The sequence below is a fragment of the Aquarana catesbeiana genome, linkage group LG02 (assembly GCF_042186555.1).
Source record: "Aquarana catesbeiana isolate 2022-GZ linkage group LG02, ASM4218655v1, whole genome shotgun sequence".
NCBI lineage: Eukaryota > Metazoa > Chordata > Amphibia > Anura > Ranidae > Aquarana > Aquarana catesbeiana.
The window spans coordinates 322,633,472-322,697,216 of record NC_133325.1 but is presented as its reverse complement, the minus strand read 5'-3'; the positions used below and the strand labels follow the sequence as shown (position 1 = coordinate 322,697,216).

General features: G+C 42.5%; 1 protein-coding gene across 1 annotated transcript; it reads right to left on the bottom strand.

The window, feature by feature from the left end:
- Positions 1-11,071: 11,071 nt before the first annotated feature.
- Positions 11,072-47,579, bottom strand: NCK2 (NCK adaptor protein 2). Its single transcript, XM_073614787.1, has 5 exons — positions 47,364-47,579; positions 44,522-44,617; positions 38,748-38,989; positions 25,510-26,231; positions 11,072-12,147 (listed from the first exon to the last, which is right to left on the bottom strand). Exons 3-5 carry the CDS (start codon positions 38,971-38,973, stop codon positions 11,953-11,955), a joined length of 1,143 nt encoding a protein of 380 aa, XP_073470888.1. The 5' UTR covers positions 38,974-38,989; positions 44,522-44,617; positions 47,364-47,579; the 3' UTR covers positions 11,072-11,952.
- Between the last annotated feature and the right edge of the window lie 16,166 nt (positions 47,580-63,745).

The window sequence follows — 63,745 nt, the reverse complement described above, 5'->3', positions numbered from 1 at the left end:
AGTTTTCATTTTCCCCTGACTGTCCTATGAGACTGCATGACCCCTGACCCTCTGAACAGTGCAAAGTGTCCCTGTGCTGATCACACGTTCCCTCCCCAAAAAACGCCTCCTCTCCAGCAATACACACTGAGCATGTGCAGAGTGCCCCCAAGGCTCTGTACCATCAGCAGATGAATTTGGGACTGTGGAAGAAGGGGAGGATCAGAGAAGACAGGCTTGAACAGCTTTTACACAATATGCAGGATTACCTGCTTAGGTTTCACAGCGAGTATAAAAAGCATGTTTTAATGCATATACAGACTGAATTTACAGTTGTGGGTTTAGTAACAATTTACTGTAAATAAAATAAGTGCAGCGCAAAAGAATATAAATGATAATGGAGTTTTGAATATTCTAGTAAATAGTAAGAGTCTTTAAATATGAACAAGTGAAAGTAGCAGGTAGTAGAAGGTGGCAAATAACTTTCTTCTGGGGACACTGGTAACAAACTCAAATCCGTACGGTGCGTGTGTAAAAAAATTGCGCTTACCAGATCCAATTGACCCCTTGATTATAGGGGGTCCGAAACAGCATAAGTGGGTCCGTGGCAAACTGCTGGGCTGGTTGAAATCTGTAGAAATCCCCTCAGATCAGGAGTAGACAATCATAATACCGCTGGATACTTTCTTTTCTTTCTCACTTAGGCTATATCCCTCGAGGGGGGAGGGGGTCCGTGTTGAGATGCCAGGCGGAGAGGTGAAAATCCCCAGGAGCAGTAAATGACATAAAGAAAACTTCTAAGAGCGATCCATGTGGAAATCAATGTTCAACATTTATTAAAAAGTTTAAAACAAGAAGACGCTAGCAGAGCGCCAATATGTACACGTGCTGAGGCAGTGAACAACGATGAGACAGACTGCTCTTTGACAGAACAGCTGTCAGCAGGAGAATGCTGCGGGTGCCGGTGGTCAATCCATACCGCCCTCGTACGCGGCGTTACGTCTGAAAGACTTCGTCAGCGAGGGTGGAGAGCACCTGTCACCCGCAGATCATTAAAATACCCGCCTGATTAATGGGAGTGTCAGAGAGCCGTAGAACCGGAAGTCCCCAGAAGGGAGAAAATCCTCTGCAGTTTACTGGGGACAGCATCCCGATATAATCAGATTTGGAAGGAAAAAAAGAAAATTAAATATAAAAATATGATAAAAGTAAAAGAGGCTCGGTAAGCCACAGCTAATAAACAGCAGTGGTACCAAAGCTGTTTGCTAGAACAGAAACTTCAAAATGTTACAAATGTAACTAATAATGTGTACTAAAAATGTATAAAAGATTGCTATAAACATTATAAACAATCATATGACTCCTAGTGCACCCGCAACATTCTCCAGCTGGTAATAAAAAAACATTGTTTTAACACTCAAACATCAGTAAAGAACCCCTGCCTATAAATAACAGCACAAAAATGTAAAAATTATAAATACAAAGTTTTACATACATAGTGGCAATATAATATAAATACTAGAGATGATACAAAAAAAATAAATATAATAATTGGATACATAATGTCATTTATTAGAAATGAAACAGTTTAAATCAAACTCCACATTTAGTCCTCTAGGGACTGACACCCTGGTTTCATGTATCCAGAACGATTCTCTCTGGCTGAGATGTCTAATAAAATTACCCCCCCTCCAGTGCCTAGTGACTTTTTCTATCCCCCAGAAGAAAAGTTGTTTAGGGTCCCTATTGTGATGGATTCTGAAATGTTTGGACACCGAATGGGTTTTAAGTCCCCGCTTGATGTTACCAACATGTTCAGAAATCCGGACCCCCAATGATCTGGATGTCCGTCCGACATATTGAAGACCACAGCTGCACTGAAGCATGTAAACCACGCCCACAGTGTCACATGTGATCAGGTTTTTAATTTGGTAATTGATGCCAGTAGAATGTGCAGTGAAAACTTTCTTTTTCTTGTTGTTAAATTTACATTGCCTACACGCAGGGCATTTTCCACAGGCAAAGAAACCGGACAAGAAGTTGAAAATACGGTTTTCTTTGATGACCGGGGGGTCAACAACACTTGGGGCTAATAAATTACGCAGCGTGGGTGGGCGTCTGTAGATGAATCTCGGACGAGATGGAAGTGAGGGTCCCAAGACATTGTCCCTTTTAAGAATGGCCCAGTGTTTCAAAATAATTCTTTCTATTTTTTTATGTTGAATATTATAATCAAGGACTATCCTGTACTGGGAGTTGTCCTGGATCATGTTTTCTGATCTATTAGAATCAGCTACCAGGGTAGCTCTGTCCAGCGAACCAACCTTAGTTAACTCTTCCATGATCTGATTTTTCATGTAGCCCTTTTGTACAAATTTCTCTGCCATAATCTTAGCTTGTGTGTGATAATCACTATCTAAAAAGCAGTTCCGACGTAGGCGTATGAACTGTCCTCTAGGGATGTTCATCAACCAGTTGTTATGGTGGCAACTATCCAGAGGAATATAGCCATTTCTGTCGGTAGGTTTGCAGTAGTTGCGTGTTCGATAAGCTCCTTCGTGTTTAAAGATTTCTAAATCAAGAAACGCTATACTCATGGTGTCAGAGTTCCAGGTAAGACGGATGTTTTTGGTGTTGCCGTTAAGTCTGGACATAAAGAGCTGGAGACTAATCAAGTCTCCTTCCCAAATCATGAACAGATCATCAATGTATCTTTGGTAGCAGACCAACTGTGGTGGTCTGCTACCAAAGACCGACATCTCTTCCCAGTGGGCCATGAAGAGGTTAGCAACGCTCGGTGCAAACCGAGCGCCCATGGCCACACCAAGGGTCTGTAAGAAGAATTTGCCCCCATACCAAAAATAATTTTTTGCTAAGCAAAAATCTAAAGCTTTTAAAATAAATGCACCGAGTGGAGCAGGTAGGTGTGATTTATCAAGCGCCCATTGGACGGAGCGGATGGCATCAGAATGTCCAATGATGGTATAAAGTGAACCAACATCGGCTGTTACCAGTATGCTGTTTTCACTACAAGGTAAATTTTCAACAATGTTAATGATGTGTTTGGTGTCTTTCAAGAACGCGGTGGTAGAGGAAACCAGAGGTTTCAGAAAAAAATCAATGTATTGGCCCAAGCGAGCAGAGACCGAATCTATCCCATTAACAATAGGTCTACCAGGTGGAGCCTGGAGATCCTTATGAATTTTGGGTAGAAAGTATATAATGGGTCTTCTGCATGCGCTTGGGTTCAGATACAGTGCCTCTTTCTTATTCAGGACACCGCTAATTTTACCAAAGGAGACAAGTGTCTCCAATTCCTTTTTATATTGGAGAACTGGATCTTTGCTGAGGACCTGGTAGGTATTCCGGTCCGACAGCAAACGGTCCATTTCGCCTTGGTAATACAATTTACTCATAACCACTAACCCACCCCCCTTATCAGCGGGTCGAATAACCACATTTTTATTTTTTTCCAATAGGCTAATACCTTTTTTGAGGAAAGATGGGTCACCAACTTTTCTTACTTTTAACTCTTCTAGATCACTGGAAACCATATTTTTAAAGACCTCTATATGTCTATGGTCATTTTTTGGGGGATTAAAAACAGATCGATTAGCTAAATTGGAATGTAGTTCCTCATTGGATATGGATGGGCCACAAACAGACCTCTCTCCAGGCTTAGAAAGAAAATACCTTTTGATATTTAGGGTTCTAACGAATTTTTGGAGACTGATATATGTCTTAAATTTACTCATGTTGCAGGCTGGAGCAAATTTTAGACCCTTATCAAGCACCCGTAATTCATCATCAGACAGGTCAACCCCGCTGATGTTAAAGATACCTGTGCCTAATGGGACTTTAATCTTTTTTGTTTTTCGTCCAGCTCTTCTCCCTCTCTTTGTCTTCGTTTCCCGCCCTGTCTGTTTCCGGTCGGAGTGAAATCTCCTCGATCCGGCCATTGGGATTGGGCCTGTCCTAAAAAATTATTTGGGTAATATGTGTTATCTTGGGATAAGGGAGTGAATCTGTTATGCAGGGGAATAGGGGTCCGCTCGTATTGTTGATCATATTGATCATAATACGAGTTATAATCAGAGTATGGATGGTATTCTCTGTGCGAAGAAGAGCCTGAACCCCTGCCCCTCGGGGGGCGTGCTGGCCTCCAAACATTTTCCCTACGTTCCTGGGAATAATGGTTGGGTTGCTGCTGGTATTGGGTTCTGTCTCTGCCCCTCCCAGAGGGGTTCCCCCTTCCTCTTGTATTTCTGTTAGGTTTTTTAGGGATGGCTCCCTGTGGGAAAGTAGCCCCACCCTGTGAGGATGGATACATGGGTCTGGGGGTATTAGGGGGTAGAGGGTCCACTGTATGGGAGGAGGAGACTTCAGGAGTTTGGGCAGGGGTGTGTATTTTAGATTGCCATTTAAAAACTTCTCCTCTAGAAAAATCCCCTGAATCCCTGATGAACTTAGTACGTTTTTTCTCCTGTGATTCTTTATCCCACTTAAGCATCTTCGCTTTTAATTCTCCTGATAGTCTAGTAAAATCAGGGGAATTTTGAGCTGACTCTAGTCTAATTTTTAACTCAGAAATTTGTTGATTAATAAGTACCATTTTTTTCTTTTTCCTGATTAGAAGAAACTCAATAAGTTCTTGGCTCTTATTAATAAAAAACTGGTGCCAATCAGACAGGGATTCCTCATCGGTGAGGCCATCACTGGGGGGTAAATCCCACCTAAGTCTTCTGGGCACCAGTTTGCTTTTTATATACTGTTCGAATGATACAATATCCCACCATGCTTTGATTTGTTTTTCAAAGAGATAGCCCAATTTTCTAAAATTGGTGGGAAGATCATCCGATGAATTAGCAGATGGAGTGTTAGAAAAAATCTCATTAAGTTTGACCTCCCTTTGGTCAAGGAATGAGAAAACTTCCATAGTTGCAGCTGATAGATAGGTGTAACAGTATACAAGATAAATTGAGAGAACAATCAGCGCAAACCAAATATAAAAGAACAGTATGCAGGCTGAACACTAGGAGGAAAACACCGACCTCAATGATATACAGTAAATAAAATAAGTGCAGCGCAAAAGAATATAAATGATAATGGAGTTTTGAATATTCTAGTAAATAGTAAGAGTCTTTAAATATGAACAAGTGAAAGTAGCAGGTAGTAGAAGGTGGCAAATAACTTTCTTCTGGGGACACTGGTAACAAACTCAAATCCGTACGGTGCGTGTGTAAAAAAATTGCGCTTACCAGATCCAATTGACCCCTTGATTATAGGGGGTCCGAAACAGCATAAGTGGGTCCGTGGCAAACTGCTGGGCTGGTTGAAATCTGTAGAAATCCCCTCAGATCAGGAGTAGACAATCATAATACCGCTGGATACTTTCTTTTCTTTCTCACTTAGGCTATATCCCTCGAGGGGGGAGGGGGTCCGTGTTGAGATGCCAGGCGGAGAGGTGAAAATCCCCAGGAGCAGTAAATGACATAAAGAAAACTTCTAAGAGCGATCCATGTGGAAATCAATGTTCAACATTTATTAAAAAGTTTAAAACAAGAAGACGCTAGCAGAGCGCCAATATGTACACGTGCTGAGGCAGTGAACAACGATGAGACAGACTGCTCTTTGACAGAACAGCTGTCAGCAGGAGAATGCTGCGGGTGCCGGTGGTCAATCCATACCGCCCTCGTACGCGGCGTTACGTCTGAAAGACTTCGTCAGCGAGGGTGGAGAGCACCTGTCACCCGCAGATCATTAAAATACCCGCCTGATTAATGGGAGTGTCAGAGAGCCGTAGAACCGGAAGTCCCCAGAAGGGAGAAAATCCTCTGCAGTTTACTGGGGACAGCATCCCGATATAATCAGATTTGGAAGGAAAAAAAGAAAATTAAATATAAATATATAATACCCATGACACCAAATTACTCTATGGTGAAGAGTGAAACTTGCTAAAAAGTTTCAGTATACGGCACACTAACGTGTTAGATGCCTGGCACCCTGCTTTTTTTCTGCAGCATATGAAACTCCTAAAAGTGTTGAATGCAAAAGATTCTTCAGCAACTTTTCTCTTCACTACACAGAGTTCAGCAGCACAAGTAGGGACAGGTAGGTATCAATGATTTGCTTTATTCAAATTTGTAATAAAGATGAGTCACTTTTAGACATATTGAGCAATGGGAAAGAGGGTAAAGAGGGTAATTTTCAACAGACAGGAACTTAGATTTAAGATTTATTCACCCCTCACACTTTCCCTACCAAGTGCAGCTCTGGCTAGTTTTTGCTCAATCTGTTCTTTCAGCCAGAGAATGCACAATCACATTTTTATGACTTACAACATAGGCAAGATTGTCTTTAAATTTAAAGGTGCAAAGCTCTCAAAGCTTCCAGTCTCAGTTGCCTCTCTACTAGCACATGCTCTTTGTAAAATAAAGTCTTCATTTATAATGAAATACTGGCAAATAACTCACTTATTCTACCTGCTTCAGTGTAATCTGACATATACAGTATGTCATTAGGGTATTCCTGCTTTCTCAGAAATTATTGCACAATGCCACAATTTTGCATGATCACAGGACCATGCAATCATCTTATGTTCAATCAAAGCAATGGGTGGAACCCTTGTACTTTATCACAAGAATCTGTAATCAGTCACACTAGCTTATGGTTACAGAGCTGCAAAATCTCAACGTTGGTGCACAAAAAGTTTTCCTTCTGTTGAGATAGTTGATTTAGTGTTTACTGAACTCTGGATACACACAGGTTCATCTAAAATGAGTCTTGCTATTCTAAAGTTGGATTCTTTATAGATTGAGTTTTTTTTTTCTTTTTAGGTAGGGAGTGACATTTTTATTCAAACACAAGGCCTAAACATATTCCAGATTTCACAAGTTGAGACACTGCAGATGAAAACCGATTTCAGCACCTAGTAAAACCAAGGAGCTGTAGGAAGCAGTAATATGGGTTACTACATGAAGCTGCCAGACAATAGTAGAATATCCTTAAAGCGGGGGTCTACCTATCTATCGTTTTTTTTTTTTTTTTTTTTTTGAGTTCATTCACAAACTTTTCTTCTCAGCATTACATACTGACATATTGTGTGTAATATGTCCGCCTGTGTCAGATTTTGTCGGAAAGAATAACTTATATTATTCACTGCAGGCGGTTTCCATCTTCATTGTGGGCATTTGAAGCCCACAAGCATTTATTTCCTGGATGTGGTGAATGCTGTGCTCCCAGCATTCACCACTCGTTCCCGCACATGCTCAGTGGCATCCTGGGAAGCCTGAGACTAGCTCCCAGGAGACTGTGTGGAGTCTGGGAGAGGCTAGAAACACGCCTACTCCCACGGGAGGAGAACCAAGAAGTGCAAAGAATAATAGAAAAATAAAAGGTAACTACGGCGATTTAAATTTTTTTAAACGGCATGTCAGCATCTAGGCAAGGAAGAGAATACATACAGATATTGTTCAAAATTTGGGTGGAACCCCGCTTTAAAATGGAGATCCCCTTTAAAGTAAACATGTCAGTACAAAATATGTTTGACTGTCCGCAGCACTACAGTGCAATCACCTGGCAAGCACTTAGATGACATCCCAAGCAATTTGTATGCCCCAAATCCTAGAATGCTGCAAAATTTTCTTGAAGTGTCATGTGTTCCCACCTTCTACCACACCATTAACCAGTAGAACCTAGGCAGTGGGTGATTGTGCAAAGCTATCAGATTTTCGGACGTTAAATGCATCTAGAACGCTGGGGAGGACGTCAGTATGTTTAGCCACTGATAGATGCTTGCACTGTACTGTCACATCCTGTATAATACTATATTGTACTGACAAATTAACTATGAAGCTATGCCACACTGCAAAGACAATCTATGGACCAGCAAACTCTAAAGCAGGAATGTAATTTCTTGCGCATTTATCAATTGGGCAAGACTTAACCTTGCAGGCAGAAATTTAATTCCATAATTTTTGGGCGATAGACAAATAGTAAAATATGTGCATGGCAACGAGTGTCTTAATTTAAAAAAAGAAAAAAAAAAAAAAAAAAAAAAAAAAAAAAAAGGCTGAGCATTAAAAAAATTTAAATTCTTGTGCCAATAAAATATGCTTCAAAAATGTTTTAGGGAAATGCACACTATTGTAAAATCCAATCAAAATCTACATAGTAGATCTTAAAGCTATATTACTAATGGAAATTTACTGGAAAACACTTCTAAAATAAGGTGCCATACACCCAATGTCATTACAAAGTGATCAAAGGCTGCGTTACCTCAGCAAAACATCGAACTGTGCCCATAGAAGCACCTCACTTGCACCAAAGGTATTTATGAACTTAAGCAGGCATTCTCAGCTCAGCATTCAAGACCGGCCATAGGCTGTTCGAATCTCGGCCGGTTCAGCAGGAACTGGTCGAGATTGGAATCGTGTGTGGGCAGGTTGAATGTACTCAGTTGATTGACCGATCAACTTGGGTACCAGCAGTCTGCCAGATTCACTTGCGATTATCGCTAGTGCCTGCTAAAGCCGCTAGCAATAATATATCTTCTCCCACCGCCTCCTCAGACAACTGCCAGCACTGTCTGTGTTGATGGGGGAATTGTGGTGTTGCAGGAAAGAAATTTGCATCATCTATGGCCAGCCTAAGACAATACAAGCCCAACAAATATTGTCTTTAAAGTGTTACGGAAACCCCTTTTTTTACAACTGAAAACAAACATGTTATATTTGCCTGCTCTGTGTAGCAGTTTTCCACAGAGCCGCCCAGATCCTCCTCTTCTCGGGTGCCTCGTCAGTGCTCCTGGCCCCTGCCTGCAGTTGAGTGCCCCCACCAGCAAGTACCTTGCTATAGGGGGCACCCGAGCCAAGCTGCAGCTCCCTGGGTCCATTTAGACACAGAGCCGTGGCCCGGCCTCCTCTCTCTCATCATTGGCTCACTGACTGTGACTGATAACAGCGGGAGCCAATGGTGCTGCTGTCTCTCATGCAACATTGCTGGATCGAGATGGGGCTCAGGTAAGTATTACGGGGGCTGCTGCACACAGAAGTTGTTTTATCTTAATGCATTGAGATAAAAAAAACTGCCTTTACAACCACTTTATACTAGAACTGTAGAATTTTACCTTAGCCTTCCATATTTGCTTGTTTTCAGCCTTTTCTATAGAAAACAAGCTGTCTCTTAGTTTCCATGGTGCAGCAGAACCACTTTTCCACTCCTTTGCTTTCTGTTTGGCTTTTGCAGCTATCAGGAAACAGCCTATTACAGAATTTAGTAGACGTTTTATATGCAGTGTGAAAGAAGAGTTTACTCATGTTGTAAGGGGCTTTTTAGCTGGAAAATATCATTTGCAGCTGAAATCTGACTTTTCCATGTCATCTAACAATTCTGGCAAGCCAATTATAACCGCAATAATTTGTATAAAATAACATTCCGAACTGTGACACTTATGTCTGATGAGAATGAAGAGAAGAAAAGGGTGAATAAATTAGGTTTTTAATTCTATACATTCCTAACTAGCCTTCACTCAAACCAAAAAAAAATTAAAATGAGTGCCCAAATTAAACTTATGGGGGTCATACACGAGTGAAAGGTACAAGTGGATGTATAAAACACACTATGGAGAAAATACACAGGAGGTGAGAGGTATAAATACATGCAAAAATAGTATTTGCAGGACAGTATACAAGTGATTGGTATTAGTTGGCATAAGTGCATAAAGCAAAACCTCTGGGAACACATGTGGTGAAGAGTTTTTAAGTGAGCGTGTAGGGAAAAAATACTAGAGGTGCCTGCCTATACTGCACTCTCAGTAGCCTGCAAATTCTCCTTACTACACCCAAATCCTAGGCTAGGTTGTTCTGCAGATTACCATACTTCATGGTTTTATCAAAGCTTACTCACTCAGATTTGCCTCCTCTACATTCCTTTTGATCAGTGAATATACCCTTCATAGTGATGGGCCAACAGAAATGCAGAAGGTAAGAGCATCAGAGGCTGCATATGAAAGTAGCCCAAGGTTTGGGAAAAGTAATGATAACTTGCATGCTGTTGAAGGCATAACCATTTGTGTGGTTAGCACTTCCTTCTAGCAGAACTAGGGAAATTAGTTCGAATTACAACCATGGCACTACTTGCCTGGAGTTTGCATGTTCTCCCTGTGCCTGCATGGTTTTCCTCTGGGTACTCCAGTTTCTTCCCACACTCCAAAGACATGCTGGTAGGTTAAAGAATAAGTTCACCTTTCATAACATGTTACACCCATATTCAGGGTGTGACATGTAACATGTTATAAATGCACTGGCTCCCCCCCGCTGTGACAGCTAGCGGGGAATCTTCTCTTCCCTGCTAGCTGTCAAAATTTAAAAAAAAACACGCTCGTGCGGGGCTCAGCCCACACGGCCCGTCACTCATTCACAGCTCTCTGTGAATGGAAAACTGCAAGGTCCAGCAGCCTTTGCGGCCGTTGGCTTGTAGTTTTCCATAAGCTACCACAGCCCTGTGGTAGTTCATTCATTCTTCCTGTCAGCATGCATCAGCTTCCTCGTACAAGTTATGAGCAAACCGATACAGTGATAGATCTGCAGATGGCACCAGCGATCTTCTGATCGCTGGTGCAATGCTTTACAGGCTTTTGCAACAAAAAAAATAAATAAATGCACATTTTTTTACCTGCAAAAAAAGTGAGCATTTATTATTTTTTGTGAAAAGGTGAATTTATCTTTTAATTGGCTCCTGTCTAAATTGGCACTAGTGTATGTACTGTGTGTATGAATCGGAGTTCATACCTTAGATTGTAAGCTCCTTGAGGGCAGGGACTGATGAAAGTATAATAAATTGGAAGCGCTATATAAGTACCTGTAAAAAATAGATAATTTCTTTTTTCCTCTGGCAGATTCCCTTTAACACTAAGTGGACCCTTTAATAGCACAGAGTAACCCAGCTTCCTCACCAGCCAAAGAGTATGCCAACAGTGTACTTCTAAAGAGTTGATGTCTCTTAATATCAAACTTCTAAATAAATCTCATTTGAGTACCAAGAAATACACCTGAAAAAATGCATTTAAACACCAACAAAATATAAAAAAGCATTTCAAAAACAAAAGTTTATTTGTCTGTATTAGCATAGACAGTCAGCTACACATACATTTGACTTTTGGAATTAAATACATGAATGTATAATTATAACAGGCAGGAGAGCAATAGAAAAAAAATGTGGATGGCACATTTGGTTACTTTTCATGTAAAACTTTGAATTAAATAACTTGCTTAACCACTTTATTATTTCTGTAGTAATTACATACCAAATAAACTATTTACTACAATCATTTTTACCAAAGTAATTTTGGATGTACTGCTACAATACTTTACTTGGTGTACTCTGCAGCGATGTGAGGAGGTATTGCAGTGGCAGAGTACATTACAGTGTAAAGAGTGTTTCTAGAGCCTATGCATTGTCTCAGTATACTACCTGGTAAGCAACAAGGCTACAAAATTCACAGCCACAACCGATACAGCATATCTACATTATTATTTGCTGCGGCTTCAGTGCATGTCAACTGTGCCTAATGTATTTTAATAAAGATTTTTTTTTTTACATGATAAAAAATTTAGAGCATATTAACACTGTTTCAAGTTGCCTCCTACTCTTCTTGCTAGCAATAGCTAGCTATGTACTGTAAACATGTGCAGAATAGGAAACTTTAAACCAAGGCATGACAGTGAGTGCTTACAATGGTCACTTGAGTGAGGTTTTCTTTAACCTGAGGGCAAGATGACTTACAAACAGAAAAAGACAGAACAAACGCACAAATAATAAAAAGATAAAAATACTATGCAAGAGTGTTTGTGATTTAAGAAGAACCTGTATTTTTAAGACTGTTTCCTGTGTAATGATGGCTCTGTTCCATGGAAGTAATTTATTTTTTGGAACTAAGGCTTGGAGCTTGAGAGGCCAGAGCCAAGTCCAGTGTCACTGTAGTGCTTTAACCAGATACAACTTTTCTCCATGTTCACTAGTGAAAATAGGTGCTTTCTTGTAATGTTCCACCAGTTCATCCATGCTCTTAAATCTCCTTTGCCCAATACAATAGACACTGTCCACAAGCTGTACTTTGAAGTGTTTGTTCTTCCCTGATGCCTTTAGAGAAACTGAAAAATCGCTGGGCTGTAAAATAGAAAAGCACATAAATTTGTATAAATAAACATTAATCAAAAACCACATTAAAAAAGAGTAAAATCCTTCATCATAAATTGGAATTGTGGCATATTTACAAAGCTAATACAACTCTAAAAGCTACCCTTGAATAACCAAGATTATTCAGCTGAGCTCAGGTGGAGCATGCCACAGATCAGAAAATCCAGAAGGCAGTCAAACCACACATGCACTCACAACCTCCCTGTAAAATGAAAATTCACCTTAACCACTTGTCGACTGGCCATCAGTAATATTACTGCTGGCTGGCGGCTTGAGTACATCGCCCTGCTCATGTGCACTGGGGCGATCTACTACTGCTATGCCCATCTGACACAGTGGATTACGGTGCTCCATATTGAGCTGCTGCGATCAGCCCAGATACCATGTGATCACTGTGCAATCACATGACACCTAGTAAACAGTCATGATTGGAATCCATTCATGACATCATTGTTTACTACTGTGCATGATCTGTGATTGGTCACCAGTGATCACATGGTACCTGGGCCAATCACAGCACCCCCTGCTTCAGAGTAGTACAGCCACATTCAACTACTCTGATAAAAGCATTTGATGGAAAAAAAAATCAATAAATTCTTTTATTTCATATACAGTCACCATCCTTGATCGTCGCCACACAAATCATATGAGGACTTTGTACTGCACCGGTGGACAGTGTGTAAATAAAACACATTTTACTCGATTTCTTCATTTTTTAAAATTTGTGACAAAAAAAAAAAAATACAACTTCAAAAAACCTACCATGCCTCTTACTAAATGCCTTGGACTGTCTACTTTCCAAAAAGGGGACATTTGGGGGGTATTTGTACTGTACTAGCATTTGAGTATCAAATTAGGACAAGCAGCTGTGTATCTACCAAGCCCTAATAGACTTCCATGGGCTGCCTGCATGCAGCACCTGAATTTACAGTTGCTCCAAACAACCTGCTCACACTACACGAGCATCATTGGCTGTGTGAATGAGGCCTAAATGATGCAACCATATAATTTTATACGATTGTTTACAGAACAGTAAAATACCAGCTCCTTTATAATATCAAACATTATGTACATATCGTAGTCTGTGTGCAAGCCAAGCATTATTTTGTATCCATCTAGACTAGACAAACATATAGTAGGTAAAAAGTGGACTTAAAGGATAGGTTCACCTTTGGAACAGGTCACATTCTTATTTAGGATGTAACATGTTCCAGCTGGTGCCTCGCTCACCCCCTCACCCTTTCCACTGTGACAGCAAGCAGGGGATTCTCTTCCTGCACCTGCTGCCACATTTTAAAAATGGTGCAGCTGTGTGGGGCTCTGCCCACAGAGACGCATTATTTATTCACAGGGAACTGTGAATGAATAAACTACAAGTCCCATCGTGGCAGTTGGCTTGTAGTTCTCAATGGACAGTGAGGACGCTGAAGTTCATTCGCTCTTCCTCCAGCTTTGTAACCGAACACTTGTACAGAGGTACAGGAAGAAAGCTGGAGGCAGTGTGTGCAGGAGCCTGGCACTCCGCTCACAATCTGTTGATCGCAAGTGCAATGCTTTTCAGGCTCCTGCAGGAAAAATACATGCACTTTTTTTCTGCAAAAATACGTGCATTTATTATTTTTTCTTAAAAAGGTGAACTTGGTCTTTAACCACTTACTTACAGGGCACTTAAACCCCCCTCCTATCCAGACCAATTTTCAGCTTTCAGCGCTGACGCACTTTGAATGATAATTGCGCGGTCATACAACACTGTACCCAAATGAAATTTTTATCATTTTTTCACCACAAATAGAGCTTTCTTTTGGTGGTATTTGATCACCTCTGCAGTTTTTACTTTTTGTTAAAAAAATGTAAAAAACTGAATTAAAAAAAAAAAAGTGTTTATTTTTTTATATTTTGTTATAAAAAATTTAAAACGGGTCATTTTTCTCCTTCATTGATGTACGCTGATGAGGCGGCAGTGATGGGCACTGATGGGCAGCACTGCCAGGTGGCCATTGATAGGTGGCACTTGTTGGCACTGTTAGGTGGCACTGTGGGCACTGTTAGGTGGCACTATTATGGTGGCACTGATGAGGCAGATGTGCCTCTTCCACTTGGGGACCGATGTCCCTGACATCCGAGCCGGTGATCGGCTTTTTTTTCTACTTTCTACTCGCGCTGTCAGCGTGAGTAAAAAAAAAAAACGATTACCGATCTTTTGTTTACATCATGTGATCAGCTGTCATTGGCTGACAGCTGATCACATGGTAAGGGGCCGGGACTGGCCCCTTACTCGGATCGGTGATCAGCCGAGCCTCAGTGACTCGGTGATCACAGCGCGCCCTGTAGGGCGCGCGCAGGGAGCGTGCACAGGGGAGGCCGTCATATGACGGCCTCCCGGGAATTAAGGTCCGTGCTGTGGCAGTCATTCGGCCATAGCGCGGATGGCAGGTGGTTAAAGTGGCACTAAACTTTGGTTAAGAGAAAAAAAAAAAAAACTTTTATATTACCTCTCAAAATTTTTTTTTTGCTGCTACTGTGATCCGAATCCCTGTAAAAGGGGCAGTTCCCTTCTTTCTCCATGGTCCCACTGTATGTAGGAATGGAGCCACCCTCTCTTGCTTACTGCCTAGATGACTGAAATATGGGATTTGCAGTATACATAGAACAGTGAACTGCTCATTTCATAAAAATGGAAGGGAGGGGAAAAAGGAGAGGGTTGAGAGCTGAGGGAGGACGTTATAAGGAGGCAAAAAATAAACTAACAAATTCGTGAAAAATGGCTCACAGGGTTATTAAAATAATATTTTTAGAGCATACAGATATTGATTGGTGTCTCTTGTAGAATGGGAACACTGCAAGATTGAAGACTCACTGATCAAACCAAAAGCTTTGACATCAAGATGTAGTGTAGTGTCGCAGTATCAGATCAGTATCAGAAGACCCCCACATCAGCATAAGCACTGGCAATACACCTGCTAAAAATGTGTACATTAGCAAGTTATGTACAACATTTTTTTTTGTTTTTTTCCCCCTGTTGAAAAATGCCCAGACTATGGACATTAAAGTATTTACACATTTTTAACAAGCAGTAAAAGAGCTTTGATACAGGTACTGTAGAGTAATTCATCCTCAAAAGGTCACAACAGAGACTCTGCAGTGTTGTTTCAGTCGGTTTTTTAACAGCTTACAGCAGCTGCTCCTTGTTTACATCATAAGGCTAGCAGGCTGCTGTCAGAAAATAAGGAAATAAGTTGTGATTTTGCTGCCTTTGTTGTGAAATTGGAAGAATAATTTCTCAGTAATGCTTGCAACCACAGAGCTTAGTGAGAAATAGGATTTTATTACAGCTTACCTGTAAAATCCTTTTCTTGGAGTACATCATGGGACACAGAGCCTTAAGTAATTACTTAATGGGTAATAGGCCACCTTCAGGTGTTGACACTGGTAAACCCAATCAAAGGAAGTTTACTCCCTATATAACCCCTCCTCCTTCCAGGAGCACATCAGTTTTTGTAGCAAAGCAATATACTTGTATCCCAAAAAAGAGGGGAGGGACCTCTGTGTCCCATGATGTACTCCAAGAAAAGGATTTTACAGGTAAGCTGCAATAAAAATCCTATTTTCTTTATCTTACATCATGGGACACAGAGCCTTAAGTAATTACTTAATGGGATGTCCCATAGCAATGCCACATGAGGGGTGGGAGAAAACAACCCGCAGGGTACACCCAGACTTGAGGATCTATACTGCTGCTTGCAGCACACTGCGCCTGAAGGCGATATCCTCATACCTCCTTACATCCACCTGATAAAATTTTGTGAATGTATTCACTGAAGACCAAGTTGCGGCCTTACAGATCTGAGCCATGGAGGCCTGGCGACGCACTGCCCAAGAAGCACTAACCGACCAGGTAGAATGCAGCTTAACTTGAAAACGGGGAAATCTTACCCCTTAAATCATAAGTTTGAATTATCACGTGGCGAATCCACTTAGCGACAGTGGATTTCGATGCTGCCTGTCCTTTCTTAGGACCCTTCGGCAGAATAAATAAGACATCAGTCTTATGAATCTGAGCAGTTTTCTTTAAACAGATTTTCACTGCTCTCACCACATCAAGACAATGTAGTGATCTTTCTTCCCTGGAACATGGTTTTGGAAAAAACGATGGCAGGACAATATCTTGGTTCAGGTGAAAACCTAAAATTACTTTTGGCAAAAAACCTGGACGAGGGCGTAACACCACTCTGTCCTCAAGAAAAATCAAATATGGCTCTTTACAAGAAAGGGCAGCCAATTCTGAAACCCTCCTTGCTGAGGATTAGGGATGAGCTTCGAGTTTGAGTCGAACTCATGTTCGACTCGAACATCGGCTGTTCGCAAGTTCGCCGAACAGCGAACAATTTGGGGTGTTTGCGGCAAATTCGAATGTCGCGAAACACCCTTTAAAAGTCTATGGGAGAAATCAAAAGTGCTAATTTTAAAGGCTTATATTCATGGTATTGTCATAAAAAGTGTTTGGGGACCTGGGTCCTGCCCCAGGGGACATGGATCAATGCAAAAAAAAGTTTTTTTTTTCAATCCAAAATAAGTTTTTTTCGGGAGCAGTGATTTTAATAATGCTTAAAGTGAAACAATAAAAGTGTAATATCCCTTTAAATTTCGTACCTGGGGGGTGTCTATAGTATGCCCGTAAAGGGGCGCATGTTTCCCGTGTTCCCGTCTGACAGCAAAATGACATTTCAAAGAAAAAAAAGTAATTTAAACTACTCGCGGCTATTAATGAATTGCCGGTCCGACAATACACATAAAGGTTCATTGATAAAAACGGCATGAGAATTCGCCACTGGGGAACCCCGAACCAAAAAAAAATGACGTGGGGGGTCCCCCTAAATTCCATACCTGGCCCTTCAGGTCTGGTATGGATATTAAGGGGAACCCCCGCACCAAAATTAAAAAAAAACGGCATGGGGTCCCCCCAAAAATCCATACCAGACCCTTATCCGAGCACGCAACCTGGCAGACTACAGGAAAAGAGGGGGGGACGGGAGAGCGCCCCCCCCTCCTGAACCGTACCAGGCCACATGCCCTCAACATTGGGAGGGTGCTTTGGGGTAGCCCCCCAAAACACCTTGTCCCCATGTTGATGAGGACAAGGGCCTCATTCCCACAACCTTGGCCGGTGGTTGTGGGGGTCTGCGGGCAGGGGGGCTTATCGGAATCTGGAATCCAATTTTAACAAGGGGACCCCCAGATCCCGGCCCTCCCCCCTGTGTGAAATGTTAAGGGTGTACACACCTACCATTTCACAAAAAAAGTGTCAAAAATGTTAAAAATGACGAGACAGTTTTTGACAATTCCTTTATTTAAATGCTTCTTCTTTCTTCTATCTTCCTTCAGTTTCTTCCTCCATCATCTTCTTCTTTTGGTTCTTCCTCCGGTGTTCTCATCCGGCATCTTCCTCCCTTCTTCTCCGGGCCGCTCCGCATCCATGATGGCATGGAGGGCGGCTCCCACTGTGTGACACTTCTGTCCTCATCTTCTTGTCCTCATCTTCTTTTTGGGCCGCTCCGCATCCATGATGGCATGGAGGGAGGCTCCCGCTGTGTGACGCTTCTCTTCTTCTGATGGTTCTTAAATAACGGGGGGCCCGGTGACCCCGCCCCCCTCTGACGCACGGGGACTTGACGGGACTTCCCTGTGGCATTCCCCGTGACGCCACAGGGAAGTCCCGTACAGTAACAAAGTAACTGTGCGTCAGAGGGAGCGGGGTCACTGGGTGCCCCCCCCCCCGTTATTTAAGAACCGTCAGAAGAGAAGTGTCACACCGAGGAGAAGAAGGGAAGAAGACGCCGATGCCCGCGGAGGGAGATGCCAGACGAGAACACCAGAGGAAGAACCAGAAGAAGAAGATGGAGGAAGAAACCGAAGGAAGATAGAAGAAAGAAGAAGCATTTATTTATTATTTTTAACACTTTTTTAGTGAAATGGTAGGGGTACTGCCTTACCATTTCACACAGGGGGGAGGGCGGGGATCTGGGGGTCCCCTTGTTAAAAGGGGCTTCCAGATTCCGATAAGCCCCCCGCCCGCAGACCCCCACAACCACCGGCCAGGGTTGTGGGGATGAGGCCCTTGTCCTCATCAACATGGGGACAAGGTGTTTTGGGGGGCTACCCCAAAGCACCCTCCCAATGTTGAGGGCATGTGGCCTGGTACGGTTCAGGAGGGGGCGGGGGCGCTCTCGTCCCCCCCTCTTTTCCTGCGGCCTGCCAGGTTGTGTGCTCGGATAAGGGTCTGGTATGGATTTTTAGGGGGAACCCACGCCATTTAAAAAAAAAAATTTTGGCACGGGGTTCCCCTTAAAATCCATACCAGACCTGAAGGGTCTGGTATAGATTTCGAGGGGGACCCCACGCCTTTTTTAAAAAAAATTTTGGACGGGGTTCCCCTTAATATCCATACCAGACCTGAAGGGCCCGGTATGGAATTTAGGGGGACCCCCACGTCTTTTTTTTTTTTTTTTTTAATTTTGGTTAGGGGTTCCCCTGTGGGGAATTCCCATGCATTATTAAAATCACTGCTCCTGAAAAAACGGCGTTTTTTAAAACTTTTTTTAGCATTGATCCATGTCCCCTGGGGCAGGACCCGGGTCCCCAAACACTTTTTATGATAATAACTTGCATATAAGCCTTTAAAATGAGCACTTTTGATTATTCATGTTCGTGTCCCATAGACTTTAACGGTGTTCGCGTGTTTGAACAAATTTTTTGCCTGTTCGCAAGTTCTGGTGCGAACCGAACGGGGGGTGTTCGGCTCATCCCTACTGAGGATATAGCAACCAAAAATACCAACTTCCTTGTCAGAAGGACTAGAGGAATCTGTTGTATTGGTTCAAATGGCTGTTTTTGTAACAGACAAAACTAAGCTTAAAGGGGTTGTAAAGGTAAAAAATTTTTCACCTTAATGCATTCTATACATTAAGGTGAAAAAACTTCGACAATACCGCTGCCCCTAGCCCCCCCGTTTTACTTACCTGACCCCTCGAAAGTCAGCCGCTCGCTCCCGACATCCATTTCGCCGCTCAGCCTGGCCGCTGATTGGCTACAGTGGATGGATTGGCTCGCGCTGCTGTCAATCACATCCAATGACACGGCACGCCGGGGGCGGGGCCGAGTGATACAGTGAGCGGCTACAGCTGCCGGCTGTATCACGGAGCGCGCCTGCAAGAACTAACCACCATGCGAGGGAGCTCGCATTAAGGTGGTTAGTTCTTGCGGGGAGGAGCTGAAACAGCTGCTGAGGGACCCCAGAAGACCAGGTTCGGGGCCACTCTGCAAAACGAGCTGCACAGTGAGGTAAGAAATAAGACTGCTAAAGCTGAGACTTGGCCTTTAATAGTACTTAAGGCCAATTTCATTTCTACCCCCAATTGTAGAAAGACAAGAATTCTGCCTAGAATATATCTTCGAGGGTGCCAACTCTTGGAGTCACACCAGGAAACATAAGCCTTCCAGACTCTATAATATATAGTTCTGGAAGCTGGCTTCCTAGCATTAAATCAGGGTAGAGATAACTGACCCAGAAAGCCCGCGTTTCTTTAGAATGTGGGTTTCAATAGCCAAGCCGTTAAATTTAGAGACCGTAATGAAGTATGGAATATCGCCTGTGAGAGCAGATCTGGCCGTAGTGGGAGGGACCATGGGCCCTCCACGGCCATCTTTACGATTTCTGCATACCGTGACCTTCTGGGCCATGCTGGTATCACCAGAATAAATCGGCTTTCTTTCCAGCTTGATCATGCAAAAGTCAAGGCAGCAACTGAATAGGGGGGATGCATAGATCAGGGAGAACTGATCCCATGGGGTCACTAACGCATCTGTTGCGAATGGATCCCTTGTTCTGCCCACAAAGTTGACCAACTTCATGTTGAACCTGCATGCTAGAAGATCCACGTCCAGAGTCCCCCATCTTTGACAAACGGCCCGAAATATGTCGGGGTGCAGAGACCATTCCCCTGGGAATAACTGCTGGCGATTTAAGAAGTCCGCCTGCCAATCTCTACTCCCTGGATGAAGATTGCAGAAAGGCATGGAACATTCCTTTCTGTCCAAGTTAGAATATGGTTCACCTCTCTCTGTGCTGAGAGACTTTTGGTGCCCCCTTGGTGATTGATATAGGCCACAGCTGTGGCACTGTCTGATTGTCCTGTCAGGATTCAATTCCGTAACCTGAAAGTCCAGGCCTTTAGAGCCAGGTGTACTGCCCGAATCTCTAGAATATTGATGGGCAAGATTCTTTCAGTTCTTGACCACTGTCCTTGGACAGTAGTCCTTTCTAGTACTGCTCCCCAGCCTGAAAGGCTGACATCCGTCATTACCACTTTCCAGAAGACTGGTCTGAAGGATTTTCCTTTCAGCAGATTCTGGGTTAATGACCAACAAGTGAGGCTTTGGGCCACTCTTGGGAACAGCCGTATTGGTAAGTCTAAAGCTTGAATTGTTTTATTCCAAGCAGACAGGATACTGTTTTGCAACAGTCTTGAATGGAAGTGGGCATAGGGAACTGCTTCGAATGAAGCTACTATGGTTCCTAGCAACCTCATGCAGAGGCAAATGGAGGGATTGCCATTTGACCTGACCCTCCGCACCAGCTCTCTTATGGAATTGATTTTTGCTTGAGGCAAAAACACCCTTTCCTGGGCTGTGTCTATGATCAGACCCAAGTACTCCAGCCTTTTTAGTGGTATTAAGGAAGATTTCTCTAGGTTGAGAAGCCAACCCAAACTTTTCAGATAGTTGGTTGTAGTGCGTACGCTTTTCTCCAAACGAGTCACCGATTGATCTATTAGTAATAGATCATCTAGGTATGATACGACTGTTATGTCCTGTGACATTAACATCGCTAGAGGTAGGACCAGCACTTTGGTGAACACCCAAGGTGCTGTGGCTAGCCCGAAGGTCAGGGCTACAAATTGGAAATGCTGCTGTTCTAACTCGAACTGCAGAAACTTTTGATGAGCAGGAAATATAGGGACATGCAGATATGCATCCCTGATGTCGATTGACGCCAGAAGTTCTCTTCCTAGAAGGATAGAAACTACCGACCTGATTATCTCCATGCCAAAGGAGCGGATCTTCAGGAATTGATTTAGCTTTCTTAGATCTAGAATGGGTCGGACGTCTCCATTTGGTACCATGAAAAGATTTGAATAAAACCCCAGACCTTGCTCTTTTGTGGGTATCTGTATGACCATCCCTTGAGATATTAATCGGTCCAGTGCCTGAAACAGGGATTGTTTTTTCTCTGGATCTTTGGGAACGCTTGATCTCGGGAAACGAGACGGTGGAAAGTCCCGAAATTCCAGCTTGTACCCCAGCGTTACCGTGGAGATGACCCATCTGTCCTGAATTTCCTTTTTCCAGACTTCTGAAAATTGCAGAAGTCTTCCCCCCACCTTGGTGAGGGGGTTTGCCTCATAATGATGAGGCTTTAGGATTCCGTTTTGCAGATTTCCTACCCCAGGGCTTCTTTTGAGCCTGGGTCTGACCCTGAGGTTTTCCTCTAGAGCCTGACAGCGGAGGCCGTCGCCACTGCCTAGAGGCGGAAGCCCCTGGCTCAGGAGAAAGAGCCCGTTTAAATGAAGGGCGTTTATATTTTCTTTTCACTGGTAAGAAAGTACTTTTCCCAGCAGTCTTCTCCAAACAGTCGCTCCCCATGAAAGGGGAACCCAGTTAGGAGGTTTTTACATGGTGTTTCAGCTGACCAATTTTTCAACCACAGAATTCTGTGCATATGTACAAGCATAAGCGTAAGGCCGGATGCCTGGTGAATAGAGTCTTTAATGGCATCTATGGCAAAATATAATGCCTTAGGTAGTTCAGCCAAATCCTGAGCTTGTTGTGTAGGAAGCTCTCTAAGAGCCTGTTTAAATTGGTACTTTAGGGATTAGGGATTGGCAGGCGACTGCGGGCTGAGTGATGGCACCTGCTATGGAAAAAGCAGATTTTAGCAGGGATTCCAACTTCTTATCTGTTGGATCTTTAAGCATCTGTGCATAGTCTACAGGACAAGTTAAGTTATTTACATTGGAAATCACAGCGTTAATTGCTGGTACTTTCCATCTTTTGGAGAATTTCTCCTCCAGAAGATAGAGAAGGGAAAACCACTTAGGAGGGAGTAAATGTTTATCCGGTTTATGCCATTCCGCAAAAATAAACTGTTCAAGTAATGCACGTGCAGGCAACGCATGCAAAGGATTTTAAAGAACCTAAGGAAGAAGCCAAGTTTTCATGAAACTCTGTTAGAGGCAGCATGAAAGTGGAACGAACCATTTCTGTAAGAGATTGTATCAGAAATTTTTCAGATTGAGAAGCTGAAAAAGGATCATCTACCTTTGTTTCCTATGCAGAAGAATCATCGGTTTGTTTCCCTTCCTGATCAATTAAGGGTAAAACCTCATCATGTGCCCACTGTTCCCCTTGCAAAGCTGAAGCGGGGGAGGGGGTCCTAGTACGCTCCCTATACATTTGAATGGAGGATGCGATTAAAGCCGCTAATCTTTCTTCCAAACCCTGAAGGGAGGGTCCCCCTGCTGCTGTCCCCCTAACCCTCTGGTCCCATTAAGGGAAGTAAAAAGACATTTTTTGGAGATTTGTTTATACTTCGAAAAATCTCCTTCCACACGCTGTGCAGCCCAGACATGGTACTGAGCACCCCATCAGGACGCTTGATGTAATGTAACAAGACCCAAACCCTGGGTTCCTGGGGTCCAGTTCTACAAAGAGGCATTACAGGCAAAACCTCGTGTTTCGGATACGAGGTCCCAGGTACCATCCATCTTAGGCCTCAGTGGCACTTCTAGATGGATCTGGCTTCTTTTTATGGAGGAATTTAAATCCAGCATGGATCCCTCCTGGAGCTCCTCAGAGCACTTCTTCACTTGTGACCAACACCTTAGACACTGGCGAAAAAACTGATGTGCTCCTGGAAGGAGGAGGGGTTATATAGGGAGTAAACTGAAGGTGGCCTATAACCCATTAAGTAATTACTTAAGGCTCTGTGTCCCATGATGTATGATAAAGAAACATGTTTTAAAGCTCTGCCTGCTTGGTAAGAATATGGTATTCATTCACGCCAGCCTGCAGCCTTGCAGGATTGTGTTCATTTCAACCCAGTGGTAAGGGGGCGATGTCATGCACAGATAGTTCTTCTCTGATATTTTTTAGAGACAATCATACTGACCTCTATGGAGACCAAAACAATAATGAGTCCAAAACAATTTTTTTCTAGATACAGAACTAAGACTAAAAAGTCTGCCAAGATTCAAACTTTGCAGCTTAAGATCTGTTGTATTACTTCAAAAGCCTGTTGTATTACCCCAATCTGATCCAAAGATCTTACATTTGAGAGCAAGGTAAATTTAAAGCAATGTAATCAAAAAAGAAGACATACACCCCACAGGTAATGTTATAAACTGCACAAGCCTCAAAATTCTAAACAGAAATCCTCCACCACCTTCCCTCCAGACACCTACCAATCGAATGTGTTCACCCATTAAAGCAGGGATTCTCAACCTATTGAAGAGTGCATGCCACTTAAGAGATTTTGAAATCGGTCACGGGCCACAATGGAATTAAATGGTTCAGAATTTCACATTTTTTATTTTGAATAGCTTAACCACTTCAGCCCCGGAAGGATTTACCCACTTCCTGACCAGACCATTTTTTGCGATACAGCACTGTGTCGCGTGGTCGTGCGACGTTGTACCCAAATTAAATTGATGTCCTTTTTTTCACCACAAATAACGCTATTTTTTGGTTGTATTTTCTCACCTCTGCGATTTTTTATTTTTTGCACGATAAACAAAAAAAAAGAAGAAGGAGCGACAATTTTGAATAAAAAGAAAAAAAAATCCAATATTTTTTTACTATAATAAATATCCAAACCAAAAACAAAATACAAATTTCTTCCTCAGTTTAGGCCAATATGTATTCTTCTACATTTTTGGTAAAAAAAAATCTCAATTAGCGTATATTGTTTGGTTTGCGCAAAAAGTTATCGTGGCGACAAAATAGGTGATAGATTTATGCCATTTTTATTATTGGACATAGAGGCCGCCAGATCCACTGATTGGCTCCCCCACTAGCGAATGGGCACGTGCGCCCGACGTACAATGACCGTGATTTGCGCAGGAGAGCCAACCTGCCGCAGTACAACTCATTGGATGTTTACCTGTTTAATCACAATCACAAAAACAAACGGACAGGCAGACCCAATTGGACTGATCGTGGGAAAGGGGCCTAAGGCTGCTTTCACACTGATTTCTGCAGTTTACCCACACAGCAGGTGCAATGCAGTGCACCTGTGGCTTTGCTGCACTTTGCCATAGACATCTATTATAAATTGCAGGTGTGGTGTACTTTCTGAAAGTGCACTAAACCCACAGGATATAATGGAAGTCTATGGCTCAGTGCAGCAAACCTACAGCAACTACTGAAGGTGCACTGCGCTGCACCTGCAAATCAGTGTGAAAGCAGCCTAATAACCATTGCAAAACGAATGCTCAAACTCTGCAAAACCCTGATGATATGCCCATCGCTGTGATGCCCAAACTGTGGTTTTCATAAACTTGCCTTCTTTCACTTTCTACATCTGCAGGAATCGCCACTTTCTGCAGGCATCCCGCTCTGTAAGGTTGGTGTCCCATGCAGAGTGCATTTGCCATCACTCTGCCTTGGACAGGATCTGGTTCTATAGTGAAGGCTTATGCAGCTCTACTCCCTCCACAGCAGTTTGCTTCTTCTACCGCTGGCTCCATCCACAACACTGATGCTCTTGGATGGCGGGTTGGCAACCTGCAATCTGGGCTTGCTGACCCATCAACTCAGAGCAGGAGGTCGCAGGCCACCTCAGAAGACTACTCCCCTGTATTAAAGGGTTTTAAGTTATTACACAAGCAGAAATATTTTTAAAAGGTACAAGTCTGTATAGAAATATGGTAGCCATCATGGTGGACTTATTGTCCAGGATTCATACATATCTTCTTTATTCCTTAATCACTGATTCAATTAACTAGAACAATCATATCTATTAGGTGACCTGGTAAACACATTGACTCTGGGTCACTGGTTCATGAAGTAGTAAAGGAAGGACAAAAATGCTTGCTTTGGAGCATCCAAAAACAATTTAGCAATGCTACAACACATCTGCCCTGAAGGAGTCTTTTATTCTTTGCATATTCATCCCAAAAAGGTTTTAAAGGCTCGTTGATAAACATGAAAACGACTAATTTCTATGAGAAGTGATGTGACATGCTGTATTATGAGAAAGACAACTATGGAATTACTCACTGAAGATTCACTGTCCCGAATGACAAAGTCTCCCTCCATTCCTCTTTCATTTAGGGCACATTCTGCTTGATGCCTTGTAATTCCTCCATAGTACCATGCTTTTCCAGCAAAACGTCCTGTACAAGCAGGGCCAGTGTAGCTTATTTGATGAACATGTGAACTATTTAAAGAAGGACCATCATTTAGAATTATAACATAGTTTTTAGGAACAAGGCCAATCTGCCCATTGGAGTTTTTACATTTCCACCATTCAGGGTCATTCTCAGGCTTCTCCATTACTTCCATTATTTCTCCTTTTTCAAAGTTTAGCTCTTCTTCAGTAACTGAACTAAATGGGTACAGTGTCTGAACAACATGGAGAATTTTAGTGTTTTGCCCATTGCTTATTGATGCTCCTTTCCTCAAACTGAGAAAACTGGGTGAATCCGCTGTAGCTTCATCACATTCTTCCACAACATAATTTGATGGAAACCATCCAACCTGTCCATTGAGTGTTCCACGCCACCAGCCGTCACTACATTTTTCCAAAACAATGACTCTTGCACCCTTCACAAGAGAAAGCTCATCATCTCTTTCTGCTGTATAGGCAAATTTTACATACGCTGGAATGTTTAAGTCATAGATTCGTTCAGCATTGGTACCATTTGATGGATATTCTGCATCAGTACTCGGAGTAGGTGAAGCATCTCTAGTGCTAGTCTTTCGCTTCGTCTTACCCAAACCTGAAAAGTAATAAGAATATAGGCATTGCTTGCAGTCTAATAGTAAAGTGACAGTAATGGTCTGTTAGTAAATGAAAACATCTGCACTGTACATACTACCCAATAACGTACATTAGCAAAATAAATGTACTACTTAGAAGAAATCAAAGCCAACGTATCTAGTGAGCAAATATGGATATCTTCATTTACATGCTAACAAACTACACACAAAAGGGGTATTGTAAGCACACTAAGGCTGGCCATACAGTATACAATTTTCTTGTACAATTTTCCTTTAGATTTACTAAAACCATATACGGTAATAGGCGGTCAAACCTAAACACTTTCAGTTTGTATGCAATCAGGCAGGCCCATGCACCATATAGTTGAAGGAAAATCTAAAGGAAATTTATTAGAAAATTGTATAAGGTAGGCCAGCTTTACATACATTTAATAGCTTGAATATTAATGAATTGAGAGCTGGGCCCCTCCCACCTACAAAAGATTAAATATTGTTCACTTTGATAGGTAGTTTCACTGGCCAACAGTAGGGCTTAAAACGATCAAGCTGTCAATCCAAAAAACAAAAGATTCAGGCCAGCCGGGGAACTGAACTTGATGAAGGATCTGAAGGCCCCTAGACATGCCTGCTATGTGCTTCCATAGTGGAGTAGCTTGTCTTGAATAAATGTCCTTCCTAAATGGTCCATATTCATATATGTACTATGTGAAGCAAGAAAAAAAAAGTGCTCACCAATCATTTTATTGTAGTTTATAAACTGACACCAGAATTCAGAAGTATTTAGGTTATACTGTTACCTAGAGGAGGTTCGGGCACGTCCAAACAAAAAAAACTGTAAGCCAGAAAAGATAACCTCTCCTCGAATATTATTATACAGGATTTTTTTTTTTAAACATTCACAGTTTATTGAGAGAACAAACAATGAATTGTAATACAGAATGCAGGTAACATGTATAGAAATCACATATACATTGAGAGATTTCAGCTGTTAGCTGTTGTAGCTTGTGGTATTATTCTGGTGCACAGTAATCTCGTTTAAAAGAACAATGTCAGTCCACAAGTGTGGCAGAGAACTATGTAATCTTCAAGTAAACCTGTTAACAAAAGTTCGACTCTTTGTTGAGATAATCATTAGAATAAATTAAAGAACTTCTATACAAAGAGAGCTAAAGGTGTAGGTAGTAGCAGAGATATGAGAGAGAAGGGGGAAGAGTAGGGAAGTCGGAGGGGAGAGGTTTGGATCATTTAACAGCCTGATTTCAGTTCTTGGTATCTTTCAGAGTGGCGTCAATTATACAGGATTTTATATAACACCAATAATTTGCGCAGAGCTTTACAAAATAAAGCGAGACTGTAAGTTACAATATAGTTGAAGACAAAAGAATTAGAGGTGCCCTTCCTTCAATCTAAAGAGAAGGGGAAATGATGCAAATGCTAGCTGTTGTGTGGGATGAGTTGAGTTAGGCCCCTTTTACACTTATACGACTTCAAAGTAGCGCGATTTTGCCGCGATTTGGGAGCAGTACTACTTTGTACGACTTTGCCACATTTTTGGCATTAGCAAATGAAAACATACAGTAGTTGGTATGAATCATAAGGGGGAACTCCACGCCAAGTTTTAAATAAAAAAACTGGCGTGGGTTCCCCCCCAGGGGCATACCAGGCCCTTAGGTCTGGTATGGATTGTAAGGGGAACCCCCTACGCCGAAAAATCGGCATGGGGGTCCCCCCAAAATCCATACTAGACCCTTATCCGAGCACGCAGCCCGGCCGATCAGGAATGGGGGTGGGGGCGAGCGAGCGCCCCCCCCCTCCTGGACCGTACCAGGCCGCATGCCCTCAACATGGGGGGGTGGGTGCTTTGGGGCATGGGGGGCGCCCTATGGGCCCCCCCACCCCAAAGCACCTTGTCCCCATGTTGATGAGGACAAGGGCCTCTTCCCGACAACCCTGGCCGTTGGTTGTCGGGGTCTGTGGGTGGGGGGCTTATCGGAATCCGGGAGCCCCCAGATCCCGGCCCCCCACCCTATGTGAACGAGTATGGGGTACATGATACCCCTACCCATTCACCTAGGGGAAAAAAGTGTCAATAAAAAACACAGTACACAGGTTTTAAAGTAATTTATTAGGCAGCTCCGGGGTCTTCTACCGACTTCGGGGGTCTCTCCGGCGTCTCCTCCCGGTGTCCTGATCTTCTGCAGCTCAATTGCTAGCGGTGGCCCGGACTTCTGCCTTCTTCTTTTCTTCCAGAGATGTTGACACGACGCTCTCTCCAGCTGGAATGGTCTCTGAACGCTCCGCAATAGACTTATATAGGCGGTGACCCCGCCCCCTTATGCCGTCACAGTCCCTGGGCATGCTGGGACTGTGACGTTTTAGGAGGCGTGGTCACCGGGTGAGGACCACGCCCCCTTATGACGGCACAGTCCCAGCATGCCCCGGGACAGTGACCTCATAAGGGGCGGGGTCACCGCCTATATAAGTCTGTTGCTGAGCGTTCAGAGACCATTTCAGCTGGAGAGAGCGTCGTGTCAACATCTCTGGAAGAAAAGAAGAAGGCAGAAGTCCGGGCCACCGCTAGCAATTGAGCTGCAGAAGATAACGGAGGAGCCGGCAGAAGATCAGGACAGCGGGAGGAGACGCCGGAGAGACCCCCGAAGTCGGAGGACCCCCGAAGTCGGAAGAGGACCCCAGAGCTGCCTAATAAATTACTTTAAAAACCTGTGTACTGTGTTTTTTATTGACACATTTTTCCCTAGGTGAATGGGTAGGGGTACCATGTACCCCATACTCATTCACATAGGGTGGGGGGCCGGGATCTGGGGGCCCTCTTATTAAAGGGGGCTCCGGGATTCCGATAAGCCCCACGCCCGCAGACCCCGACAACCAACGGCCAGGGTTGTCGGGAAGAGGCCCTTGTCCTCATCAACATGGGGACAAGGTGCTTTGGGGTGGGGGGGGACCGCTGGGTGCCCCCCTATGCCCCAAAGCACCCACCCCCCATGTTGAGGGCATGCGGCCTGGTACGGTCCAGGAGGGGGGGGGAGCGCTCGCTCGTCCCCACCCCCATTCCTGACCGGCCGGGCTGTGTGCTCGGATAAGGGTCTGGTATGGATTTTGGGGGGGACCCCATGCCGATATTTCAGCGTAGGGGGGGGTTCCCCTTTGATCCATACCAGACCTAAGGGCCTGGTATGCCCCTGGGGGGAACCCACGCCGGTTTTTTCATTTTAAACTTGGCGCGGCGTTCCCCCTCATGATTCATACCAGACAGCTGTCAGCACTGCCTGTCGCTCATCGCGAAAGGAAAAAAAGTCGTACTGAAATCGTGTCTATATTATTCAGGCACGGTTTGCATGCTACTTGAGGGTTTAACATTGAGGTCTATGGAGTACAACTCGCATAGAAGTTGGACCAAAGTAGTGCAGGGACTACTTTCAAGTCGGCACTACTTAAAGTCGTGCCAATATGAATGGTAGTCATTGAAAATCATGGAGAATGACTTGTCATACGATTTTGCAGTACAAAATCGTGGGACAAGTCGTATAAGTGTGAAAGGGGCCTAAGTAAAATTTAGTTGCTAGTTGGAGGCGAAATAAACTTGCCAAGCGAGATCAGTTTTCAGGGATTGTTTAAAGGCAGATTAGGAGATAAACATTCCCCCCCCCCCCCCCCCCACCGCAAGGGGTTGCAGTAGGGAGTTCCAGACAAAGGAAGAGGCTCTGGGGAAGTTCAGAACAGGGCACAAGCATGAGAGGAGGAGACAATGACGTTCGAGAGCAGGAGGTCTCGGGAAAAGCGAACTGGACAGTTTGGTTAATATTTTGATATGTGGTTGGTGATGTAGTTGGGAGCAGAGTTGTGGATGGCTTTGTAATAAATTGTTAATATTTTACATTTTATTAGTTGGGCGGGGCGATTGGAAGCCAGTGGAGAGATTGGGAGAGAGGAATAGCAGACACTGAGTGGTTGGTAAGGTGGATGAGTTTGGCAGCAACATTCATGATAAACTGAAGGCGGAATAGCTGATGCAGAGGTAGGTCAATGAGTTAGGGAAGAGATAAAAAGAGTTCTATCCAGCATGAATTAGGCAGGCCATAGGCAGTGTGAATTTCTTTCCTGCAACCACGGGTTGCAGGAAAGAAATGCACACGATTCCCCCATTAACTGAGACATTGTATTATCCCGGCGGGGTGGAGGGGAGCCATCAACGCCCAGAGAAGATCATGATTATTGCTAGCAGCCGCTAGTGATCTTTGCAAGTAAAATCTGGCATGCTTGTACCAAAGTTGATTGATCAACCTGGTACATTCAGCCTGCCCATACACAGTTTGAAACGGCCAGTTTAGCAGGAACTGGCCAAGATTCAAACGTCTAAGGCAGGCCTTTTTAGAACATGATCATAAACAGATGGAACAGATGGGCGAGTCCTCTGTCCCTCAATGAACACGAAGAATAAGACATTTATGGCCAGTTCACACCATAGAAACGCAGTCCGGATGCGTTCCAGATGCTTTTCTGCATGAGCATTTTTGATGCAGTCCAGTGCATTTTTCCCCCTCTTTTTTCTTAACCTTAAATAAGGACATGTGTGTTCCAGTGCGTTTTTGATGCATTTTACAGCGTTCCAGTACAGTCCAGTGCAGGAAAAATGCAGCATGTTCTACTTTTTTCTGGAACTGTAACGCACTGGAACTGACTGCACTGGTGTGAACTATGCCATTGAAAAACATAACTACTTTCCATGCGTTTTTAATGCAGAAAAAAAAAAAAAGGCACTGGACTGCATGTGGTGTGAACTGGCCCTAAATGTGAATACAAAAATCCCCTTTAACTGCTTCAGCTGCTGAATGACCGGGCCATTTTTTGCAATTTGGCACTGCACCGATTTAATTGACAATTGCGCGGTCGTGTGATGCTGCACCCAAACAAAATTGACATCCTTTTTTTCCCCACAAATAGAGCTTTCTTTTGGTGGTATTTGATAGCCTCTGCGGTTTTTATTTTTTGCGCTATAAACAAAAAAAGAGCAACAATTTTGAAAAAAAAAAAACACAATATTTTATACTTTTTTGCTATAATAAATATCCCCATTTTTTTTTTTTTTTAAAAAGCTATTTTTTTTTCTCAGTTTAGGCCGATATGTATTCGCCTACATTTTTTTTTTTTTTATCAAAAATATCGCAATAAGCGTATATTGATTGGTTTGCGTAAAAGTTATGGCGTCTACAAAATTAAATAGGGGATAGATTTATAGCATTTTTAGTATTTTTTTTTTTTTTTACTGGTAATGGCGGCGATCTGCGATTTTTTTTTTATCAGGACTGCGACATTATGGCGGAACATCGGACACATTTTTGGGACCACTGGCATTTATACAGTGACCAGTGCTATAAAAATGCACTGATTACTGTAAAAATGTAACTGGCAGGGAAGGGGTTAACACTAGGGGGTGATCAAGGGGTTAACTGTGTTCCCTAGTACGTGTTTCTAACTGAAGGGGGAGGGGGGGGACCGACTAGAGTAAATGACGGATCCTGGTTCCTAGCTAATAGGAACACACGATCTGTCACTCCTCGCAGAACAGAACAGTGAAGTGTGTGTTTACACACACTCGTCCCTGTTCTGACTCTCGTGCTTGCGATTGCTCGTGGCCGGCGGTCATAGCGACCATCGGCCACGGGCATCCGCACCCCCGCTGTGCACCCCTCGCCTGATATCCCGAGAGCCGACATATAGCTACGACGGTTTGCGGGATCGTGCCGACCTGCCGCAGTAAAATGACGGCGGCTGGTTGGCAATCGGTTAATGGTCCATTGAGGGACAGAAGAATTCAGATATTGTCTAGATGTCCAAAAGCAGTCTAACTGAGGGGGTCAGAAACAGTATTGGAGCGTGCCTTTAGCCCAAAAGCCACCCAAGTCTTAACCCATGTAAGAATCTTGAAATTGTACTAAAGTAAACTATAGGCATTTGTATATATTTTTTTGTGCATTTTCAAGGGAGGGCTATAACCCGTTTTGTTTTTGCCATTGGAGAGATTTGCCTTTCTTTCCTGTCCCATAGCCAACACATGTAGAGAAAAATCCCTAAAAAAATGGGGACAAGCCACAGAAGAAAAAAAAAAAAAAAAAATCGACCCCATGAGAGAACCTAGGACAAAATAGATCCTGGCACTCAAAGCCTTTAGACCCCTGGCTCCCTAGGATCAAGGGATGTGTGAATTCTGTGTCCAAAGAGATTATCTGGCCAGACAACTAATTTCGCCAAGCAAGACTCATCAGGGAATCCACCATATAACTCAGGTATTTGAATCCCACAAACTCATCATGATTGAAAGAGTAGGATAAAAGGAAGCATCTACACAAGGGTAGGCAGGAGATGAACATGTTACGCTAGCCCCAGACTCGTGTGATGGGAACAACTGGATAAAACTGAGACTGAAGCTAAAACATCCTCTCTGGTAAGCAACAGGTGCCTCTGGGTAACCTCCGGAGGGATCCTGCCGAAGCACAAACCTGACCTAAAGCCACAGAACTAGGAATGCTTACGATCCCTTTGATCTAACCAGCATCTGTGGAACCAGAAACAAGAACCATAGCAGTACAGCTGCCTGATTAACTGCTTAAGGACTGCCACACGTACATATACTGCGACAGGGCAGCCATTAAGCACAAAATCACATACCTGTACGTGATTTTGTCTTCTGGTCTTAGGCGCACGTGCGCCGCCGGAGACCCGCTCCTGCTGTGATTGGACACAGTGGGAGCCAATCAGCGGGTCCGGCAGGCCAGATGTCCGCCAGGAACCCGCGATTGAGGCAGAACGGCTATGTAAACAAGGCAGATCGCAGTTCTGCTAGTAAGGAAGACAGAGATCTTGTGTTTCTGCTAAGCAGTAACACGGATCTCTGTCTTCCTACAGCTAAACAATACCCCACACAGCAAGAAAGCACTCCCAGGGAACACAGTTAATCCTTTGATCGCCCCCGATGTTAACCCCTTCCCTGCCAGTGTCATTAGTACAGTGACCGTGCATTTTTTTTTTTTTTTAGCACTGATCACTGTATTATTGTCACTGGTCTCCAAAAAGTGTCACTTAGTGTCAGATTTGTCCGCAGCAATGTCGCAGAAAAATCGCTGACCACCGCCTTACTAGTGAAAAAAAAATGTAGAAAAAAAAAAAAAAAATTCTATAAATCCCATATATTTTTGCAGACGCTATAACCTTTTCGCCACCATTACTAATAAGGAAAAAATTAATAATAAAAATGCCATAAAATGATCCCCTATTTTGTAGACGCTTTTGCGCAAACCAATCAATATACGCTTATTGAGATTTTTTTTTTTTTTACCAAAAACACGTAACAGAATATATATTGACCTAAACTGATGAAGAAATTTGATTTTTCATTTTTTTTATAAGATAGGTTTTATAGCAGAAAGTAAAAAAAAAAAATGTATTTAATTTTTTCAAAATTGTTGGTCTTTTTTTGTTTACAGCGCAAAAAATGAAAACTGCATGGGTGATCAAATACCACCAAAAGAAAGCTCTATTTGTAGGAAAAAAAGGACATCCATTTTATTTGGGTACAGCGTTGCACGACTGCGCAATTGTCAGGATCGCAAAAAAAATGGCTTGGTCAGGATGTGGGGTGAACCTTCCGGAGCTGAAGTGGTTAAAGGTAAACCAGGGAAAAAAAGGTCCTTCTTCAAGGAGAATGAAAATCAGCCAAGGAAAGAGGGCTTAACACCAGGTGGACCAGTCTCCTGAAGTCATTAAAACATTCCTTGTTCCTGACAAAGGATACCTGCAGAAGGGGACTAGTGTGTTCTGCTTGATGACAATCTGGGGAGGTCCTGGGCCCTTCATGGACTATCTTTACTTGCCATGCAAAGGCAAGGAAAGTCAAAGGGATGGAAAAAAAAAAAAATTATATTCACCTAGCATCAGTGAAAAACCACATCAGCAAATCTAGATACAGGTAGCTAAACTTGGATTTAAAAACAAAAAACAAAAAACCTCTACTTTTCTGTGAAAGTCAACCTACCCTTCACCTTCTCCCACCTCGAAAAGCTCCCTATTGATCAGTGAGGCTTACCACTGCATTAATGCCCATCTAAGCTGAAACTCCCTCTTCCCTCCCCACCTCTGTACAACCAACAGAAATGTCCACATCATGCAGGCATCCATGAACATCCAAAGAAAGGACCCTGCTCTTTTACAGGAGTCAATATGCCGATTATTATCAAGGAAACCACTGGTTATGCCCTTTTTTATTTAACCACAGAAACTAATGCCAAACACCCACAGGTATAATCTTAATCGGGCACTAATAATGAAATAAACACTGCAATTGCAAGCCCAGAGAAGAGAACCCAGCTGTGAATTGTAGGGATCGACCAATATTGTTTTTCCGGTGCAGATACTTCGGCCACCTCTCCTGCTGATAGCCGATATTTTGTACATTTAAACTTTTCAAAAACAACAATTTTATGCACAAATCTGGCATAAACTGAACATGTAAATGTTTATTAAAATTAGACATTAAGGGCTAGTTCTTTACTCCATACCTGCATGAAAACTGATGGGAGAAAAAACACAGATTTCAAAACTGAATTCTGTCTGCAGTGCACCATGGTGTGATGAATGAGATCTAAAAGAAAACTGGGAAAAATAAAGTGCTTGAAAGTGCTCCGTTGCTGCTTGGCAGGGACTGAATGGTGGAAATGGACTGCGGACCTCTTCAGCATGCCAATTATATCTATGAAAGATCTCTGGCTTGACAGATCATAATTTACGACAAGTTGCAGGGTGTGTGCCATGCAACTGAAGTCTGACACTTCAGCAAGCCTCATTCCTTTCCCCATGTTTGTACCGCTGTCACGATGCACAAGCATCACTCGGTCTTTGTTTATTTTTTTTTTATCTTATGTTCACTCTTCAGTGGGTACCTTGTCTCAGCTATGGACATCAACCGATGAAATCCAGAGTCAGACACCATTGTAAATGGCTGGTTATCCAGAACCATCTGTGATTGCTTTGTCCAGCTGTTGAGATCTTCCATCTGAATTTAGCCACTTAGCTTTTTTTCTGAAACATAGCTTTTATTGTCGTTTGGTGGGATTGTGGTATTTCACTGTGATTCAGTTTGTTTTCACTTTGCTTAATTATATAATTCAACATGATGAACTCTTAGATGGGCCCAAAGATTAGACGTATTTTTGGTTTTTGCAGTTGTTGATCGCATGCTTACATTGTTTGTGCACGTGTTGCATACTGCTGCTTTTCCTGGAGATGGCTGAGACGAGAAAAAGTCCCAGACAACATTTTTATTTTTTCTCTCTGCATCCATCAGCATTGAAATTTGAAAGAGTAAGGTTAAAAATGTCTGGCACCCTGCTGTGGGTGGATGGATGGGTGGATGGATGGGTGGGTGGGTGGGTGGCGCCTGGCTGGCACTTTGCTGTGTGGGTGGCGCCTTGCTGGCACCTTGCTGTGTGGGTGGCGCCTTGCTGGCACCTTGCTGTGTGGGAGCCTCGCCTGGCTGGCACCTTGCTGTGTGGGAGCCTCGCCTGGCTGGCACCTTGCTGTGTGGGAGCCTCGCCTGGCTGGCACCTTGCTGTGTGGGAGCCTCGCCTGGCTGGCACCTTGCTGTGTGGGAGCCTCGCCTGGCTGGCACCTTGCTGTGTGGGAGCCTCGCCTGGCTGGCACCTTGCTGTGTGGGAGCCTCGCCTGGCTGGCACCTTGCTGTGTGGGAGGCGCCTGCCTGGCACCTTGCTGTGTGGGAGGCACCTGCCTGGCACCTTGCTGTGTGGGAGGCACCTGCCTGGCACCTTGCTGTGGGTGGTGCCTTGCTGGCCTCAGTGGCCTGGCACCATGCTATGGGTGGGTGGCTGCTGGCTGGACTGGCACCTTGCTGTGGGTGGGTGGCTTCTGGCTGGCCTGGCACCTTGCTGTGGGTGGGTAGTGGCTGGCTGCAGTGGTGTGGCTCCTTACTGTGAGTGGCTGGCCAGCGTGTCTGTCTAAGTGTCGAGGCGAGGGAAGTCTGTCAGACTCAGAGCTTTAGGACCAGTGCGCGGAGTCGTAATGACGTTGTGTGCGTGTGCCCCTGCGCACTGGGTCTGCAGGCTTCTGGGCCCCAAAAAGATGGCCGCGGCGACCAATATCGGTCTAGTTTGTGACCGATACAGATTTTTCAGAAAATGCTGATATCGACCTGCAATAATCAGCTGTCCCGATAATTGGTCGATCCCTAGTGAATTGCACAAACCCAAGGACGTCCAGGTTTGTAATCAACATGCCTCTCCTACTGATCTAGGAAGGAATGGGGAAGGGATTGAAGGAACAAGCTTACCGGCCCTTTTTACATCCTGCACATTCTTCCCTACCCGTGACAGAGCCTCTTGAAAGCGTATTTGATCCCAAACCCAAAAAATGTTATATGTTGCAGCTTCCCAGTCCCTTGATTAGGTGCCTAAATTAGTTTTCTTGTTTCAGTATTTTTAATTTTATTTTCACATGGTAATCCTGTAACACACTTCCTTTCCCTATTTGGCTATGTTGACTCTTCAGATGTATCTTGCGAGAGCTATGGTTGCCACCCAGGTCTGCCTTTGTTCATCTCCATTATATGATAAGAGTACTAGTTTACAGAACAAAGGTAATAGTTTTTACTTTTACTTAATCTCACAAAAAGTGGCAAGGACACCACATTTCTGTAAAGAATAGGTATTTTCTGTACTAGCTGAAAATGTTCTTAGCTTGAAAAAGGAAAACCTAAAACAGTCACCATATCCCAGAACTGATATGCTGCAAAATATTACATTTTTGTTCTTGGGTTTAATTAAGTGTTGAACATTGTTATCAGTGTTGTTCACACTAAATGATGATACATGATATAATTGTATGTAGACCAGGAAGGGAGTTGCAATTTATATACAGTAGTTAGAGGACCATGTGCATGTAATCATGTTTAATAACCCCTTGCCACCCAGTGTACGCAGATATGCAGCCTCGGCTTTAGGGGGTTATACCGGGATGATGCCCTCAGCTGCAGGCATCATCCCGGTACCGTTTTTTAGAGCGGGCGAACGGCTATCCAGCCGCTCGGTTGTTATGGGAGGAGACGTCCCCCCTTCCGTGGCTTTTACCAGGCCTCCCGTCCCACCGGGAGACCCGATCTTCCACTTCCGGCGGCTAGAGGCAGACTGTCACGAAGCCGGAAACGACTTCGTTCCAGTCTTCGCTCTGTAAACACGGAAATGAGGTCACAATGTCACTTCCTGTTTACTCGGCTGCCAATGGCGCCGGTTTTTAAAAAATATACAGTATACAGAATTGTCGTTTTCGGCGATCTGTATACTTTGAAGTGCAAAGGAGGGACAGCAATAAAAGTGATCAAGGAAAAAAAAAAAAAAAAAAAAAAAAAAAAACAAACAATGTAAAAAAATTAAAATAAATGAAATTTAAAAAAAAAAAAAAAAATTTTTTTAAAGCGTCCCCGTCCCCGCGCAGCAAAGAAAACGCATACGGAAATCACGCCCGCATATGTAAACGGTGTTTAAATCACACATATGAGATATCGTCATGATCATCAGAGCGAGAGCAATAATTCTAGCACTAGACCTCCTTTGTAACTTTAACCTGGTAAACATTATTTTTTTTTTTTTTAAATGTCGCCTATGGAAATTTTTAGGTACTGTAGTTTGTCGCCATTCCACGAGTGTACGCAATTTTAAAGCGTGACATGTTTGGTATCTATTTACTCGATGTAACATCATCTTTCACATTATACAAAAAAATTGGGCTAACTTTACTGTTTTGTCTTTTTAAAATTCATGAAAGTGTCTTTTTCCCCAAAAAGTTGCATTTAAAAGACCGCTGCACAAATAACGTGTGACATTAAACATTGCAACAATCGCCATTTTATTCTCTAGATTCTCTGCTAAAAATATATACCTAATGTTTGGGGGTTCTAAGTAATTTTCTAGCAAAAAATACAGATTTTAACTTATAAACACCAAATGTCAGAAATAGGCTTAGTCATCATGAAAGGGTTAAAATGCCACCACTTCAAAAAAAATCCACATTTTACAATCAAAACCAAGTGACTGCACCTGTCATAAAATTGCTCTTGCCATCTTGTAATTCATCTGATAAAGTCAAATTGAAATCGAAGACATTTAAAACACTGGGCAATTAAGATAGGTAACCTTGGTGCTCAAGATACTATGTAGATAAAGAAAGTGATTATTGTTTCAGTTTTTAAACACTCATGTTGCATGAGTCCAAATTCTATTGGAAAGGAATCCTCTAATGAAATAAATGAGAAATGACCAAACTATGTGAGGAGACCTAAAAAAAGGATACTATAACTTCCTTAAAACAAACTTTAATAATGCTAGTTATTACTTAACACCAAAGATAAAGACAAAATACGTATTAGGTTGATATACACAAATTATGGTTAAGGAACCAAGTGAACAACTAAAAAAATAAAAATAAATTCTTACCTAGAGTGTCCTTCAAGTTCTTAACCAATGAACCCTTTTTTAAGCTATTTTTCCGCTCAACATAATTAGATGGGACATATCCTGTCTTATTGGATGTATTTCGCACCCTCCACCATGTTTTAGAGTCATCCAATAGCCATAGGCGTTCATTTTTCTTGATATCAAGTTCTTGGTCCTGTTGTGCCATATAATCCCATTTGGCAATAACAATGACCTCTTCTGTCATTTTTCATGGAGTCAACCTGTCAACAAAGCACATCAACTAGTCAGTGTTTTTAAGATGGCTTCTGTAAGGAAGACATGCAACATTTTACAACAGTGCATTGAGAGGCACAGCAGAACACTTGTTTTACTTTTTATTTAAACTGTGCAATAAGCTGAAATGCCCATCACATCGCCCACTACAAATAAAATGGATCGTTGCACACAGGGGTGTTGCTAGGGGGTGGCTATTGGGGCTATAGCCCCGAATCTGGGGCCCATAGCCCCGAGTTTCTTGCCACAGGGTGCCTACCTAACCAGCGGGTTGCAGCTGCTGCGGCAGGTGGGCTGGCTGCATGAGAGAGGCGGAGGAGAGGAAAGAAGCGAGCTCTTCACAGCCAGGCCTCTTCACTTTGGGAGCGAGGTGTGGTGAGCAGCAGAGAGATGACATAATCTCTCACTGTCCACCACAAATCGGCGCTCTTCCGCCCTCACAGCACAGTCATCGTGGAGCTCCACTTTGCAGCCAGACCCCCTTGCTTCAATGTCGGAGGTGCGATGGGGAGCAGCGAGATGACATCTCTCACTGCCTACCCCGCATCACCGCTCTCCTGCTCTCACTAAATGGACCAGTGCTGTCAGCCTGCCACCAATGCAGCGTCAATGCACATTTGGTGGCACTGGCTGGCATGGCAAGTGACAATCCACATCAGTTGGCAAGCGACAACCCAAATCTGGTGGCCGGAGACGTGGCAAGTGATAATCCACAAATGGTGGCAGGTGAAAGTGGCAAGTGACAATCCACCTCTGGTGGCAGGTGACATGACAAGTGACAATCCACATCTAGTGGCAGGTGAGGGTGGCAAGTAACACGCTGCATCTGGTGACAGGCGACGGTGGCAAGTGACATGCTGCATCTGGTGGCAGGAGATGTGGCAAGTGACACGCCCAGGGCTCCCACTAATTCTGCAGTTTAGTGAGTTGAACCACTTCATTATATATTAGAATTTAACAATAGAAATAATGAACTTCAATCACCCTGACACCATATCAACCATTATGCCATGATGATTGATGCGCCAACACCAGCCATCGCCCGTGAAAATTTGCTTACCACTGGTCCCCCCCCTGCGGGCATGCAAAAAGGTTGGTGACCGCTGCTAAAGGCTCTAGCCCCAGATCTTTTGCAGACCTAGCAACTCCCCTGGTTGCACACACACTAAATGGGTACCATTTGATGTGCAGGCAGCATACATATATCCAAAAAGTTTGAAGCTGATTAGGTCTCTTATTTTCTCTCCTACTCACATGCTTCAATAGTTATATTATCAGTCTTGTGCAGCCTGGTTAACTTATAGGACTGTCCGGTCAGCCTCTAGTCTAAGCAGGCAGGGAATCAAAGGAAGCCAATTTGAAGCTATTATTGTATAATATTAATGTTTATATTTCGGGTTTCATAAATTACACAATTTTTTTTTCAAATACCCCCCCCCCCCCCCCCCTTCCTGAACTGTATAAGCCTCCTGGTGTATGAACATAATATATCTCAGGAGTCTGCAGCAATTTGATACTGGCAAGCTTTTGAGAACACACCCCCCTTTGGGCGCCTCCCCTATAACTCCATCCCACTCTGGGAGTCCTGAGGTTTGTAGCAACCAATGAAAAGTAAGGCCTCATACACACTTAAGCTCAAAACGCTGCTTTTACAGATGTGGGGGGAGGTGTTAGCTTTTGAGCCTAAAACAGGTTTCATGTCCTGAAATGTGCTTTAGCATTGGGCACATTCCCGTGTTAATACATTCTGTTAGCCATTAGAATGCCAGACGCATAAATGCGCATGCAAAAACACTGCTTTTTAATGTGTTTTTGCTATGGCTTTCTTTTGTAAGAGAAAAAAACGCATCAATACAATATAGTGTGCATGAAGCCCAACATGGAGAGTTTAGGGAGGGTCGCCTGTGACCTGTACTCCAAGATATGAAATTTACAAGCAAGTCAAAATTGATCTCATCTTAAAGTGTTACTAAACCCAGGACCCTGCACTCACTATATCTGGTCTCCCACAGTACACAGAACATGGAAACTATTGGCAATTATTTTAGTAAATATAAACTGCTACATACCTTTTCTCATCAGCAGTTAGAGCAGTCTTGTGACTTCTATCAGTGTCTGTTTAAAGTTTATAGGAGGAATTTTCATTCTGCACTGACTGTACTATCAGGCTGCAGGATCCCTGACCCTCTTGTCTGGACAGTGCCGATTGGCCCTGTGCTGACCACATGCACGCTCCCAAGGAAAAAAAAATATCTCTAGCTATACACACCAAACTGAGCATGTGCAGCTTGTCCCCTAGCCTCTGTTCTATCAGGATATGGATTGGGGCCTGGGGAATAAGGAGAGGATCAGGGAAGACAGGATCAAACAGCCTTTTTAAACAATGCAGAGGATTAACCCCTTAGGTCCCACAGCGAGTATAACAAGCATTACTGCATATGCAGACTGATTTTACTATTGCAGGTTTAGTAACACCTTTAATCATACAGTACATAACATGGGCAACTTATAATACAATGGCATTCTCCTAAACAATGAATACATGGGTGGACAACAACTAGGCAACCGAACTGTACCAACGGGTCCAAAAAAAAACAAGAGATAAAAAAAAGCCCAGATTCAGAGTGCCACTGCAAGAACCTTGTGGCCGAAATCAGCAAATGATTGAACATGCACCTGGTAAAATTTGGAAAAAGTATGAACAGTATATGTGAACAGGCACATACACAAATTGTTGTAAATCCTACACTGTTCACCTGATTTGGATGTAAATACCCTCAAATTAAAGCTGAAAGTCTGCAGTTAAAGCACATCTTGTTCCGTTCATTTCAAATCCATTGTGGTGGTGTATAGAGCCAAAAAGATTAGAATTGTGTCGATGTCCCAACATTTATGGACCTGACTGTAATATGGAAGATTGAGGGGACATTTGGAGATCAGGGTTATATGGAGCAATTGATCTGGAGATTATATCCCAATGCACTAGTTGACCTTTATTAAGTTAGGGGTCACTGGATTGCTGGTGAGAATTTGCGTTTTTTTTTTTTTTACACAGAGGCTGGTTGAGTGGCACAATCGGGAGCAATATCTATTGGCACACAGAAGATTTCATGGTGGTGGATTTTTTATGCACACGAAAGCCTAGTACACACGATGAGATCATCAGATGAATGACTGTCCGTTTTTTGGGGGTTTTTTTGCCTCCTAGTCTCCATACCGAATGCGAATAGGTTACTAAAGTATAAAAATTCTCATATGACAGAAAAGAAAAAAAAAAAAAAAAAAATCAGAAGTGCTGTAATGTATTTTTGGATGAAAACTGTACTGATTAAATGAAAATTGTATGATCTGGTATCGTACGAGAAAAATTTTCGGGTTTGTCCCTTCGCAAAATTTCAGAAGACAGCTGTGTACCAATGATCAGATTATTGTACGATCACATTGAAAGTGGAATTTTTCATCCGGTTTTCTCATTGTGTGTACGAGGCTTTAGGAATGACTAAGGACTTTATTATGGCTTAAAGTGGGTGTAAACCCGCTTCATGAAATTTGAGCTGGGCACATATCTGTAGTGTTTTATCTTTCTTCAAAGCACTATGTCTCGTAGCTGTCTCCTGCTCCATTCTTCTGTTACCAGCCTGATAAACTCCTGACAAGTTCTGTGTCACATATGATAAAAGCAGCCCGAGTTTTGTGTTGGGGAGGATGCTATAAATAGATTAGCAGAGCCCTGGACAATTCAACTAACAGAGCTGAAAGTCTCTACCTATGTGTGCCTTTCCTCCTAACAGCTGTTTTGGCTGTATTCCCAGGCTTTACTGCAGTGTTGAACAAGAAGAGAAAATCGAATACTATGTGCGCATTCTAAACAGTATATAAAGTGGAAGACAGCAGATATATATGTAAAACTTATGTAGGGAGATTTGTTTCATACCTGTGTATCACCTGAGGCAACACTTCACTGGGTATATGTGAGAGTTTAACCATTTATTTGTATAGAAGAATATCCTTTTTTCTTTAGGGCTGTGTTCACACCTATGCGAATTGGATGCAAGTTTCTCAGCATCCAATTCGCATAGCAGGAGAATGTGACTGGCTCCTAATGGAGTTGGTTCACATATCTACACAGAAATGCTGTGAGTCTTTGGCTCCGTTTCAGGGCCGAATTCAGGCAAAGATTAGGCCCCGATTTGTCCCTGAATCCATTGCAGTGTGAACCGAGCCTTATATGCCCATTTGTCCAGTAGCTTAAATTTTTCATCCTTTAACCACTTCAGCACCCCGGAAGATTTGGCTGCTCAATGACCAGGCCATTTTTTGCGATATGGCACTGCATAGCTTTAACTGACAATTGCGCAGTCGTGCGACGCTGTACCCAAACAAAATTGACGTCCTTTTTTCCCCACAAATAGAGCTTTCTTTTGGTGGTATTTGATCACCTCTGCGGTTTTTATTTTTTGCACTATAAAACAAAAGAGCGACAATTTTGAAAAAAAACACAATATCTTTTACTTTTTGCTTTAATAAATATCCAACTTTTTTTTCAAAAAGAATATTTTTTTCCCCTCAGTTTAGGCAGATATGTATTCTACATATTTTTGGTAAAAAAAAAAAAAACGCAATTAGCGTATATTGATTGGTTTGCGCAAAAGTTATAGCGTCTACAAAATAGGGGATAGATTTATGACATTTTTATTATTTATTTTTTTTACTAGTAATGGCGGCGATCTGCGATTTTTATTGGGACTGCGATATTGCGGCGGACAACTTGGACACTTCTGACACATTTTTGGGACCATTGACAATTATACAGCGATCAGTGTTATAAAAATGCACTGATTACTGTATAAATGTCATTGGCAGGGAAGGGGTTAACACGAGGAGGTGATCAAGGGGTTAACTATGTTCCCTCACTGTGTTCTAACTGAAGGGGGGAGGGGACTTACTAGGGAAGAGAGTGATCGGTGTTCATACTGTGTATGATCACATGATCAGTCTCTTCTCCCCTGAAAGAACCGGGATCTGAGTGTTTACACACACAGATCCCGGTTCTCGCTCAGTCACGAGCGATCGCGGGTGCCCGGCGGTCATCGCACATGCCGGGGACTCGCAACTAGTGGCCACAATGGGAAGCGATGTAAGGTAATGTCGATTTGCCCAGCCAAGCCAACCTGCCGAAGTAAAACTGCAGCGGCTGGTCGGCAAGTGGTTAATACATTCTATGCAAATTCCCAAAGTAATGAAGTGTTCTGAGATTTGCTGTTTTGATAGCCACAAGCATGCAGAGCAACAAGTCACAAATCAAAGTCACAAAAACAAGTGGCATGTTTATATGTACACTGAGGTTAGGCATATTGCTGTACCACTCATTCCACATACACACAATCCTGATTATTAGGAAATAAAGTATTTGTACCCCTTATTTGTGCAATAGACCTCAGGAAGCATTGCATATGGGAGATGTTGTTGCTAAAGTGGTATTAAACCCAAAGCCAAAAATGTAATATATTGCAACTTACCAATCATTAGATGTGGTATCTGCATTAGTATTCTTTTTAGGCTGTTTTCGCCTAAAGATCTGGCCAACACACCTCCTGAATTAGAGTGCCTTCATTCTGAATGAATAAAAAAATAAATAAAGAATCACTTGCGTAAAAGGTTTAAAAAACAAACAAAAAAAATGATACACTTGTAGGAGAGCTTGTTCTTTTGAAAAATATCAGACTGGGAAAGAAAGCCTAATAAAGCCATCACAGCTAAGAAAAAAAATAAAATATATATATATATATATATATATATATATATATATATATATATATATATATATATATATATATATATATATATATATATATAATTTTGGATGCAGCTGCTTCAAGAAGAAAAAAAAAACATAAGTGCATAGAAAAGTGTATAGGTGTATAGTCACATAAAACATATTTTGTATAGTATAGCGTGGCAACGAACATATTGTCACTTACTGTGTCAATCTGGTATTCTCATCATCCAGAGAAAGCCATGTGTACCTCCTCACAGTATCTGATTAATGTCAAAGTCTCTGTACTCGTCATTCTATCAGAGACCGTCTAGTTATTTAGTGATTAATTATGTCATAAACTCATATTGCGAAACAGGTATGTCATAAAGATCCATAGACATATGAGAATACAAGTAGAAAGGTGAGGGGGGCTAAGGGGGTAGCTTTGGATATTTTAAAGATGATCAAATAAACGAAAGAGTGAGGGGGGGTTATCTGAACAGCCTTAAGTATTGGGGTGAGGAAAGGGCTAGGGGAGGGGGTTATAATTCTGCCTTCCTCTCTCGCCACAGCTTGTGGTGGGTATTTCAAGTCATTTTTTGCTTGCATTCGTTTGTCGTGATGAAATGTAGCCAGGACCAAAATTTTCCAGAAAAAAAAACAAAAACAAAACTAGTGGGTTCTGAGAGGAGTTTTTCAGCTGTTTTCAGCTGTAAAAGCGTTCTAACGTCAAAAAACGCTAATGAAGGCCGATAAAACAAAAAAAAAATATGCAAAAAAAAAAAAGGAAAAAGCTGACGTGGAAAAACGCTATTACAGAAACGTTGAAAAACTCACTGCAAAGCTACTGACGTTTATATAATGTTATTTTAACGTCCAGTGTGCATGAGGCCTTAAACTGTACAACTCAATTGAAAAAACAAACTGAAATCATTAGGGGGGCATTAGTGGTTGCTGAAGTGTGCACACCCTCTTATGACTGGGGATGTAGCCGTGTTCAGAATTAAGCAAATCACATTCAAACTCAGTACAGTACACACCTATCATTTAGAGTGCCTCTGATTAACCCCAAATAAAGTTCAGCTGTTCTAGTAGGTCTTTCCTGACATTTTCTTAGTCGCATCCTACAGCAAAAGCCATGGTCCTCAGAGAGCTTCCAAAGTATCAGAGGGAACCCATTATTAAAAGGCATCAGTCAGGAGAAGGGTACAAAAGAATTTCCAAGGCATTAGATATACCATGGAACACAGTGAAGACAGTATCAAGTGGAGAAAATATGGCACAACAGTAACATTACCAAGAACTGGACGTCCCTCCAAAATTGATGAAAAGACAAGAAAACTGGTCAGGGACGCTGCCAAGAGGCCTACAGAAACATTAAAGGAGCAGCAGGAATATCTGGCAAGTACAGGCTATGTGGTATATGTGACAACAATCTCCCATATTCTTCATATGTCTGGGCTATGGGGTAGAGTGGCAAGATGGAAGCCTTTTCTTATGAAGAAAAACATCCAAGCCTGGCTAAATTGTGCAAAAACACATCTGAAGTCTCCCAAAAGGCATGTGGGAAAATGTGTTATGGTCTAATGAAACCAAGGTTGAACTTTTTGGCCATAATTTCAAAAGATATGTTTGGCGCAAAAACAACACTGCACATCACCAAAAGAACACCATACCCACAGAGAAGCATGGTGGAGGCAGGATCTTGCTTTGGGGCTGTTTTTCTTCAGCTGGAACAGGGGCCTTAGTCAAGGTAGAGGGAATTATAAACAGTTCCAAATACCAGTCAATATTGGCACAAAACCTTCAGGCTTCTGCTAGAAAGTTAGACATGAAGAGGAACTTCATCTTCCAGCATGACAACGACCCAAAGCATACATCCAAATCAACAATGGCATGGCTTCACCAGAAGACGAAATAAAGTTTTAGAATGGCCCAGCCAGAGCCTAGACCTGAATCCCATTGAAAATCTGTAGGGTGATCTGAAGAGGGCTGAGTACAGGAGATGCCCTCGTAACCTGACAGATTTGGAGTGTTTTTGCAAAGAAGAGTGGGCAAATATTGCCAAGTCAAAACGTGCCATGCTGATAGACTCATACCCAAAAAGACTGAGTGCTGTAAATAAATAAAAAGGCGCTTCAAAAAAGAATTAGTTTAAGGGTGTGCACATTTATGCAACCTAAAAAAGATTTCAGTTTGTTGTTCAACTGAGCTGTACAGTTTATAGGTCATATTAAAAAGTGAAAAAAAGTTCTGAAATGATTTATCTTTGTCTCATTTTTTTTACATCACAGAAACCTGACATTTTAACAGGAGTGTGTAGTCTTTATATCCACTATAAGGACACTAGCCATAAACCAACACTAACTGGAAGTGGGAGGGACCAATTAGGAGATAATTTGGCAGCTGATTTTTTGTTGCCAGTGTCCACTCACCTCAAGGTAGCTTAATATAATCCAGTTAAAGACAAATTATTCTGTGTCCTGTACTGTAGGACTAGGAAAAATGTTTTGACTGGAGGAGAGTTTTCAGTGCAATCATCTGGTTCTACTAAAAGATACATTTAAAACTGATTTGTTAGATACTGTAAATAGTATAAATACCTGAATTTAACTTGATTTCTGCCTTTTGTAATCCACTTAACAGCAGCAATAGAAGAAGAAATGGCAGTGTTTGAGGCAAATTAGGCGTCCTGCATTCACCCGTGCTAACAAGGTATATGCTAACAGGAGGAGCAAAGAGTTAATCTCATCAGTCTGTTGCTGCTCATTCACAGGCTAGGGGCCAGGAGGTGACGGTGACTGGGCTGTGTTGCTTACCTGCAGCAAAGAAAAGTCAAGTAAAATAACTGCTGTGCAGCAAAGGCAGTGTTACTCAGGACTGTATGAAAAAAATAAAAATATTTTGGTAGGTAATGCAACTTATGTGTATGTCTTTCAAACACTTAGCTTTTACCTGGAAAGGCTGGAATGAAACATTTTTTATTTTGGATAGGGCAAGGGAGGGGTATAACCCATCAGATTTTTTTTTTTTTGCTATCTGTGTCCCATTTCAGAGATTTTTCTTCCCTTCCTGCTCCATATTCAAAACAGGAAACGAGAGGAAATCCCTGCAAATTAAGGGAATCCCTTGGGGACCACCCCAACCCCCCCCCACCAGAACGTGTGTCACCATTGAACGAGTTTCCCTCTTTTACTCATCTGGGAACAACCCAAAATTTGAAATTTTCTTGCACCTTCAATGATAATGGTAAATGGGGCAAATAGAGAGGGTGAACCTCCTCAACAGGGCACAGGCAGCAATAAAAACTGACAAGGGTTCTAATCCCCCTCCACCCCATTAAAAAAAGGTTTTGCCTTTAGTTATACTTTAGCTTTCACATAGCACAACATTTCCAGCAGATACCACAAGGAGCAATTTCACATTAAAACTTTTATGATCTGAAGATAGAGTCACAGACCGATCACAAGCATTAATTCAACTTTGTTTCTTTACTTTGCATTTGTTAATTATAGGAGACATAATTCAGAGGTAACTAAATCAGCAGCATGAAAACAGCAAAAGTGGAACTCTTTAACGAGCTGACCACTAAATTACACAACAAAATAAATACAGACTAACAGTATTTACAGGTGAAAATAGTAAGAATAAACCTGCGCTGTGGAGTAAGTATTACTAAGTGAAAAATAAAAAAATAATTTTTTTTTAAAATGAATTCAAAATGTATGTGTGTATATGTTTGCGCACACACACACAATGTATATATACAATGAGGCTGCAGCTATAGTGTGAGGTAAGTACCCCAAAAAAACTGACCAAAAGAAATTATAATAATTTCTTTTGGTCAGTATTTACAGGTATATACCGTATTTATCAGCGTATAACACGCACCCAAAGTTTAGGAGGGAATTTTAAGGAAAAAACTTTTTTTTAAATGCCCATCATTGCAGCCTTGTCAGTGTCCATCTGCAGCCTTGCCCCTGTCATTTGCAGACTACTGCAGTTTAAAAATGGTGCTGGCGTGTCTCGGCCGCTCTCGCCGTGTCTCGGCCGCTCACGCGGGACTGCAAGAGCTGCTAAAAGCCGCCGAGAATGGCCGAAAGCTGCAAAAAGGCTCACAATCAGCGGGGGATCGGCGTATAACACACACCCACGATTTTCCCTTGATTTTAAGGGGAAAAAAAGTGCGTGTTGTACGCCGATAAATACGGTATTTGTATGTGTACTAGACATGGTGGTCTTGTGTGTGTCAAACATGCCGTTGATACCACAGCACATAAAGCTATCATTAACCACTTTAGTCCTGGAAGAATTGGCCCCTCAATGACCAGAGCACTTTTTACAATTTGGCACTGCTCTGCTTTAATTGATAATTGCACGGAAATTTGGGTCCTTTTTTTTTTCCCCACAAATAGAGCTCTCTTTTGATGGTATTTGATTGCCTCTGCGATTTTTATTTTTTGCGATATAAATGGGAAAAGACTGAAAAGTTTGAAAAAAAAATAAATTATATTTTCTACTTTTTGTTATAAAAAATAATCCAAAAAACTCAATTTTAGTCACACATTTAGGCCAAAATTTACTCAGCCACATGTCTTTGGTAAAAAAATGTCAATAAGCGTATATTTATTGGTTTGCCCAAAAGTTATAGCGTCTACAAACCAGGGTACATTTTCTTTAATTTACTCAGCTTTTAGTTTATGACTGCCTATCTCATTTCTTGAGGTGCTAAAATGGCAGGGCAGTACAAACGACCCCCCCCCCCCCCCCAATTGACCCCCATTTTGGAAAGTAGACACCCCAAGGAAATTGCTGAGAGGCATGTTGAGCCCATTGAATATTTTTTTTTTTTTTTGTCGCAAGTGATTGAAAAATGAAAAAAAAAAAAAAAAAAAAGACAAAAAGTTGTCATATATTGCTCACACATGCCATGGTTATATGTGGAATTACACCCCAAAATATATTCTGCTGCTTCTCCTGAGTACGGGGATACCACACGTGTGAGACTTTTTGGGAGCCTAGCCGCGTACGGGACCCCGAAAACCAAATCACCGCCTTCAGGATTTCTAAGGGCACAAATTCTTGATTTCGCTCCTCACTACCCATCACGGTTTCGAAGGCCATGAAATGTGAAATTACACCCCAAAATTCATTCTGCTGCTTCCTCTGAGTATGGGGATACCACATGTGAAACTTTTTGGGAGCCTAGCCGTGTACAGGACCCCGAAAACCAAGCAACGGCTTCAGGATTTCTAAGGGCGAAAAATTGTGATAGGTAGTGAGGGAGTGAAATCACAGTTTCGGAGGCCCTGAAATGTCAAGCTAGCACAAACACCCCCCTCCCCAACCCCCAAATGACCCCATTTTGGAAAGAAGACACTTCAAGCCATTTGCTGAGAGGCATGTTGAGTCCATGGAATATTTTATATATTTTGCCACAATTTTCGGGAAAATTAATATTTTTTTTTGTTTTGTTTTACACAAAGTTGTCACTAAATGATATATTGTTCAAACATGGTATGGTTATATATAGAATTACACCCAAAAATACATTCTGCTGCTCCTCTTGAGTATGGGGATACCACATGTGTGGGACTTTTTGGCAGTGCGTACAGGACCCCGAAAACCAATCACTGCCTTCAGGCTCTCTAAAGGCTTAACTTTTGATTTCACTCCTCACTGCCTATCACATTTTCGGAGGCCATGAAATTCCCAGATGGCACAACACCCCCCCCCAACACCACCCCAAATGACCCAATTTTAGAAAGTAGACACCCCAAGCTATTTGCTGAGAGTTTTGAAAAAAAAAATCTTTTCTTTCTTCATTTTCAAAATCAAAACAAATGAGAGCTGCAAAATACTCACCATGCCTCTTAACAAATACCTTGGGGTGTCTACTTTCCAAAATGGGGTCATTTGGGGGGGGGTTGTGCGATCTCGATCACAATTTTACGCAGTTAGAAAGCCTGAAGGTGGTGCTTAGTTTTTGGGGTCTTGTACGCAGCTAGGCTCCCAAAAAAGTCTCACATGTGGTATCCCCGTACTCAGGAGAAGCAGCAGAATGTATTTTGGGGTGTAATTTCACATATAACCATGCTAGGTTTGAACAATATATCATTTAGTGACAACTTTGTGTAAAAAAAAAAAAAAGTAATTTTCCCAAAACTTGTGGCAAAATATAAAATATTCCATGGACACAACATGCCTCTCAGCAAATAGCTTGAAGTGTCTACTTTTCAAAATGGGGTCATTTGTGGGGGTTTTATGCCATCTTGACATTTCAGGGCCTCTGAAACTGTGATAGGTAGTGAAATCACCATTTTACACCCTTAGAAATCCTGATGGCGGTGATTGGTTTTCAGGATCCTGTACACAGCTAGGCTCCCAAAAAGTCTCACACGTAGTATCCCCGTACTCAGAAGCAGCAGCAGAATGTATTTTGGGGTGTAATTTCACATATGCCCATGGCATGTTTGAGCAATATATAATTTAGTGACAACTTTGTGCAACAAAAAAAAAAAAAAATATATGTTTGTCATTTTCCCAAAACATGTGGCAAAAAATAAAATATTCCATGGACTCAACACGCCTATCAGCAAATAGCTTGGGGTGTCTACTTTCCAAAAAGGGGTCATTTTGGGGGGGGGGGGTTTGAACTGTCCTGGCATTTTATGCACAACATTAGAAGCTTGTCACACACCACCCACTCTTCTAACCACTTGAAGACAAAGCCCTTTCTGACACTTTGCTTACATGAAAAAAAAATTTTTTGCTAGAAAATTACTTTGAACCCCCAAACATTATATATATTTTTTTTAAAGCAGAGGCCTGAAGATTAAAATGGTGGGTGTTGCAAATTTATTTTTCACACAGTATTTAGGCAGCAATTTTTCAAACGCAATTTTTTTTGGAAAAAAAAAAAAAAAAACACTTTTATTTTAATGCACTAAAACACACTATATTGCCCAAACGTTTGATGAAATAAAAAAGATGATCTTATGCCGAGTACATGGATACCAAACACGACATGCTTTAAAACTGCGCACAAACGTGCAGCGGTGATAAACTACATACATTTTTAAAAGCCTTTAAAATCCTTTACAGGTTACCATTTTAGATTTACAGAGGAGGTCTACTGTTAAAATTACTGCCCTCGATCTGACCTTCGCGGTGATACCTCACATGCATGGTGCAATTGCTGTTTACATATGACACCAGACGCCTGCGTTCACCTTTGCGCGTGAGCACATTTTTTATTTTTAAACTGTTCCTTTCATTTTTTTTTTTTTTTTTTTTGTTATTTTTATTGTGATCTCAGGGAATGTAAATATCCCCTATGATAGCAATAGGTAGTGACAGGTACTCTCTTTTTTGAAAAAAATTGGGGTCTATTAGATCCTAGATCTCTCCTCTGCCCTCAAAGCATCTGACCACACCAAGATTGGTGTGATAAAATGCTTTCCCAATGGCCCTGTTTATATCTGGCGAAACCTAAGTCATGAAATGCTCGTAGCTTCCGGTTTCTTAGGCCTTAGAGATGATTGGAGCCATTCTGGCCTCAGATCAGCTCTATGGTCAGCTGGTGGAACCACCGGCTGCATTCTCGGGTTCCCAGGACAGGAGAGCCTGAGAAAACCATGGAAGACAGTAAGGGATGGGTGGGGGGGGAAACGTTCCCTCTCACTGCTTGTAAAAGCAGTCTAGAAGCCAATTAGCCGCTAGGATTGCTTTGACATGAAAGCCGACCGCTGGCTGAAAAGAATGATACCAAGATGATCATTTTGGTATAACCACTCAAAGTCCAGCAACATACCAGTACTTTGCTGGTCCTTGTTGGGCATATATTGTAATGTTCTTTTTTTTTTTTAATCATTTTTATTGTGAATACCATTAGCATACCATCCTTCATCCACCCACTTCTAATTAAGGGCATACATGCACCTTTTTTTTTTTTTTTTTTTTTTGACTGTGGTGGTGAAATCACCTCCTACAGCGCTGGAGTCACCGATTTTTGTATCGTGAGAGCAAACGCTGTTGCTGTGGAGATGAATAAATCAGTGCTGCAGCTGAATGGCGTACCTGATAAGCAAACAATGGTAATGATAAAACATTACCTCAATAAAACTTGATTTTTTTAACGCGATCTGTGCCTAAAAAATATATGTCAAATCATGGGGGCAATCCGTCCCTAATGTTATTTTTTCGCTATAAAAACAAAAAAAAAGACAGACTATTTTGAAAAAACATTATCATCTTTTACTTTTTGCTATAATAAATATCCCCAATTTTTTTTTAAAAAAAAGCTAATTTTTTTCTCAGTTTAGGCCGATATGTATTCTACATATTTTTGGTAATAAAAAAAAAAAAAATCGCAATAAGCGTATATTGATTGGTTTGCGCAAAAGTTATAGCGTCTACAAAACGGGATAAATTTATGGCATTTTTATTATTATTCTTTAATATTTTTTTTTTTTTTTACTAGTAATGGCAGGGATCTGCGATTTTTATCGCGACTGCGACATTATGGCGGACACATCGGACACTTTTTAAAAAACATTTTTGGGATGATTGACAATTATACAGTGCTATAAAAATGCACCGATTACTGTATAAATGTCACTGGCAGGGAAGGGGTTAACACTAGAGGGCGATCAAGGGGTTAACTGTGTTCCCTGACTGCGTTCTAACTGTAGGGGGAGGGGACTGACTAGAAGGGATGACAGATTGTGATTCCTAGCTATTAGGAACTCACAATCTGTCTCTCCTCACAGAACAGAACAGGGATTTGTGTGTACACACACACGTCCCTGATCGCTCATTACCGTCGGCCACGAGAATCAGCACCCCCACAGTGTAGCGGGCGCGCACCTGCTATCCCGCAAACACTGTTGCTGTCAGAATAAATAAACTCCTGCTGCAGCTGAATGCAAATAGTTAACAATAAAACAAAGTAACATTACAGTATAACAGTAAGACATACCATATCTGCAAAGCAAAATCAATAAAAACATAGTAAAAATAAAACATTACAGTTCTAAAATACAGTAACAATAGATATAGAACAATAGAGGGTGAACAATAGATCAAGAACATAAGAGAGAACAATAGAGAGAAATAAAAGAAAAGAAAAATAAAAGTACAATGATTTTTGGCTTTTTTATTTTTGTGTTATTGAATGTTTTTTTTTTTTTTTGCCCTTTTATATAAAAAAACTGTAAACGTTCCAGATTAGGGTCTCTCAAAATATAATGGCCATCTCATCTTTCATCTGTGTAAGTGTGCCCTAGGACTGTGCAATGCTGAACCCTATGCTAATACTCCACCAGTGTGTGGTAGCATTCAAATATTCACCAATGCAAAGACCAGGTTGGTCAGGACAGGAGGAACAAAAAAAAAAAAAAAAAAAACGGGTTTCACGCCTATAGCCACATTTTCTGCAGACACGACATCTTCTTTGGGGATTTCTTTGGGTAGGGGTATCAGGGAGGACATACGGAAAACGCCTCTCATGCAGCCGGCTCACTGCATTTGGATTGGGAAGCTGGGCCACAGCACTGTCTGGAAACAGAAGGGCTGTGATGATCTCTTCCTGGAATTTAAGGAAGGATCCTGTTCGTCCTAAAGCTTTGTACAGCACATAAGCATTCAGCAGAGCCAACTGCAATAAATATAAAGACACTTTTATACCAGCGTCTGGTCTTACGGGCAATTAGGTACGGCGCCAACAACTGGTCATTGAGGTTCACCCCTCCCATGTTAACCTCCCTGGCGGTATTCCCGAGTGTGGCTCGGGTTTAAAATTTCAGTTCCATTAGTGGTAACCCTGAGCCACAATCTGGATTACATTGCAGGATCCTGGTGCGGCGTTACTTACCTTTTCCCCAGGATCCTGCGATGTCCCCCGCTGTGTCTGCGGGCTCTGTCTCCTCCGAAACCTCTCTGTGCCAGGCTCCGTTCCCTGCGAGCGTCGCGACACATGGGGGCGGAGCCTGGCGGCAAATTAAAAAAAATGTACAAACCATAACACATACAGTACTGTAATCTTACAGATTACAGTACTGTATGAAATTTATTTCACATCCCTTTTGTCCCCAGTGCTTTGGCCCATGCTCTGCATGCAGTTTTGTGTTATATATACTGTTCTTTCTGCCTGGAAACTGGAGATTGTCCATAGCAAACAAAAAGTGTCCCTTTATGTCAAAAGTGGCTTTAGACCAGCTAGAAAACAGCGATAGTAAATTAGAACACTTGCAGAATTGAGCGATAGTGAATCGTGGGGAAATTTATTTTATTATTATTATATTTTTTTAAATTATTTATTATATTATCATTTACGTTTTTGTGTTTCAAACTTCATCATACCCGGGATATCTACTAGACTCTTGTTTGGACAGATTTAAGTGTGTTATTGTTAAGAATTACAGGCCTACAATATAAAACGCCAAATTTCCATGCAAAATAATTGTACCGTTTTCAGCACCTAAAATCCAAAATAATCATACCGCCAGGGAGGTTAAAGCAGGGTTCCGGCCGCGAAAAAAAAAAAAATTTAAGTCAGCAGCTACAAACACGGTAGCTGCTGACTTTAAATTAGTAGACTTACCTGTCCTGGGTGCCTGCGATGTCGGCCGCCCGAGGCCGACCCATCCCTCGGCTCTCGGGTCCCGGCACTGCCATCCTAAGTAAGGGAAACAGGCAGTGGAGCCTTGCGGCTTCACTGCCAGTTTCCTACTGTGCACGCACGAGCAGCGCTCTGTGAATGGCCCCGTGGTTTTCTGGGAACAAACACAGTTCCCAAAAGGCAACAGGGCCGCTCACCGAGGAGCAGAACACGCCGCGGAACAGGAAGAGGCAGATTAGGAAGGCTGCTTAGCAGCAAGGGTTTCAGGTAAGTAATTTTTTTTTTTTTTTTTTTTTTTCACTTTTTTTTTTTTTTTTTTTTTTGCAGATTTTTGGTGCAATTTTTTTTTTTTAGGGTGGCCCTCCACTTTAAGGTTGTATTCGTGGACACAGACACAACACCAGTCGCTGTTTGAATTTGGACCTTTGTGTCTGCGTAAAGGGAGGACAGAATGAAAACATTCTCATTATCCCTTAAATTCACAGCGAGCAATTACTACAGCTCAAGCAGGCTCTCTCCCCCAGCCCAAGGGAATCTGTAAGCCGCAGGGGTAAGCCCCGGCGATTAGATCGCACGGTGCCACATGCACCAATTCCATGATCAAACAAGTGACTAAAAAGTGGCACCCTTGCGTAATAATTGTCCACATACAAGTGGTACCCCTTTCCGAATAAGGGTGACACCAAGTCCCACAAAATCTTACCAGGACTCCCTATGTAGTAAAAAAGAAATAACTGCGCTAAATATAAGTGAACCACGTGAAGCAATCTCGCAGGCTTCCGTTAGGAAGTACATATATAAATGCAAAAACATGAAAGAATATTGAAAATTAAGTAGTGAAACATACGTGGGTTAGCACACGTGCGCATGAATCAAACATGAGTGTCCATATATGATATCTGCGAATTAAAATAAATGTCTATATATAGTAACAGAAAATGAAAATATGAGGTAATGATCTGAAATCAGTCCAAAAGAGACCCCTTAGGTGAATCCAACCAGAGTCAGTGGTGTAAAAATTATGAGTGACACCCCATACAGTATCTGCAAATACCCAATAATTGCGCTTACCGCAAGGCAAGCGAACACCAGCCTGTATCACGTCTTGGTATAGAGAATCCAGATGGTACTCCTAAACTGCATACATCATAGCTGAAGGGATGCAATGAGGACACCAGACTTCCATCTCATAGACATGTAAATAAAAAGAAACTGGCCATAGTGTAATACTGCCAAACTAATTAAAGTTGAAAAAGGTAGAAAACTTACACCAGTGCATAAAGGTACAGCAGGAAAAAAAACCTAGAGTGAACGCTAGCAAACTCTGTGGTGAAGATGAGACCCCACACTCCGTGCAAATAATGCGCTTACCCCAAGGCAAGCCAACAACAGCTTGTGTTCAGTATCAGTTAACCACACCAAACTACGTGATCCACCACCAGGCAAATAATGCGTTTACCGCAAGGCAAGCCAACAACAACTTGTATTTAATGGCAGTATGAGAAATCCACTGGCATTCTGGACCGGAGGATACAGCAGGGACTCCAAAATGACATCTCACAAGCATGTGAATAAAAAGGAACTGGCCATAGTGTAATAATTATCTGCCATTCTGCTTCCTTATCAGACAAACTCCCTATGTAGTCTGGGCAGTCTTCCAGCTCTACGTAATTATCTCTTCCCTCGTAAACCATAAAACTATATGTATAGCCTGTTGCCCTGTTACAGAGCTTATACATCTTGACCCCATATCTGGCACGCTTGCTGGGAAGATACTGTTTCAATGACAAGCGGCCAGAAAACGTAATCAGGGACTCATCAACGCAGACAACTTGATCGGGAGTAAACAAGGCTGCAAGCTGCTGGTTGAAGTTGTTTACGAGGGGCCAAATTTTGTAGAGCCGATTGTATTCAGGGTCACCCCAAGGACGACAAAGTTCATTGTCATTGAAATGCAAGATCTGCTCGTATCGTGTCTTGGTCATGGAGGAAGAGAACACGGGCATATGGTGAATTGGGTCAGTGGACCAATATGACCGCAACTCACGTTTAGTTATGCCCATGAGGAGGGATAGGCCCAGGAAGGTCTTAAATTCGGAGACTGTAATAGGTCTCTAATCTATGGCAATGGTCAACTGGGGATTAGCGGCGATGAACTGACCAGCATAGAAATTGCTTTGGTTTGGTCCACAACAGATCTATAGAGATCTTCCGTGAAAAACCGCAATAAGAATCAAGTGACGTAAAGTCAACTGTTTCCACCTGAATTCCGGGTTGGCTGGTGAATGGGGGAAGTACGGGTGCTGCAGAAGTGGTGGGCTCCCAATTCGGATTGGCAAATGCAGCAGGAAGGGCACTATGGGCACGACGGGCCTTTGTCTTCTTGGTGGCTGCGGGACACTAGTTGTGCTAGCCACCTCCCCAGCTTGAACTGCTCTTATGGGACTCACCACATCACCAAGTGCTGCAGTGCTGGATGTACGACCAGGATGTATTAGGCCACTGGTGCTTGCCAGTTCACCAGAAGGATGAGCGGCACTAGTACTGGCTCTCTGCTCCATACGAGAGCCCTGCAGTTCTTGCACCTCAACAGCAGAAAAACAGGTTTGTGTATGCCTGACCTTGGCAGGGACCACTACTCAGTCGTCAGAGCTATCTGTCAGGGTTCCAATGTCTATAGGTTCGTATTCTCAGCCTGAATCTGACAGATGGCCGAGTTCCTCTTCACTCTCATCTGTAATGCTCAGAAACGTGTAGGCCTCTTCACTAGTGTACCTTCGATTGGACGGTTTGGCCTCTAAATTTACTGGTACAACTAGTGGAACTCACAGGAAAAAAGGCGCACCTGACTGTCAGCGACTGCTTCAAACGCTACCAAAAAAAACTGTGCGCAGGGATCGGGCATGAATCTGCGAACACTGCAGTTAGGCGTTTTGTAACTGACAGTGATCGATTGATACTGCACTTGGGTTGGCTGGGCGGAGGGGCTAAACGCAGGTGCTAGCAAGTATCTGGGCTGATCCCGCTAACGCTGCATTTTTGGGAACCCTAAACTATTGGGGACATCAATATAGTTCTGATCAGATCAAAGATATTGATTCGTTCAGACACTAGAATACTAAGGGAGGTGTATGGTGCGTGCGTGGGTGTTAGCGCTACTGGCACTAATCTGAAGCTGCCTGGGGCGACGCAGACCCTAACTGATGCTAAAACCTAACTGACACCACCCGCCGAGTGATCAGGGGGTTAAACCTTTTATTAGGTAATGTACAACGGGTGCCCTGATACTATTAAAAAAAAAAAAAAACTAACCAGCGTCACCCGTGACACCAATACAGTGATCACTGGGGACGGGGTGAAACCCTTTCTGGGCCTACTACTAAGTACCCTAAGACTGGATCAGTGTAACAAATGACACCAGTACAGTGATCAAAGAAAAATATGAACATTGCACTGAGTGACACAGTGACAGGGAGTGAAGGGGGGGGGGGGTGAAATGTGTGCCTACGTGTACTGTGTTAGTGTAGTGTTGGTGCAACTCACGTTTGGATTTCCTCCTTCCTCTCTTTGGAACGGAAAAGAATTCCAGAGAGGGAGATGACATCACTTCCCCTGCCTGTGTTTACACTTACAGGCAGGGGAAGTAATTAATTCCTCAGAACCATCCAGACCCATCACCAGGTCCAGGCCAGAAATCATTGGCCTGGGTCTTGGAGACTGATCGGTTATGAAATTAATCCGATAGTCATGGCTGCCTAGGGGGTGCGCGCCCCCTAGGCGGTCGCGCCTGATGGAAAGCAACGTCGTTTCACCCACCCATGCCATTCTGCTGGCCGGGAACCGGTTAAAGTGTTAAAAGGCAAAGAACATTGTGACCCAAATAAACAGGTCCTGGATTGTAAATACTCATTAACTACTAGCTGCATGGAATGTGGGAGATTAGCAAACACATAATTACACTAGTCTAGACCAACGCTCATTGTAATAAACAACTATGATGAAGTGAAGCTGTACTTTTGCAGTGCCCACCTTCATACCTATTTCATTCAATATTAATAAAAGAAGGGAATATATATATATATATATATATATATATATATATATATATATATATATATATATATATATATATATATATATATATATATATACATATATATATATATATATATACATACACACATACACACACACATACATATATATACATACACACATACTTACACACACACACACACACACCGCTTCACTTTTTATACATTTAGTTATGTTACAGCCTTATTCCAAAATGGATTAAATTCATTATTTTCCTCAATATTCTACAAATAATATCCCATAATGACGACGTGAAAGGAGTTTGTTAGACATCTTTGCAAATTTATTAAAAATAAACAACGAAAAAAAAAAAAAAAATTTACGCAAGTATTCAGTCTTTGCTCAATACTTTGTTGAACCACCTTTGGCACCAATTACAGCCTCAAATCTTTTTGAGTATGATGCTACGGGCTTGGCACACCTATTTTTGGGCAGTTTCTCCCATTCTTCTTTCCAAGACCTTTCAAGCTCTATCAGGTTGGATGGGGAGCGTCGGTATCTCTCTAGAGATGTTCAATCAAGTTCAAGTCTGGGCTCTGGCTGGGCCACTCAAGGATATTCACAGAGTTGTCCTGTATCAACTCCTTTGCTATCTTGGCTGTGTGCTTAGGGTTGTTGTCCTGTTGGAAGATGAACCTTCACCCCAGTCTAAGGTCCAGAGCGCTCTGGAGCAGGCTTTCAAAGATGTCTCTGTACATTGCTGCATTCATCTTTCCCTCGATCCTGACTAGTTTCCCAGTACTTGCCACTGAAAATCATCCCCACAGCATGATGCTGCCACCATCATGGCTGTGTAGGGATGGTATTAGCCCGGTTCCGTGCTCGTTCCTGACACTTTAAAGGGGTGCCATTAATTCTTAAATGGTACCCCACACATTTTAAAAAAGGGTCGGGGACTTCTTTCTCTGCATTCCTGCAGGTAGGAAAGCCCATTAAAAATGAATGGGCTGCCCTACATACACACAGCCACACAGATGTGAACCAAGGGCTTGTTCAGATGTTAGGTCGTAGGGGCGGTAAAACCACATGGTTGAGCCAATTTTACAATGCCCAACTGCTCCCACTTTAGCTGCAGAAGCAGCAGCTGGGGGTGTACACATGCTGTGGCTGCAGCTGGAGGCATACCCAAGGCGAATGGGGCTGCACTGCAACCACCCGTAACTGTGTGCATTTACGAGCTTAAAAACAGGTGGTGAGGAGGCAACAAATTACCATCTGACAAATGCCTGGGAAAACCAATCTGAGCGCGGATTGCTTTTCAGAGGAGCAGCAGCAGTCCTTGCTGCTATCACAAACGCGCCCTAAAAAAAGCAGTTCTGATGGTACAGGAATAGGGGGTCAGGATTAAAAGTAACATACATACACACAAACACATACAAATGCATACAAATGCATACACATGTACACACACACGTATAAAGCCTGTTAAAATGTTCTATTACAGTACCTTTGCTCACACAGCAGGGTACTGCACTGTAGGGGGAAGGAGAGAGCACAGCACACTACCCCTCCCCTTTACTTTCACTTTGCTGAGGCTGGTGGAGCTCCCTCACAGTGCCAATGTACAGTTCTGCAGGGGTTCGGGAAATCAGGCTCATCTGACAGTGCTTTTCTCCCATGATCCTGCTGCATACCCAAGGACCTCTGGCGGCCCCCCTTTGTGTGCCGCAGAACACCGGTTGTGAAAGGCTGATCTAGACTACAACAGAGGGATGTTAAATTCCTATCGCCCCATGCCCAGGACATGCAGTTACGGGCGCCGAGCAAGAAGTACTTTTACACTTAGCCCTGCTGCGGGCAAGCAGCAGAATTTAGAGCAGACAGCCGACCATAGAGGTGAAAAAAGACCAGAACCTCACAGCCCAATTCTATGATGTAGGAAACAGGAAGCGATGAGCATACATCACTTTCAGTTTCCCCAGTGCCATTTTTAAAAAAAGGGAAAGCATTTGATTACACTAATCTTAAACACCTCTGCCTAATATAAAAACATCAACCCTTCAAATTTTCCATCCTTGGAAAAAAATTTTTTGTATCACCAGAACAAGTAGATTGTCATGAGGGACAAGTAGAATGGGACCACGATTCAGTCCCCTGGACAAGCAGTTTTGTTTTTTTAAATTTCTACACCCCTGGTAACACCATTGCGAATTACACATACACTTAAGGATACACTTTCCTTGTAGCTGTGAGTTCAAATCCTACCTTTGACACTACCTGTGTGAATAGTATATGTCACTTACAAATGCTCACGTTTCCTCCCACAAACACTAGGTAGGAATCTTGCCAAACTGCCCCCCTAGTGTGTGCATGAATGTGGTAGGAACATTGTGGGCTTTTTTAGGAGGTCAGGAAAGAGAATACATCTACTCTGCAAAGCATGTACACACACACAAAATTTTCTAACAGCAGAAAGTTTAATGAGAGTACTGAAAGTCTCTGTACTATACAAAAGAAAAAGCCAGTACTCAATCCCGCTACCCAGAACAAAAAACCCAATCATAAATTGATAAAAGTATTTATAAAAAGCAATAATAAATTGAGGAAACTCAATCCTGTGTAAAAGGTACATCACAAAATTCCAGACTGATCGAAGGAGTGACATGTGTCTGCACCATACAATAAACCTGAAAATGGCAGCCCCCAATAATACGTATAAAACGTGAAGGAAAGGTACCCATGGTAGATGGAGGTACCTCCAAGACAAGACTACTCTGTTTTCCCCTACAAAAACAGGGCACAGGAGGTATCCAGGGAAGGAGGGAGAAGGAGTCCGAAGAAGCAGCTTTAGGTCTGCATGATGACTATGCTGTTGTCATTACAAAAAGAAACATCTAAACATCATCCTTTCTTACTTCTTCATGTCTGTCTCTGCTGTACGTTAGGCAAGGACACTGATTAGAGGCTAAAGAGTATTTGTTTTAATAGTCACAAATAGCCCAAGCAGCCATTGCCATTACCATTTTGAATCTTAAAGCTTATCCTTTCATGCCATGTCTTCTCCTTAACCCATTCCCACCTGCCATCTCTACATGTGCCCCATGCTGAGAGTACATTAAAGTTCAGTGTGTGCAACTGCAGCACCTGGAGATCGCTCTAGTTTCCTAAGGTAGATGCAGAATGCAGTAATGGAAGTGGAAGATTTGTCTGGTAATCATTCTGGTTACAGATCAAATCTTGTGCATAGGTAACCCTTTTATTACTGTAATGGTGTTACAGTGATGCAGTAAAAGGATGGAAATAAGCCTGCAGTTAAATAGCAACTACAGGTTTGTTTTCTTTTTACAGTGTTGTAAACCTTCATGAGAAAGTGATCCAGGCAGCTGTAAAGTCACCTGATCACGTCCGCCTTTTAGTAGTACTAAAGATGCAGCAGCCCCACTTGCTCTCAGGGCTCACCTTCTTTGCGAGTCCAGACTGAAGCCGGGGACTTCAGAACATCAAGTTATCCTAATCTCCTCCTAGTGAGACTAAACACAGAAGTGTGCAGCTCTGAGCACGTCCAGGTCACAGAACTGTATCCAAGTTTTAGGTACTCAATGACTGGAATAGTACCACTGGATTGGCATAGGGTCAATGTGGTGCCTATTTTTAAAAAGGAAACAAATTCTTTACCAAGTAACTATAGACCTGTTAGTTAAACTTCTATAGTTGGGAAGATAATGGAGAGTTTAACCACTTGCCAATCGCTGCATGCCGATATACGTCGGCACAATGGCAGCAGTGGGCAAATGGGAGTACCTGTACGTCCCCTTTAATTGACGGGGCTAGCGGGTGCGCGCTGCGTACAGCGTGACCATGCCTGTGGACTTGATGTCCGCCGGTGTCCCAGCGATCTGTCATTGGGAGCAGTGATCGCTGTCATGTGAGTGGAAGCCCTTCCCCCCCTGTTAGAATCACTCCCTAGGACACACTTAACCCCTTGATCGCCCCCTATTGTTTAACCCCTTCCCTGCCAGTGTTATTTACACAGTAATCAGTGCATTTTATAGCACTGATCGCTGTATAAAATGACAGTGGTCCCAAAATAGTGTCAAGTGTTCGCCATAATGTCACAGTCACGATAAAAATCCCAGATTGCGGCCATTACTAATAAAAATGCCGTAAAACTATCCCCTATTTTGTAGTCGCTATAACTTTTGCGCAAACCAATCAATATATGCTTATTGCGATATTATTTACCAAAAATATGTAGAATACATATCGGCCTAAACTGAGGGAAAAAAAAAATTTATATATATTTTTGGGGGATATTTATTATAGCAAAAA

Bases quoted from the DNA above. Each gene is read 5' to 3' on its own strand.
- NCK2 (XM_073614787.1), bottom strand. From the start codon at position 38,973: ATGACAGAAGAGGTCATTGTTATTGCCAAATGGGATTATATGGCACAA. The intron at 26,232-38,747 runs GTAAGAATTTAT...ATTACTTTTCAG, and splicing joins GAACTTGAAGGACACTCTAG to GTTTGGGTAAGACGAAGCGA. The intron at 12,148-25,509 runs GTGAGTAATTCC...TCTATTTTACAG, and splicing joins TTCGGGACAGTGAATCTTCA to CCCAGCGATTTTTCAGTTTC.